Genomic DNA, 72,089 nt, shown 5'->3' with positions numbered 1-72,089 from the left:
CTTATCATCCAGGGAGCGGACTGCCACAATCAGTTGCATACCCCATACTCTCTAAGCACTCCCCACAGAACTTCCCGAGAGACACGGTCGAATGCCTTCTCCAAGTCCACAAAACACATGTAAACTGGTTGGGAAAATTCCCATGCACCCTAGAGGACCCTGCCGAGACTATAGAACTGGTCCACGGTTCAACGACCAGGACGAAAACCTCCTGAATCCGAGGTTTGATTATCCGGCGTAGCCTCCTTTCCAGTACGCCTGAATAGACCTTACTGAAAAGGCTGAGGAATGTAATCCCACGATAGTTGCAGCACACCCTCAGGTTTCCCTTCTTAAGGAGAAGAACTAGCACTTGAAGTAGCTGGAAGGTCGTGAATAAAACAGCTCTTTGAGGCGACAACCTCTTTTCATTGTTACATCGACACATGACACTCTACACCGTACTTTTGTTTTTGCTCGTCTGTTTTAGAGCAACAAACGCACCCTATATACAGTATTATATTTCTGTGCATGTTGAATTGGTGTAGGCAGCAGCAAGACAATCGCTTCATTCCGAGAGTATTCAATTTAGTCCCCCCTCCACAACCACCAAAGTTTAGCTGACGTCAAAGACATGCATAGTGACAATCATTTCGACCCAAGTTGTTTTCTTGCGCTCCAATCTGAATGACTTTCGGCATAAACAACCTGTCTACATATGCGGTCCTCTCCAAGGTTTCTCATAGTCATTCACATTGACGTCCCACTGGGGTGAGTTTTCCTTGCCCGTATGTGGGCTCTGTACCGAGGATGTCGTTGTGGCTTGTACAGCCCTTTGAGACACTTGTGATTTAGGGCTATATAAATAAACATTGATTGATTGATTGATTGATCGGAATGAAATGTTAATCCAACGTGTGATCGGGTCAAAATTAAGCATTTTTACTCCGCTTTGGCTTTTAATCCGATTAAATGTGTCCATGTTTACATAACGACTACTGACAACTCAGAGTGAGTACATTTTACAGCCTGCGTCTAATTTCATGACATGACAAAACATTTGAGCTAGTATTGATGTTTTTGTAACACTGACAAAGTTAGCAGGTAAATAAACTACTATTAAAATAATTATGTATAAGTTATCACACAACTTTTATGCTTAAAGGCCGTTGTTATAGTTATTATCTGTTGTGCTGAAGTTGTACTTTTCTATCTGTGCAAAGGCACACAACTTGTAATCTTCCATTCCCTTCAGAAGCAGCCTTAGTGATGTTAACGACGGACCTCCCGAATAAATAGAGGAGCAGGTGGGACTGTACCTTAGAGCGTAGGGTGAAACTGTAACTGAGTGTGCAGCCCAATACGTTTCTCCTCATGAGCAAAATTGAACTCTGTCTCTGCCCGATTCCTTCTTCTTGTCTTGTATAATAGATAGTTCGGTGTTTGAACCTGACAACGACGAGTGACTATCCCAGGAAACAAACAGCAACACGCTATACACAAGTCGTGGCAACTTTCCCTACACGTGGTTTGCTGCATGTTTCCTCACGTCAATAACTCTCAGTCCCAGCAGCCGAGTGAAGGACGCTGTGTTGACAAAATGAGAGCAACATCACATATTTTGTCCACACCTGCCACCATCTAATAACAGCAATGCACTCGTAAACGCACGCAGAGACTCTATGCTATGGCGAGAGAAATAAAGTGGAACGAAGCGCTCAGCTGGGTTTACACAGAGGGAGAATCTCCACAGCAAATTATTATGTATAGTTGCTTTTGGCCATGTTTTCAAAAGCCAATAATGCAACTCCGTTTCCAGGAAATGAGCAGCGTTGCCTAAAATGTATTAATAAATGACGTTTTTTCGATAGTTAAACATTTTAACAGTAATACTAACTAGTTTACGGTTACATCCTAAGTTAAATACAAAACATTATGGCCATAACCGAAGAATAATCCATAAATTAGCCGCACAGTTTTGTAAGCCGCAAAGTACAAAGCGTTGGAAAAAAGTAGCGGCTTCTAGTCCGGAAAATATGGTAAATATTAAATGTACACATATGCAATTAGTAGCATCAAATAAATTCTGGGGTGTTCAACCTATTTTGATGGTGAAAGCATATCCTTAGCAGCCATTTTGTTTTCAAAACATTAATTAAAACAGTGCACAAAAATCGCTTTTTCATAAACATCTTACAAACAAATTAAACAACTTCCCACCTTAAAACGACTTCTAAAAAAAGTTAAAATTATTTACTTAAAGACTTCCCTTTTTCAAGGCTTGTAAGAATTAACACAAGTAGTCTGCCTCTCATTTGTATCGAACTGACTCTGAAAACAACCCGGAAGTGCCAAACTAGTCAAGAGTAGTAACTTATTTTCGCCACAAGATGTCAGTAGAGAGTCCACAATCTAATGGGCAGAACAGCGACATTATTTTTGCTGATCCAACAATAAACTGCAGATGAAGATCATACGTTAAGGCAGTACTCTGGTTCACCATGAAGGGACAGGGGCGCTTGTGAGCTGCCAGGTGCTTGTCGCCGTCATCTTTCTGCGGCGAGAAAGAAGAGCAAAACAATGTCAATACACAGCTGAGATTCTTTTAAAACCAAACAAAAGCGACTTTTGTTACTTTTTTAGACAAATGAAGAGAAGGTCAAAAAATTATTTTAAAACAATATTTTTTTATCAAAAGTGAATAATTGTCTACTTTTTCTTATCATAAAAAAGGGTCAGTGTTGAGATTGAAATATATTGCCATATATAGGACAATCATTACCAACAGACTAAAAACAACATAAAAAAATAATCCGGTGCTTTTATACAATTTCAAACAAAAAATATATGCAATACTTGCCCTACTTGGTATCAAATGTGGTATCGCTCCAGCCTCCTTTAGGAAATTGATCTCCAAGTTCAAAATAAATAAATAAATATTACGAGAAAAACATTTTAACAAGAGTCAACTGTTCAAAAATCAACATGTAACAATTAGGTTGGAATTTACAAGGGGAAACAATTTAGACAATATTTTTGCAATTTCACGGGAACAAGCTAGTCTTTTTACAAAAATAAAGACAGATAACGAAAATAAATTTGCTAGAATAAAGAAAAAAATATGACAAGAAAAAACTTCACAAAAGTCACTATGTTACAACAATTAGGAATTACATTTAAGAAAAAAATTACGTTTTCCGACAATATTGTAGCGTCCCGGAAGAGTTGGTGCTGCAGGGAATTTTGGGAATTGGTTCCGTTGTGTTTATGTTGTGTTGCTCTGCAAATATTCTCTTAAAATGTTTTTGTCGTTTTTAATTATATGGCACGGTTTTATGACAGTTTTGGCGTTGTTTATACGGTCACCCTTAGTGTGACATGTATGGCTGTTGACTAAGTATGGCCTTCATTCGCTTTTATGGTAGTGTATTCTAAGTTAACATGAACATTTGAAAAGGCTGTTGTCTTTCAGAGTTAAAGCTCTTCTTGACATCTTCAACCCAAGACTACTATGAACGCCACACTATCGCAAAATCACAAGATAAAACTTTGAATTGTGTGGAAAATCAAGTGAATGCGAATCAAGAATTAACCTCACATTTAGCTGTAGAATATAGTAATACATGATGTGACCCACCCTAAAAATAATTTATAAAAATAATCATGCAATAAATAAGTTGCAATATCACAACAGTTACATCGGAAAGTACAAGAAAAAAAACAGTTTTCCGACAGTAATGTTACAAAAAAAAGAAAATATTACGAAAACAAAGTCTGTAATTTCTCCCCTATAATGCAAATCAGGAATAAAACCCTATATTTTGCCAGTATAAAGCAAAACATATGAGTAAAAAAACATGAAAACGCAACAGCACAAAAGTTGCAATGTCACAACAATTAAATAAAAAAATCCAAGGAAAAAAGCAGTTTTCCATCAATAATGTTTAACTACATTTTTGCTAGAATGAAGCGTAAAAATATCACAACATTGCAAATGATCAACTGCATAAAAGTAGTGATGTCACAATAAATGAGTGTAGCTGTATGATTTCCACAGTGTGTGTGTGTGTGTGCGTGCGCAGTATCAGACATGACAATTTATCTAAAACACACACACACACACACACTTGATCCATATCTTAATGTACTTTTGTGTCCTCAGAAGTTTGTAAGTCATAAAGTAGAAATGTGGGATAGAGACAAACCCATTTTAGTAAGCATTTTATTTATTTTTAAACTTCATTTCAAGTGAATTTATTAGCTGATCAAAAGAGAAGTGAAATAAAAAGATTGAGTAAATAAGTCCATCCGTCCTAATTCTTCTTTAAAAGTTGTTTCATTATGCTTGATAAAAATGTTTCCAGCAGTTATTAATGGAAACTTAAAAGTAGTTTAAAAAAAATAGATGTTTAACCAGGTGGCCACTAGGGGGCGCCAAAGAAGTTGATCTATCATGTCATCAGGCCAAACCTGCTTAAAACCTCCACCAGTTTCCAGAACCATCCCTGACAACATCTTGAACTGTCCTGATTAATTTGCACACGAGTCTATTTTCTCCACTTTTGAGCGTGATTATTTTATCAGCTCATTCTTATCATACTTTGTTCTTCCCGCACTATTTTACTATGTTAATAAAGAGCCACTTCCAAATACAATATTCCACTCATGGAGAGCTAAAATAAAAATCTCCAGTAAAATTACTTTTATTTTTTAGAGAGGTGTAATATGAAATATTAGTAGCAGGGAGAAACAAATAGAATTACATTTTAATTCATTAGTAATAGAACAAATACAAAAATAAAATAAATATTGGTAAAAATAAAGAAAAATGGTTACAATTAGTAGCCAATAATAATCCACAAAACTATTAGTAGATAAATTAACTTTATTTACCTAGGAAAGTCTCATTTATATGAACAATTTCATTTTTATTTCATACATAATGTACAGTAGGTGTGTGTGTGCGTGTGTGTTTGTTGTGTGTGTGTGTGTGTGTGTGTGTGTGTGTGTGGCACTGGAAGCAAGGTGGGCCGAGTGTCTTGCCCAAGGACACAAAGGGTCATTTTCTTACCGCACCTCTTTTTGATTGTAGAAATAAAATAAACAAAAATATTAAAAAAATAGAGCAAAAAGTATGGAGGGAAATTACTGCCAAAACTCAAACTCAAAAAAAAGTTTCACAAACTCAAAAAAAAGTTTCACAAACTAAAAATATTTGTTTCAAAAACTCAAAAATGTTTCACAAACTGAAAAAAAAAGTTTCACAAATTGGAAAAAAAAGTTTCACAAACACACTAAAGCAGTGGTTCTTAACCTTGTTGGAGGTACCGAACCCCACCAGTTTCATATGCGCATTCACCCAACCCTTCTTTAGTGAAAAATAAAAAAAAGTTTTTTTTTCAAATTCAAGACAAAGTTATATGTTTTTGGTAACACTTTAGTATGGGGAACATATTCTAAGTAACAAAGATTTAATTTAGAGTTTTTTGGACACTAGGGGAACATATTCTAAGTAACAAAGACTTAATATAGAGCTATTTGGTTAGGGTTAGGGTCAGGGTTAGAGAGTTAGGGTCAGGGTTAGAGGGTTAGGGCCAGGGTTAGAGGGTAAGGGTTATAATAAGGCCATGCCGAATAAGGCATTAATAAGGCATTAATAATGACTAGTTAAGAGCCAATATGTTACTAATTTGCATGTTAATAAGCAACTAATTAATGGTGAATATGTTCCCCATACTAAAGTGTTACCATGTTTTTTTACTGGTGCACAAAATGAAACGTGCATGAACATCACCTTGTTCAAACAACAAAACCAACACAGTGCATAAACTCACAACAAATTACACACCTGCAAATCAGTCAGCTGTTGCCGTATCTGTAATACACCAATAGGGAGAAGTTTGCATTTACACAATGAGTCGGGTGTGTTTTGACCTCCCCCGAACCCCTGAGCCCGACTCACCGAACCCCTAGGGTTCGATCGAACCCAGGTTAAGAACCACTGCACTAAAGGATTCGCAAGTAGAACAACTATTTTCTTCAAGTTACTACCTTTGGCACATTTGTTCCCACTTTTTGTTCCACGCGTGTTGTTCATAGACAAATTGTTATTTTAGTAATCACAAAGCAGAAATAATTATAATAAAATATGGATTGGGTTGCCTAATTGTTAAAATTGTATACATATATTGAAGAATTCATATTTTGTAAACATCACATTATGGGATTATTAAATGCTTTGAATGCAGCTTTTACACCTGAAAAACAACCATGATTATAATTGTGTATTTTTGGCAACACACTGAACCCACTAATGAGCTAAATCATATATTTTATTTTTTACTTTCAGGGTGCGTTTCTATCCTTCACTTTACTTCATGCCCTCTGAAAGTTGTACATTTCACATCCTGGTTGAAATGAATCAAACGTTATTGCTGATTCAACTTTCAAACAACTAATGTAGTGTGAAGAAAACAGTTCAAAGTTACAACTTTCTGCCATTGTCAACGTTTCCCTGCTCTATGAAACATGAAGCCCCTTGGCTGTCTAGTGTGGGTCCAGAATTATTTATTTTCCATGTGAATTATTGACCAAATATTATGAGAACAGTGTTTTTAAGAGTATGACATTTCCTTCAAGATATGCGGTGTAATGTGTTCATTACAATCCTCCATTACTGATTTATTTGTAAACATTGTTTGGAGTCATGATTGAGTATGATAGTTTCCAACCTCAGTTTGAATTTTTGTAAAGAACTATTGTGTTGGAAGCTACTCTTGAATGAAGCTGGTAAGAAACTAGAATCATGTGTCAACATTTCATTAACCTGTAAACCTAATCTTGAAGTTAATTACGGTCATTCAAAAGATAACACTTGTATAGACCATATGCTGTGGAGTAAAACAACAAACAATACAAGCTCAAAATGTATTTTTTATTAAAAATCAAAGCCGAGTAAAAACTCCTCGGGCTGCGGAGCTTTTTGGAAATTGTCCTCAAACTGTTTGTGTTCCTTGGTCTTCTTCACTCAAGTTTTGGTGAGCTGGTGGGGCAAGGAGTTGTTTCTCACCGTTTCAACAATATTGTTTATTACGTAAAATAAGAATTTTATAATTTTCTGAGCTTATGAAGCAGCTTACCTCCAGTCATACTGGTTCGTATATTCTCTTGGCCTTCTCAAAAGGAAACAAGGACTGTTGCCTGTGTCATAAAAAGATAAAAACACACTTTTGTACATGAAAAATACAAAGTAAAGACATGTTTCAGGTGACATTAGAAAATAAAACAATTGTTCTGAATATGGAGCGTTGCTTCAAGTGTGACATACATTATGTTCTTCATAAATACAAAGAGCAGTAAAATCTCACCTCTGGCAGAAGCACACCCGTCACCTGATCTGCAAACCTCCTGGCTGTCGTGTATTTTTAATAACCAGACGAGGACGACCTTGTCCTTCTTTTTCCAAGGAGTGGCATCCTGACCAGATGCCCGAACTACCTCATCTGGCTCCTCTCGATGTGGAGAAGCAGTGGCTTTATGTCAGGGGTGGGCAATTTATTTTTACCGGGGGCCGCATGAGCAACCTGAGCACTGCTGGAGGGCCACACCAACAATATTACAATTAAATTTGCTCAAATTATTTTTGATATACCGTAAGATAAATAATAATAATAATAATATTTTCATTCAGCCTAACTTATCTTTATACAAAAGCAGATGGCTTTTGATGGTTTTATTTTTAACACTTTCTTACACAACACTTCCTGATGTATAATACAATGCAAAAATGTCCATTTCTGTCACTTTATCCTGCATCCTCTTTGTTGTGAACGTAGCACGCCTGCAAGGTGATTGGCGAAGAAGGAGGAAGCGTTGCTGTTGCGGAAATGAGGAGTGAGGATAGACGTGCGTGTGGAAAGAACGAGATAAGTTGAGCTGTGTTAGTATAGGTTGCTCAATAAAAATTTAAAAAGAGCATCATACTTGGTGTGCACTTCTTCTGGACGCTACAATTGGTGTCAGAAGTGGGATGAAATGCCTCCCAGTTCGCCTTGCCATCAAACCTGGGAGTCTTCATTGAGGGCGGAATTCTTCCATGCCAAGCAGCATGTGCTGCTCCTGTAGACGCTGCCTCTCTCCTTCCTCCCTCCCTCTCTCTCTCTCTCTCTCTTTCTCTTTGCGACGAGCTCCTCACGTCCGGGATTCACACAGACATCTGCAGTCGCTGCCGGCACCTTAAGTCCCCACTCAATGTCCTTCCCTTCCCGTTCAATCTTGACAAAGTCGCCAGGAAACATGGTGGCACGTCCTTCCTGATGACGTAGCAGGCTGAGCACACAAGCAGCGCAGTATGCGCACACAAGCAGCGGCAGTATGCGCAAAGTTTTACTTCCGACACCAATTGTAGCGTCCAGAAGAAGTGCACACCAAGTCTGACGCTCTATTTAAACTTTTATTGAGCAACCTATACTAACACAGCTCAACTTATCTCGTTCCTTCCACACGCACGTCTATCCTCACTCCTCATTTCCGCAACTCAGAAACACAACATCAACTTCAGCAGGTCGTTACACTATATTCTTTAAACACAGCAGCCTGTGCACCAACAATTAAGCACACAGCTTTACCTTTAATTTCTGTAAAGAAATACTTGGCAGTCCATGTCTTGTTGAAAACACGCCATTCGTCATCAACTTTTCCTTTTTTAGCATCCCGGGGATAACCGGGCATCACTTGTCGCTGTGCACCTTCACTCACAGGTTACACCCAGACATACGCCCATAAATAACACTTTTCAAAATAAAAGCAGCACAGTTGTATTGCACGCACGACATAGATGTTTTTTTAAAATTCATGTTAATTTGTGATTGCCGCTGTTCACATTCACTCACAATCACACACGCGCATACGTCCACACGGAAGTAATAAAAATAACGCTTTTCAAAACAAAAGCAGCACTGTTGCATTGCACACTCGAGATAGATACTTTTTTACATTTATTTTGTAATTTATGATTGGCCTCACGCGGGCCGGACAGGGACGTATAAGGGGCCGGATGTGGCCCGCGGGCCGCAGAATGCCCAGGTCTGCTTTATGTTGAGCTCCTCATCCTATCTCTAAGAGAGAGACCCGCCACCTGGCGGAGGAAACTCATTTCGGCCGCTTGTACTCGTGATCTTGTCCTTTCGGTCATAACCCAAAGCTCATGTACCATAGGTGAGGATGGGAACGTAGATTGACCGGTAAATTGAGAGCTTTGCCTTCCGGCTCAGCTCCTTTTTCACCACGACTGATCAATACAGTGTCCGTATTACTGAAGATGCCGCACCGATCCGCCTGTCAATCTGAATCTTAGATAGTTGACTAATATTGTTACTTACGATCATATTTATACGCTGAGTATTGTTTGTTTTGATGTACTGGTAAGTTATAGCAGCTGATGCTAAAATGTATTTTGTGCGGCAGCGCAGTGATTTTGAAACACTTGACACTTTTCAATAAATTAGTCAATTTAAAAGTACATGTGCTCAGTTATTATCAAATAACTATCGAGAACGGTGGCAATTCAGCGGTATGAACTACTGACATGGTGACAAAACGAATCAATTATCTTACATATTTTCAACTGCATTGGCAGAGGTGGGCTCTACACCGACCGAACAAGTCGTACCAAACAGGAAGTAATCTTCCACAAGACGGCCAGTCACAGATGTATTTGGGAGGTGCACGTCATGCTTCGCGGGAGGGTTTGTGGGGGGAGGAGCGAGCCGCTGTAACGTACTGTAGTGCTGTAAATGTTCAACTTTTGTGTTTACTAATTGCTTCATTGCCCAGAGTTGCACGTTTCATATTCCTTTCTGCACAGCTTTTTAAAAATGTTTTGTTAACTATTACTTATATTTGCGGTCCAATGTGGTGACTTTTTCTAATCCAGCAGATACCAGATACCATGAATTGATTAACGTGGATTAAACAAGTTGAAAAACTTATTCGGGTGTTACCATTTAGTAGTCAATATGTACTGTACTGTGCAATCTACTAATAAAAGTTTCAACAACAAAAAAAAGCGCCATTATATAACACCAACACAGTGGCACTTAAAGATATGTCCCGTTTACATTTGAACCGATACAATACCAATTCCCGATATCTGGGAATCGATACTGGTACTAACCAATAACACATTTTTTTATACTTTTTTTATTGATTGATAAAATAAATACAAAAGTTCATTGTAACATTTAAATTGATTGATTGATTGATTGAAACTTTTATTAGTAGGTTGCACAGTTCAGTACATATTCCGTACAATTGACCACTAAATGGTAACACCCGAATAAGTTTTTCAACTTGTTTAAGTCGGGGTCCACGTTAATCAATTCATGATATGAACTGATTATGACAACTGCTGATTTATTATTATTATTTAGTCTTATTTTCAAGTATGCCAATAAGCCTCAATTACAGTTGCAAGTCCAAGACGTTAGATGGCAGTCGTGTGTAGTTTGTGGTGTGTTGGCTCGTCAGTTCAGTCTTTGCAGAAACTAGTCATTTGTTGCGCCCTAAAAAGTGTTAATACTGAAAGTATTGTACTTATTCCGCACCAGATGTTTGATTGTAACGTGCATCTTAGCTGTAGTTTTCATTAAACAAATTTGGAGGTGTTAAAATCGCCATTTAAAATCCTAAACAGTAGCATGTCAATAGCAAAGCCAATGTACAATAGCATCAAGGTAGTGCATTTTTTGGAAAAGTAGAGACTTACTTTACTTATGTTGAAGCATTTTTTTTAAACATTGGTTTGTTGGCATTGGAAATTGCAACATTATCTAGAGGTAGTTTGGCTGAGTCTGCTTTCAGTGCTGCTGAAGTGATCGCCGAGTGGCAAAGTGTGAACCGGGCGCGACGTCATGCGGAATGCAGGCACCCTAACATGGCACCGTTGGATTCTGCGTGAATCGGTGCCCAGTACGGCCTGCGGGATTCGGTCAGTGCCAAAAAAAAAAAGGACCAGATTCGGTATCCTTCCCTAGTGTCCGTGCAGTGTCAAAACAGCCAGTGAGTGTGCCACTGAGGCATCAGTTACTCGTAAGGGTGTAACGGTACGTGTATTTGTATTGAACCGTTTCGGTACGGGTGTTTCGGTTCGGTTCGGAGGTGTACCGAACGAGTTTCCACACAGACATATTAAGTAGCGCACCGCACGTTGTGTAAAGAATGCACACCGCATGCTAGCAGCGACCGGGCTACGACAACAAAGCGAAAGCGGTTTGCAGACCTTGTTCAGCAGCGGTAGGGTATGCTTCTGGCAACACGTCAAACATGTTAACCCATTTGAAGCGTCACCACCCCAAGTGAACATCGCTTCAGCGAAGAAAAAGACGAGCGTTGTGCAAACACCGCATTCAAGCAGCCTCTCCTCGGCGAGTCAGGCAGGGCTAAAGCAATAACAAATGCCGTTGGTGTTTTTATAGCAGCAGATTTAAGACCATATTGCATTAAAAACTACATTTTGACCCACTTCTTCTTTCTGCAGACAATGTGGATAAACTGATTTTTCTGGCAAAAAACATGAAGATTGAGTGAAAGTCACCAGGGTTAAAAGCTGGGGGGCGGGGGAGAAAAGTTAATCTGAGGCTGAGTTGACTTGAAACTGTTTGATGTTGCACTTTTTATATGTAGAAGAAAAGTTTTGTCATTTTATTTAATCTGAGCAACAACTTGAGGCAGTTTAATGTTGATTAACGTGGACCCCGACTTAAACAAGTTGAAAAACGTATTCGGTTGTTACCATTTAGTGGTCAATTGTACGGAATATGTACTGTACTGTGCAATCTACTACTAAAAGTCTCAATCAATCAAAAAAGCACTTTATATGTAGAACGGTTTTGTTAAGAAACCATTCTGAGCCTTATCTTATTTAGTTTTTATGTTATATACACTACCGTTCAAAAGTTTGGGGTCACATTGAAATGTCCTTATTTTTGAAGGAAAAGCACTGTACTTTTCAATGAAGATAACTTTAAACTAGTCTTAACTTTAAAGAAATACACTCTATACATTGCTAATGTGGTAAATGACTATTCTAGCTGCAAATGTCTGGTTTTTGGTGCAATATCTACATAGGTGTATAGAGGCCCATTTCCAGCAACTATCACTCCAGTGTTCTAATGGTACAATGTGTTTGCTCATTGGCTCAGAAGGCTAATTGATGATTAGAAAACCCTTGTGCAATCATGTTCACACATCTGAAAACAGTTTAGCTCGTTACAGAAACTACAAAACTGACCTTCCTTTGAGCAGATTGAGTTTCTGGAGCATCACATTTGTGGGGTCAATTAAACGCTCAAAGTGGCCAGAAAAAGAGAACTTTCATCTGAAACTCGACAGTCTATTCTTGTTCTTAGAAATGAAGGCTATTCCAAAAAATTGTTTGGGTGAACCCAAACTTTTGAACGGTAGTGTATGTTGACCACATTAACCCTGGCAATGGACCCTGTGTGTATATGTATGTTATTGTTATGCTTAGCATTCATGACTGCCTGCTGTTGCACTCATCAGCCTAGTGGTGGCTCACATCCATCACACACAGCTATTTCTATTTTTGGGCAGAATTATTATAGTGTTCCCAATGTTTAAAGGATACAAATTTGGTAAATAAATAACCAAAAACTGTATATTTTGTTGTTTTCCTACTGTACCAAAAATGAACTGAACTGTGACGTCTAAACCGAGGTACGTACCGAACCGCAATTTTTGTGTACCGTTACACCCTTAGTTACTTGGGGTGCTGAAAAAAACATATTTTCACATTCATATTGCAATTCTTATTGATTCCCGTTCCAATTTTTTTTTTTTAAATAATCTATTTTTTTAATCAACGTGAGCTCTGGCAATCTGTTTTATCATCATTTTATACCAAACAATATATTGATTGAATCATAACAGTCATTTACCTAACAATTACCCATCATTAGTCACAATGCAAAAATGCGTGCATGTTTAAAATACAAACCCCGTTTCCATATGAGTGGGGAAATTGTGTTAGATGTAAATATAAACGAAATACAATGATTTGCAAATCCTTCTTAACCCATATTCAATTGAATGCACTACAAAGACAAGATATTTGATGTTCAAACTCATAAACTTTATTGTTTTTTTGCAAATAATAATTAACTTTGAATTTCATGGCTGCAACACGTGCCAAAGTAGTTGGGAAAGGGCATGTTCACCACTGTGTTACATGGCCTTTCCTTTTAACAACACTCAGTAAACGTTTGGGAACTGAGGAGACACATTTTTGAAGCTTCTCAGGTGGAATTCTTTCCCATTCTTGCTTGATGTACAGCTTAAGTTGTTCAACAGTCCGGGGGTCTCCGTTGTGGTATTTTAGGCTTCATAATGCGCCACACATTTTCAATGGGAGACAGGTCTGGACTACAGGCAGGCCAGTCTAGTACCCGCACTCTTTTACTATGAAGCCACGTTGATGTAACACGTGGCTTGGCATTGTCTTGCTGAAATAAGCAGGGGCGTCCATGGTAACGTTGCTTGGATGGCAACATATGTTGCTCCAAAACCTGTATGTACCTTTCAGCATTAATGGCGCCTTCACAGATGTGTAAGTTACCCATGTCTTGGGCACTAATACACCCCCATACCATCACAGATGCTGCCTTTTTAACTTTGCGCCTATAACAATCCGGATGGTTCTTTTCCTCTTTGGTCCGGATGACACGACGTCCACAGTTTCCAAAAACAATTTGAAATGTGGACTCGTCAGACCACAGAACACTTTTCCACTTTGTATCAGTCCATCTTAGATGAGCTCAGGCCCAGCGAAGCCGACAGCGTTCCTGGGTGTTGTTGATAAATGGTTTTTGCCTTGCATAGGAGTTTTAACTTGCACTTACAGATGTAGCGACCAACTGCAGTTACTGACAGTGGGTTTCTGAAGTGTTCCTGAGCCCATGTGGTGATATCCTTTACACACTGATGTCGCTTGTTGATGCAGTATAGCCTGAGGGATCGAAGGTCACGGGCTTAGCTGCTTGCGTGCAGTGATTTCTCCAGATTCTCTGAACCCTTTGATGATATTACAGACCGTAGATGGTGAAATCCCTAAATTCCTTGCAATAGCTGGTTGAAAAAGGTTTTTCTTAAACTGTTCAACAATTTGCTCACGGATTGGTTGACAAAGTGGTGACCCTCGCCCCATCCTTGTTTGTGAATGACTGAGTGTTTGATGAGCATTCCTCAACTTTATCAGTATTTATTGCCACCTTTCCCAACTTCTTTGTCACGTGTTGCTGGCATCAAATTCTAAAGTTAAAGATTATTTGCAAAAAAAAAATGTTTATCAGTTTGAACATGAAATATGTTGTCTTTGTAGCATATTCAACTGAATATGGGTTGAAAATGATTTGCAAATCATTGTATTCCATTTATATTTACATCTAACACAATTTCCCAACTCATATGGAAACGGGGTTTGTAATTTATTTGGAAGACACGGCGATTACCTTCAAAGCACCGCAACGCCATAGACTGATTTATGTCTACGTCTGGGGTGAGTCATGTGTGTGGCGTTCAGGAATCACAACCATGAGCAGCAGCAGGTCCAGACATGAGGCACGCGTCACTAAAAGAAAGAGAAGACGTGTAATGGAAAAAGCACCTCCCACGGTGAGAAGAATATTTGTGCTGAGAAGGAAATAAAGGATTCCAAAGGTGTTAATAAGACAGGAAGGAAGGAAGCGTACTTCAGACTTTGATCCATTTTGCTCACAATGCAAGCGCAGCTTCAACGAGGCCCCAGGGGAAACATTTAAAAGGTGACCCGAGCGTCGCTGTTTGGTCTTTGGCACATCGGTGACGCAGCGCTCGTCCCTGTAAGAGAAGCACAAACACGCAGAACAATGTCGCCCACTTCCTCTGGAACATCAGCGCTTCTTCCAAATAAAAACAAGCACAGTTTATTAGATACGATACAGTAGTAGTCATGGACGTTATATATAAAAATATGTTAGCTAAAGCGGTCCGCGTTACAAACAAACAAAAAAAGACGGCGGCCGTTCAATCAGAGGTGAAATATTGTGACAAATATCTTCCATCAGGTCACAGCATCAATATTGTCGAAAATGAAGGATTAAAAAAAAAAGACATTGTTTCAGCACACAAAGTGGTGTTGACGTTGTCCAAGTTCCGTTTAGTGGTTGTGATATCTGTGTTTGTGTCGTAGCGTTCATACGGGTGCTGAGTAGTTGTAGTGATTTGTGCGCTGAGAGCCGGGCAGCTGAGGACTTGCTTTACGTTCCTCCTCCTCGTCACAAGGATCTGCTCGCGTGCGAGGAGGAGAGCGCTGCTTGAAGAAGTCCGACACGTATTTCACCTGCAAGATGGAGAAGAAATACGTACATTTGTATTCATTGTACTTCTTTAAGATTAGAAAATATGTTTGTGTAGATATCTGTATACTGCTATTTACCAAAAGTGTCCAAACTACGGCCCACCAGACGTCTAAAGTTAAATAAGAACTGTGACCAGTGGTAAGTAGAGATGAATGCTTAAAGGCCTACTGAAATGACATTTTTTTATTTAAACGGGGATAGCAGATCCATTCTATGTGTCATACTTGATCATTTCGCGATATTGCCATATTTTTGCTGAGAGAATTTAGTAGAGAACAACGACGATAAAGATCGCAACTTTTGGTATCTGATTAAAAAAAAGCCTTGCCCCTACTGGAAGTAGTGTGACGTAGTCAGTTGAAAGGCTCCTCACATTTTCCTATTGTTTTCAATGCAGCGAGAGCGATTCAAACCGAGAAAGCGCCGATTAACCCATTAATTTGAGCGAGGATGAAAGATTCGTGGATGAGGAACGTTAGAGTGAAGGACTAGAATGCAGTGCAAGACATATCTTTTTTCGCTCTGACCGTAACTTAGGTACAAGCTGGCTCATTGGATTCCACACTCTCTGCTTTTTCTATTGTGGATCACGGATTTGTATTTTAAACCACCTCGGATACTATATCCTCTTGAAAATGAGAGTCGAGAACGCGAAATGGATATTCACAGTGACTTTTATCTCCACGACAATACATCGACGAAACACTTTAGCTACGGAGCTAACGTGATAGCATCGTGCTTAACTGCATATAGAAACAAAATAAATAAATCCCTGACTGGAAGGATAGACAGAAGATCAACAATACTATTAAACCATGGACATGTAAATACACGGTTAATGCTTTCCAGCCTGGCGAAGGTTAACAATGCTGTTGCTAACGACGCCATTGAAGCTAACTTAGCAACCGGACCTCACAGAGCTATGCTAAAAACATTAGCTATCCACCTACGCCAGCCAGCCCTCATCTGCTCATCAACACCCGTGCTCACCTGCGTTCCAGCGATCGACGGTGCGACGAAGGACTTCACCCGATCACAGATGCGGTCGGCGAGACGGAGGAAGTTAAGGTGAGTTCGCCGGCTAGTGCGTCTGCTATCCATCTCTGTCCTCCTGGCTGTGTTGATGTAGTCCGCCGCTAATACACCGATCCCACCTACTTTCTTCTTTGCAGTCTCCATTGTTCATTAAACAAATTGCAAAAGATTCACCTACACAGATGTCCAGAATACTGCGGAATTTTGAAATGAAAACAGAGCTTTTTTGTATTGTATTCAATGGGGTACCAATACTTCCGTATCAACCGTTTACGTCACGCGCATACGTCATCATATCTAGACGTTTTCAACCGGAAGTGTGGTGGGAAATTTAAAATTGCACTTTATAAGTTAACCCGGCCGTATTGGCATGTGGTGCAATGTTAAGATTTCATCATTGATATATAAACTATCAGACTACGTGGTCGGTAGTAGTGGGTTTCAGTAGGCCTTTAAAATGTAATATCGGAAATCATCAGTATCGGTTTCAAAAAGTAAAATTAATGACTTTTTAAAACGCCGTTGTACGGAGTGGTACATATCCGGTAAAACACGGACGTAGGGAGCAGTACAGAGCAGTTGCGTCTCCCAGTCAGCAGCCCCTCCCCTCTCCCCTCTCCGCACACACACCACAGGAGTTGACGACTGCAGCATGAGAGGATTACCGGCTACGCTTGATGACCTCATCAAACCGCCGCGAGCGGAGCATAACAACAACAAGAGTGTGTTGTTGCCGGTGCTGTAGCCGTGGCTAACAAGCGAGCTCGCTCGGTGACTGACTAGCGACACCATGTCTATGGTTTGGGATTATTTTAAAGTGCCTCTGACGGATAAGAAACTGGCAATTTGCAATGACTGCAAAAAGTTGGTTATGCGAGGAGGAACCAAGACGTCTTCCTTTAATACGAGCAAATAGATCTCCCACCTCTTCAAGAATCATAAAGAGATACACGATGACTACAAGCGGAAGATGGATGTGAGCCCAGTTTATAATTCATTGTTTTTGTAGCTGTTGTTTCGAGGCATGTTTAAAAAAAATACAAAATAATGCACTTTGTGAAAGTCAAAGTATAGTATTCAGTGTTTCCCATAAACTGCCAAGATACATGTGGCGGTGGGGGCGTGGCTATGGGCGTGGTCACCATGACATCATCGAATAATTTACTACGATGATATGATTTTCTCTAAAAAGGCTCAAAAAATGTATACTTACTAATTAATAATAACAGTTTTGTTTTAAACGTCCAACCATCCATCCATCCATCCATGTTACAATATAATTACAACACTTTATGTACATATTTATATACAGATTTGAACAATAAGTTATTCACTGAAATATATTTATTAATTGTGGTTCTTACAAAAAATATATCTTATAAAATATAAAAGCTAAAATGTCTCTTAAAGCTCTGCCCCTTTAATTAGTGCATACTAAATAATTTAACTTTAGCCTACTACTACAACCATATTATTTACCAGCAACATAAAGTGAAACAGAGGCAGAGGTGTCCTGTCACAGTCAGTAACAAATAAACAGAAAACAGTAGTGGTCAAATACAAATAAGGCAACAAGAGAAGTATCCTACACTTCTCTTTTGTAAAGTAAATCTGAACAACCTATATGGGCATCTACATCAACTATATGATTTGCCTGAGAAGCTGGACAGGACAAAAAATAAATAAATAAATAGAACATTTTAAAAAATCTATTTGTGGCGGACGTAATTATTTCGTGGCGGGCCGCCACAAATAAATGAATGTGTGGGAAAAACTGGTATTTCCCATAGTTGTAGTGGGTATATGGATTATCTCAGGGAGAGCATGTCCCAAATTCCAAGCTGCTGTTTTAAGGCATGTTCAAAAAAATAATGCAATTTGTGACTTCAATAATAAATATGGCAGTGCCATGTTGGCATTTTTTTCCATAACTTGAGTTGAAGTTGTTCTCTTATTTTGGAAAACTGTGTTACATTGTTAAATGCATCCAGCGGGGCATCACAACAAAATTAGGCATAATAACGTGTTAATTCCACGACTGTATATATCGGTATCGGTTGATATCGGAATCGGTAATTAAGAGTTGGACAATATCGGGATATCGGATATCGGCAAAAAAGCCATTATCGGACATCTCTAGTGGTAAGTCTAAAGTTTAATTTTAATAAAGTTAAATGTTGTTCTCTGCAATCATGCCGCCTACAAGTAGATAATTATAAACACTGCTCAAGCACCAGCCAGGTGCCATGTATGTGAAGAGTTGCCTTTTCTTTTATGTCGTTTCTTAATCGGGAAAGACTTTAATGTCTCTTGTTTTCATGCTACAATTAAGCTCGTGAGCTATTAGAATTGGACACATATGAAAGTATCTAATCAAGAAATATTTAATTCCAAAAAATTTAACATTTTTTGTTTGGGAAAACTGACTTTCTTCAGGTAAAAACAATAACTGCACATTTGCAGAGTGTCAGATGTTAAAGTCAAAGCTGTAGAACCAACAACAATGGAGAATATACCAAAAAAAAAAAGGGGTAAACGTGATGTCACGAACCCCTGCAAGTACAGCTACTTACAGTGAGCACGGCGATGAGCGCCCCCTGCAGGAGTCCCACTAGCACATCGCTCCAGTGGTGCTTGTAGTCAGAGACGCGTGTGTAGCCCACGTAGACGGAAAAGGCCACCAGGAAGAACTGGATGGTGGGTCGAACTAACCGTGTCCATTTGCCTTGCATGCGGGCCTGGACGTACAGCTACACACACACACACACACACACACACACACACACACACACACACACACACACACACACACACACACACACACACACACACACACACACACACACACACACACACACACACACACACACACACACACACACACACACACACACACACACACACAATACTATTACACTTTAACTTTAACAACAAGAAAACAAATAGTGCAGCATTTGGTCTGTCTGTGTGTGTACATCGCACAGAGCGTGAAGTCTTGCCACAATAATATTATGGATGCTATTTGTTTGGAGTTGACCAGTGTTTGTGGTTAAAACTCACCGACAGAAAGAGCATGCAGTACATTCCAAAGGACGAGTGGCCTGAGTAGAAGGACAGCCTGAAGGGCAAAAAACAAACTGTAATCCACTTTATTCTTCAGCAAATGTTTTTATCGCGACATTTCATTTTTAAACCGATACTCTTGAATTAATCCACAGTTTTTATTGTATCTTTGTTTTACATTTGATATAAAAAATGTACTATTTTCTTTATTAATTTTGAACTTTTTAACGTTTTTATATATATATATATATATATATATATATACACACACACACACACACACACACACACACACACACATATATATATATACATATATATACCTGTATATATATATATACACATATATATATATATATACACTACCGATCAAAAGTTTGGGGTCACATTGAAATGTCCTTATTTTTGAAGGAAAAGCACTGTACTTTTCAATGAAGATAACTTTAAACTAGTCTTAACTTTAAAGAAATACACTCTATACATTGCTAATGTGGTAAATGACTATTCTAGCTGCAAATGTCTGCTTTTTGGTGCAATATCTACATAGGTGTATAGAGGCCCATTTCCATAAACTATCACTCCAGTGTTCTAATGGTACAATGTGTTTGCTCATTGGCTCAGAAGGCTAATTGATGATTAGAAAACCCTTGTGCAATCATGTTCACACATCTGAAAACAGTTTAGCTCGTTACAGAAGCTACAAAACTGACCTTCCTTTGAGCAGATTGAGTTTCTGGAGCATCACATTTGTTCAATTAAACGCTCAAAATGGCCAGAAAAAGAGAACTTTCATCTGAAACTCGACAGTCTATTCTTGTTCTTAGGAATGAAGGCTAATCCACAAAATTGTTTGGGTGACCCCAAACTTATATATATATATATATATATATATATATATATATATATACACACATACACACACACACACACAATATTTCTGGTCCTAAATTAAACATTTTGAAGCATAAAAATGGCTAGATAAGCTAAAACTATCACTCCTACAGTTGTACTGGCCACTAGGGGAGGAATCAATCAGTTCAACATCATGGCCTGGCTCAGCCTCAAGCAACATTACTATATTGGAATAATGGAGTGTAAAGGTGCCTAGGTGGGTGTTATTTCATATCTCGAGGGCTCTCATAATGTAGAATGCTGTAAACAGGTTTTCATTGCTCAACCTATGAAAGTATTTAAAATAGTATTCTTGGCTTAACCCACATTTTTTAATCATATTTGCTTTACATTTATTATAAAAGTTAGTTTTTTTAAATTAATTTTGAACTTTTTTTGACCAAATGTATATTTAATTTTATTATTTACATTATATACCTGCAGCACCCTTCTTGCAATATATAATACCGTATAGTTATAACTGTTAATGTATTAATATTTATCACTGCTAACGTGGCCTAACCTGATTTTGAGTCAAAATATTAGCAATTTTAAAATTGTTATTCTACTAAAACTTGGATTTTTATTTGTAAAAAACAACACTGGTTGATGTATCGCAATCTCCAGATACAGTAGCAATGCAGCTGTGCCCCCTAGTGGCTGTGAACTTTTAGGCAATGGCGCCATATGTAAAGGAGTGAGCGATGAGAAAACATTAGCATGACATGCAAACACCCACATGTTAGCGCTACCAAAAAAAAAGGGGGCAGAACTCTAAGTAAACCCACCTGGACTCAGTAACGTTGCGCAAGCTGCCGGTGCAGTTGATCTGCAGCACGTATCCGTTGCAGCTGACGGGGGCGCACACAGCAAGGAAGTTGGGCCGCGGTCGCCCGATGGTGAACTTGGCCAAGTCGGTGAGCGACTGGCTAACGCCTGCTCCGAACAGGTAGGTGCCCACCACTTTATAGAGCGCCGACAAGTACTGGTTGAACTGGGAGTTGGAGTGCAGACGCTTGGCGTGCACCAGGTAGGCCTCTCCAGTGGTGATCTGCGCAGGTAGACGTGGTCACGCCTGCCAGGCCAATTCGGCAACCAAGAAGGCGAATACTCACAATGATGATAGAGCTGGAGATGGTGACGGCGGCCATTGCTCCGTGGGAGATGGTGTCCCTCCTGTAGGGGTAGTTGATGCTCTCGTCATCGCAGTAGATTCCTCTTTGGTACGGACTGAACATAAGTGTCAGAATGGCCGAAGGCAGAGCCACTGAGGGAAGAAGACAACAGCACATTTCTACATTGTCCATTTACTGCAAGAACAAGAGTCGAAAAAATCCTTTACATCAGCCTGATATCAACTTTGAGGGTTTTCTTCATAGTACACTTATGTTATTTATAAAACAAAGAAAAAGCCCCAAAAAAAGTATTTATAAAACAAAGAAAAAGCAAAACAAATGGTATTTATTAGAGATATCCGATATTGTCCAACTCTTAATTACCGATTCTGATATCAACCGATACCGATATATACAGTTGTGGAATTAGTTAGTTAGTGCTGCAAGGGCTTCTGGGTATTTGTTCTGTTGTGTTTATGTTGTGTTACGGTGCGGATGTTCTCCCGAAATGTGTTCGTCATTCTTGTTTGGTGTGGGTTCACAGTGTGGCGCATATTTGTAACAGTGTTAAAGTTGTTTATACGGCCCCCCCTCAGTGTGACTTGTATGGCTGTAGTCCAAGTATGCCTTGTCGGGCTGCGAATCTTTGGGTGTCCCACGATTCGATTCAGTATCGATTCTTGGGGTCACGATTCGATTCTAAATCCATTTTTTTTTCTTCGATTCAACGCGATTCTCGATTCAAAAACGATATTTTCCCGATTCAAAGGGATTCTCTATTCATTCAATTCATAGGATTTCAGCAGGATCTACCCCAGTCTGCTGACATGCAAGCAGAGTAGTAGATTTTTGTAAAAAGCTTTTATAATTGTAAAGGACAATGTTTTATCAACTGATTGCAATAATGTCAATTTGTTTTAACTATTAAATGAACCAAAAATATGACTTATTTGATCTTTGTGAAAATATTGGACACAGTGTGTTGTCAAGCTTATGAGATGCGATGCAAGTGTAAGCCACTTTGACACTATTGTTCTTTTTTTTATTTTTATAAATGTCTAATGATAATGTCAATGAGGGATTTTTAATCACTGCTATGTTGAAATTGTAACTAATATTGATACTGTTGTTGATAATATTCATTTTTGTTTCACTACTTTTGGTTTGTTCTGTGTCGTGTTTGTGTCTGCTCTCAATTGCTCTGTTTATTGCAGTTCTGAGTGTTGCTGGGTCGGCTTTGGTTTTGGAATTGGATTGCATTGTTATGGCATTGCTGTGTATTGTTTTGTTGGATTGATTCATTGATTGCGGCGTTTTAAAAAGTCATAAATTGTACTTTTTGAAACCGATACTGATCATTTTGAAACCGATACCGATAATTTCCGATATTACATTTTAAAGCATTTATCGGCCGATAATATCGGCAGTCCGATATTATCGGACATCCCTAGTATTTATAAAACAAAGAAAAAGCACAACAAATAGTATTTATAAAACAAAGAAAAAGCACAACAAATGGTATTTATAAAACAAAGAAAAAGCACAACAACTAGGGACAAGTTGATATGACGGCTTGTTCCATTTCATTTTCATCAAAAAACAACTCAGTGTTTCCCACACATTCATTTATTTGTGGCGGCCCGCCACGAAAGAATTACGTCCGCCACAAATAGATTTTTTTTTAATTTTTTAATTTTTGTTGTTGTTGTTGTCCTGTCCAGCTTCTCAGGCAAATCATATAGTTGATGTAGATGCCCATATAGGCTGTTCAGATTTACTTTACAAAAGAGAAGTGTAGGATACTTCTCTTGTTGCCTTATTTGTATTTGACCACTACTGTTTTCTGTTTATTTGTTACTGACTGTGGCAGGACACCTCTGCCTCTGTTTCACTTTATGTTGCTGGTAAATAATATGGTTGTAGTAGTAGGCTAAAGTTAAATTATTTAGTATGCACTAATTAAAGGGGCAGAGCTTTAAGAGACATTTTAGCTTTTTTATTTTATAAGATATATTTTTTGTAAGAACCACAATTAATAAATATATTTCAGTGAATAACTTATTATTCAAATCTGTATATAAATATGTATATAAAGTGTTGTAATTATATTGTAAAATGGATGGATGGATGGATGGATGGATGGATGGATGGACGTTTAAAACAAAACTGTTATTATTAATTAGTAAGTATACATTTTTTTAGCCATTTTAGAGAAAATCATATCATTGTAGTAAATTATGCAAATTACTCGATGGTGTCATGGTGACCACGCCCATAGCCACGCCCCCACCGCCACAGGTATCTTGGCAGTTTATGGGAAACACTAAAACTTCTCCCCAAACACTATTGTTGAGTGGTTTGGCACACGTGATCGAGGCCACACAACTTTACTTTACATTGAATCAGTTCTTCTGAAATTGTGGAGCGGGCCTCTCTGGGGGGCGCGTGAGACCCCGGGGAACATGCTTTATCAGTATCGTGTAGTATCATACTTCAAACCCTGCTACGAAAAGCTGTGCACTACAAAACATGCTCATTGTAGCCATTAATCCCGACTTCCTCATTTTAATATAAAAAATTAGCAAACTTTTTTTTTTCCATTTTTGTTTTGTTTCGTAGGTTAAAGTGCTCAGTGGCCTGGTGGTAAGAGTGTCAAAAACTTCATTTCAATAAGCGAAGCTACGAGAAGTGGATGTAATCCTTTAGACACATTTACAAAGTAATATAAAGCATTCAGCCGGACATCGAAGTGGCGACTTTTGACTTAGTAGTTTGAGGGTAAATGTGAAATAAAGGACGAGTGAAAAATAGGTAAATCACACCAAATATACACTATTTATTAGTGACATTCAGTAAAAGTAATTATTGACACACAATTATGTAATTATTTGTCTCAAACCGAGTGAACCGAATGCTACTACTCAGTGGCATAGTGGTTAGAGTGTCGGTCCTGAGATCGGTAGGTCGTGAGTTCAAATCCCGGCCGAGTCATACCAAAGACTATAAAAATGGGACCCATTACCTCCCTGCTTGGCACTCAGCATCAAGGGTTGGGGGTTAAATCACCAAAATGATTCCCGAGCACGGCCACCGCTGCTGCTCACTGCTCCCCTCACCTCCCAGGGGGTGGAACAAATGCAATGATGGGTCAAATGCAGAGGGTAATTTCACCACACCTAGTGTGTGTGACTGTCAGTGGTACTTTAACTTTAACTTTATATATAGGCAAAAACTCTAGAGCTAAATTAGGGCTACATTTTTTTTATTTGGAAAAAATACACTTTGACACTGAAAGATCGAGTTTTGACATTGAATTTTGAAAAAAGTGGATTTAAAATTAAAATAAGTGCACACACTTCTTTTTCAGGTTGGTATAATTATGATTTACTCTGGTAATTATTTTGAATAAATAATGTTCATGTATTACTGTCATATATTTTGATGTTTGAGCTTCGTTTTTTTTAAAAATTCAAATCTTATTTTTTACTTTTTAAAATTCCTCTTTTTCAGGTCTCTTTACTTCACATTTTTTCCCAGATTCAGACTTTTGGCTTGAATTTCACATTTCACAACAACTGAGAGGAGCACAGAATCATGGCTTAGCAAAAAGGACAGTTGCCTTTAAAGAACATAGGAATTAAAGATTTTTTAACTCAACACTTTGTGGAGGCTACACCAGATGTCCCCAACCACTGTACTATGGCCGCAATTTTATAATTGTAAACATAACATTCTGTTAGAAAGCACACAGTTTTTGCACGATAATGTCATTTTTTTTCCCCATTGCGTTTCATGGAGCCTTCACTTTTTCCACTTTAAGCCGCCTTCTTTAAATGCACCATAGTTGTGTGTGATGAGACCAAGTAAAACCAATGTTGCCAAATCCGCTATTTTAACCGACTTTCAGGTGGTTTGGTTTCATGTAGTTGCTTAATTGTGACTGCGTGAATCCCCCGATTGTCTCTCAGATAATAAAAAAACAAAACAAGTGTGGCACATCGGCTCGCCACAGTCTTTCCTGTGCGTGAGACTGAGTGGCAGTAAGTGGAGCAAATATGTGAAAAATATACTAAAGATAAGGAGAATAGATGATCGCCATGCAGATTTAATTTTGCCTGCAAATACCAATGAGGTTAATGACCTTAAAAATGAGGCTAAAGAACAACGAATCAAGACTAATTAATGATTTTAAAAAATAGTAGGCTGTATGTCACATATTAATCACTTGAAAACATTTCAGTTCATCCGTATTTATGTTGTGCTTTTAATTTGATGTTGTGCCTATCTTGACTTTATAAATAGCTAATAAATAAATAGCATCACATTGGTATTACCTAAAAGGAAGCGTGACAGTGGACCCCCTATCCTTATAGCTAAGCTGTCTGTCATGATGCCATGCACCACACGCTAAAATGAAAAATGATGTGAAACTGAAATAGAACTATTTAAAACTGTATATAGTGAGATTTGAATCGGGGGAAAAAACTGCTTAAGTATTAAAAAAAAATTGAATATTGTGTAAAAGTTCATTCATTTCAGCAATTTAACTTCAAATGTGAAACCAACATGTGGTATAAACTTATTACATACAAAGTGAAATATGTCAAGCTTTTATTTTTTATAATTTTGATGATCATGGTTTACAGTTTAAAAAAAACCAAACTAATATTTTCTGACATTTTTAATTCAAGGTTTTCAATAACTGTAAGCCATGTACATCAAAATGATATCATACGATTTGCATGTTAAGAGCCTATGTTTTAACTTGTAAATCTAATTGCTGGTATGAATGAAACTTTGCAAGATATTCAAGTTTGTTTAAGTTTTACCTGTAAGTGAAAAATGAAAATATATTGAAAATAACCGCCAAAGTCAATCGTAATTATATTCAACCTGGAAAAAGTATTAATTGGTATAATGCAGGTTTCATGCAGATGGCGTAAAAACATCTGTTTAAAAATTGAGTCTCATAAAATTAAAACAAAAAATTAAAACAAATGGTAGAAAATGGATGGATGGATGGAATTAAAACATTTTTTTTTTCTCAATCTATTTTTGAAAACTATGATTCAGTTAAGAAATTAACTTAATAAAGTTAAGGGTAAATAAGATGGAGATTATGGTTATGATTTAAGTTTATTTTGAACATGCTATACAGATGCGCAAAATTTTTACCCAAGTTTGATCAATTTTGGATGCATTTATTTTAAGAGCAAAATAAAAAGATCTGCACATGTGCGCCCTTTTTTTTTTTTTTTAAATATTGTATTTTCCGAACCATAGGGCGCACCGGATTTTAAGGCGCACTGCTAATAAATGGTCTATTTTTTAAATCATTTTTTCTTATATTAGGCGCACCAGATTATAGGGCGCATTAAAGGAGTCATATTATTAGTAGTAGCACGGACTAAAAAGGCGGATGCGCACAATTTTTCAGGATTTATGCAGATCCCAAATACAGATCAGCAGGTACCAGAAGGTAAGAAAAAAGTTGCTTTTGCATAATATTGCAAAACAAAACACCAGATAACAGGTCTTACCTTATACACACCATAATAATACTCCTATGTTGAAGCACATCAAGCGGTGCGGCTTAATAGCTTACCAAAGTCGTACTAAAACATTTTGATAGATTTTTGAGTGCTGTGTGTAAGATTTTTGAGCGCTGTGTGTAATGTTCTATATTTTCAATGGAACATATAAAATATTGGTGTTGTTTACTTGAGTCACATTGCCATCTTAAAAACCTCTAAAGGCTTAGTGGCCACATGCGTGGACAGCACCTTTTAGCTCTTATTTACAAAATTGTGTACACTACTAAATTGGGGTCTTATGGCCGCTTATGTGGACACTTATACTGCCATCTGATGGTGTCAGAAGAGTATAACATACAATGGAATTTTGAAAAAAAAAAAGTGTAAAAATAAGAATTAGCATGTCACTAAACATGAAGTACACGTTTGTGTACTTATGGACTAAGTACATCATATCAAAAGATGATTCTTAGTTTTTATTCTAATTAGGGTCCAATAAGCCAAATAGCAAAGAGAAATAAAAAAAAGCATGTAAACAAACAGCTTGGGCCTTAAGAGGATAGTGCAGTCTACACGTATCTCTTATGTTTGACTGCCATCTACTGGTCATACTTATCAATACACCATGTACCAAATAAAATTGCTTTGAGGTTGGTAAGGAAAACCAGAATTAATCCATACATTAGGCGCACTGTCGAGTTTTGAGGGGGAAAAAAGGAAAAAAGGATTTTAAGTGCGCCTTATAGCCCGGAAAATACGGTACTCGCACGACATATTTTTAGTCGCAAATGCGAGTAAATTACTCGTACTTTACAGTCCTGTTATGTGTTTTTCCAGAACAATGCTTCATGCAGGTTGTGTAAAAAAAAAAAAAAAAAGTGCACGCCCACTCTGAGAGTGGCTGAACAACATAATGAAGCACTGATCAGGAAACAGCTAAAAACACACACTAAAAACTGGACTCAATGCCACTTGAATGAAAAGTGTCATCAGCGGTGAGAGCGTCACCTCTACAGGTCACATGACAAAGTAGAAACAAGAGATGCGGAGTCAACCTTTGACCCTATGCAGTGAATGCCCTGAAAGAAGAGGATTTAAAGGAAGGTGTGCTCACATATTTGCTAGAATGTGCTCAGCAAACAAGTTCAGTGGTAGGAAAGTGGCAAAGAATTGTACCCTCAACACTCCAATTGAACAGGGGGAGGATATAAAGCTGTCTCTTAAATCTGGCCAGAACAATAGTCCACATTTCAAATGTGTTTTCCTGTTTTTCATGGGGTGGTCGCCGGGCTGCCAAAGCTAATAAGAGGGAAGAAGAATGGATGGTTTTCTTAGGCTGGAGTTGAACATTTATGAAGTATGAGCGAGGCTCTCTATGCTAACAGATTGTTTCCTTCCTCCAGAGTGTGGGACCGGCACTCTGACAGAAAGAAAGCGCTCAGAAAACGCACAAATACACTAAAAAAGGCGCTGCAATTACAACGGGATGTCAAGGGTGAATGCGTCCTCTACTGTCAAATAAATAAGACAAAGGTATGCAACGATTATCCTACAGTTAGTATTACAGTTTCCAATTAATATCGTAAAACCTTGATTGATTACCACACTCTGATAAACTCACTGCTAGGGATGGGTATCATTGACAGTTTAACTGATACTAAAACAAAAACAATCAATCAATGTTTATTTATATAGTACCTAAATCACGAGTGTCTCAAAGGGCTGCACAAGCCACAACGACATCCTCGGTTCAGATCCCACATCAGGTCAAGGAAAAACTCAACCCAATGGGACAATGAGAAACCTTGGAGAGGACCGCAGATGTGGGGACCGGTGCAATGGACGTCGAGTGGATCTAGCATAATATTGTGAGAGTCCAGTCCATAGTGGATCTAACATAATAGTGAGAGTCCAGTCCGTAGGGCCAGCAGGAGACCATCCTGAGCGGAGACAGGTCAGCAGCGCAGAGGCGTCCCCAACCGATGCACAGGCGCGCCAACAATGCTTTATTATTTTTATGGAATTTTGTGAAATTCAAGTTGAACAGACTAGTAATTACATAAATTAAATGATAACAAAATCATCAATCAATCAATCAATCAATGTTTATTTATATAGCCCTAAATCACGAGTGTCTCAAAGGGCTGCACAAGCCACAACGACATCCTCGGTTCAGAGCCCACATAAGGGCAAGGAAAAACTCACAACCCAGTGGGATGTCAATGTGACTGACTGTTAAATATAAAATAATAAGGGATGGGTACCATTCACATTTGAACCAATACAGTACTAATTCCCGGTACCTGGGAATCGAAACCGGTACTCAACGGTACAAATTTTCCGTACTTTTGTGTGTGTGTTATAATAAATATAAATAATTTTTCATAATAAAATCTAATTTTTTACTGCAACATTTTAAAATGAGCTGATTATGATAATTGCTGTCCAGTTGTTATATCTTGTTTTATTATCACATTTCTGGGTCTCATCATCAAGTATGCCAATAAGCCTCAATTACAGTCGTAAGTCCAAGACGTTAGATGGCAATAGAGTATAGTTTATGATGTGTTTTTTTGTTGCGCCCCTAAAAGTGTTAATACTGTAAGAATTGAACTTATTAAACACCAGCTTGTAATGTCCATCTTAGTTGTAGTTTTCATTAACACATTTTGAGGTGGTGAAATTGCCATGGAATTGCTAATGCTAATCAGTAGCAAGTCAATAGCAAGGGCAATGTATGATAGCGTCAAGCTAGCAAATTTTTTGAAATGCGGAGACTTACTTTACCAACGATGGAGCGTTTTTTAGTCAATTTCTTTGTTGACATTGAAAATTGCAACAGAATCCACTCTCCGATAGAGTGATCGCCAAGTGCCAAAGTAGAGATGTCCGATAATATCGGCAGTCCGATATTATCGGCCGATAAATGCTTTAAAATGTAGTATCGGAAATTATCGGTATCAAAGTTATCGGTATCCCACCTCAACCTCCTCATGCTCTCTCAGGGAGAGCATGTCCCAAATTCCAAGCTGCTGTTTTGAGACATGTTAAAAAAAATAATGCACTTTGTGACTTCAATAATAAATATGGCAGTGCCATGTTGGCATTTTTTTCCATAACTTGAGTGGGGCATCACAACAAAATTAGGCATAATAATGTGTTAATTCCACGACTGTATATATCAGTATCGGTTGATATCGGAATCGGTAATTAAGAGTTGGACAATATCGGAATATCGGATATCGGCAAAAAAGCCATTATCGGACATCTCTGTGCCAAAGTGCGAGTTGGCATCCAGGCGTGACGCCTTGCGCAACCTAGGCACCGTAACATGGCACAGTTGAATTTTACATGAATCGGTGCCTGGTAGGACCGGTGGGATTCAATTGGTGCCAAAAAAGTACCGGATTCGGTACACATCCCTATCAGTAATGCATGTAAAAATAATAAATTCAATTCACAACAAAATGTAAACAAATTTTCAGCAATACAGAACATAAAGAACGGGTGAAAAAAAGACTTACTTGAGTTGTAATGTTTGATGCTTATATTTCCGGGTGTTCCTGAAGGCAACCTTTCTCACCGTAGTGGTCATTGGTGCATGCATGATGAGGAAGTGCTGTGTTATTGTCACTGTTGTTGTCGCAGCACTTATAACACTGCTAGCACCAGAGCACTAGGCTAGCTAGTAACCACAACAACAGAGTACTTACTCATTATGCACCAATGACGGTGCAAGACGCGAGCAAAGTTGCATTCACAAACTTCTGGAATCATGAGCATCAATATTACAAAAGTCGTGTGTTCTGTATTGCTGCAATAATCACAACAATTTGTAGGTTGTTTTTTTATTAACATAACTTAGTAGGGATGCAACGGTAAACGGTATAATTATAAACCGAAAACCAGAAGCCTAGTAATACAGTTTAAATTTTCAATTACCAAAAAAAAAGGCATTTATTAATGCATTTTAAGCAACACTGCTTACTTCCTGGAAACGGACGCGCCGCAGCATGCGCACTAGCGCCGTTAGGCTTGACTAAAACGTGGCGGCAACTCTACAGACTTTTCTCTGGAGATGTTCCTTCCGAATAAACGGAGCCGATTTGTTTCGGTTTTTCGTTTGAAAGTGCAACATCGCGTCCTTCCGTCAGCTGCTGGGACTGAGAGTTACCATGCAGCAAGCAATGTGTAGGGGACGTTGCCACAACTTGTTTATAAAGTCTTACTGTTTGTTTACTGGGGGGGTCACTTGTCATTTATTTAACTGCTAACTTTATCAGTGCTCCAATAACATCAATACTAGCTAAATGTTTTGTCATCTCATCGAATTGAACGCATTATGTCAGTGAGGTACAAAGATTGTGTATTTGATGTGAGAGGTATCACTCCTGTTTATTTTTGTTGGCCAAACTGTTGCACTGAACCACATGGTGTTATTGGAGGACGAAGCTTGTTTATTTGACTTTATTTTCATTGGCAAACTACTTTACTTTTTGATATCGATATAAAACACAAACACCATGTTTTTTACATTACTTGTTTTTTTCATTTCACAAAGTTATTACTTTAAAAACCATTCATGTGACGTAGCATTTTGTCCTATACGACAAATTTCTGCTCAAACTCTCAATGGATCTGTCCCGATACAGTATGTACATGTACATGCTGTACATTTAGTACATGTCAATGTACATAACTTAAAAAAATATACCTCTCTCTATCAAAATGTGAAAATAGAGATAAAATGCATCATATAATAAAAATGACATAATAATCATCATGACAATGATAACAGGTGTGTCAATTTAAATGACAGTATCGGAAATTATCGGTATCAAAGTTATCGGTATCCCACCTCAACCTCCTCATGCTCTCTCAGGGAGAGCATGTCCCAAATTCCAAGCTGCTGTTTTGAGACATGTTAAAAAAAATAATGCACTTTGTGACTTCAATAATAAATATGGCAGTGCCATGATGGCATTTTTTTCCATAACTTGAGTTGATTTATTTTGGAAAACCTTGTTACATTGTTTAATGCATCCAGCGGGGGATCACAACAAAATTAGGCATAATGTGTTAATTCCACGACTGTATATATCAGTATCGGTTGATATCGGAATCGGTAATTAAGAGTTGGACAATATCGGAATATTGGATATCGGCAAAAAAGCCATTATCGTACATCTCTGTGCCAAAGTGCGAGTTGGCATCCAGGCGTGACGCCTTGCGCAACCTAGGCACCGTAACATGGCACAGTTGAATTTTACATGAATCGGTGCCTGGTAGGACCGGTGGGATTCAATTGGTGCCAAAAAAGTACCGGATTCGGTACTTTACTTTTTGATATCGATATAAAACACAAACACCATGTTTTTTACATTACTTGTTTTTTTCATTTCACAAAGTTATTACTTTAAAAACCATTCATGTGACGTGGCATTTTGTCCTATACGACAAATTTCTGCTCAAACTCTTAATGGATCTGTCCCGATACAGTATGTACATGTACATGCTGTACATTTAGTACATGTCAATGTACATAACTTAAAAAAATATACCTCTCTCTATCAAAATGTGAAAATAGAGATAAAAGGCATCATATAATAAAAATGACATAATAATCATCATAACAATGATAACAGGTGTGTCAATTTAAATGACAGATTCTCAGAATAGGTAATAAAAATCTTCAGAATAGAGAAGCCTTCAAATTAAGCATCTGAAAAATTGCCTTTGGCAGGGTAAACCATATACCGCTGTTTAAAGCAGAACTAACTAAACTACTGGATGTTCCTCATGTTGCGTAGCTCTAAAAGCATTTATTGTTTATGAGGGCTACATTAACGCCATTACTACAAATTAAAATGCACACTGGCATACGTTTCAAACTGTAAAGTTCAACTTTGAATGACAATAAAAGGAAGTCTAAGTCTAAATAATGTTTGAAAGCGGGATATCTGATTTCAGCCTGTTTCTTTGAACATATCAAAGCATTCTGTGACATTTGAGCAACTGGTGATTTCCTTAATTCTATATACAAATTTACGATAAAAGGAAATCCCCCAACCAGACAGAGGCTTGCGTCCATTATTCCAGCAGGTCGAGCGTTTGCTGCTTTGAAGGGAGCCAGCTACTGTTTACTCTGCAGGGTGCAAGCATAACATTGTGATAAGCTTGCGTGACAGAGGTCTGATGGCTGCATGGTGCCAGCATGGAGACACTTGGTCAACGTTGTGCAATGGCCTTCAAAAACAAGCGGCGGCACGGTGACCACACCGACCGTGCAAAGAGAGAAAGGAAGTCCAGTCCTCTCCATATCGGACATAACCAAAAAGAGAAAAACACTCTGAGATCACAGCCTGTGGGGTTTTATCAACGGAACATGGGTAGTATTATTCCGGAAAGGCTGGCGTGTTTTCATTGGACGGGCTGGCCTGGTTGAGACTGAAATGGAGGGGACACCATGCAACAACAAAAAAAGCGCATTGAAATCAAATATGAATTGCTCTTTACGAGAAAATACAAAACAATTCAACACGAGCTTAATACGGTTACATATTGTGTGTAACATTCCCTCATAACTTTTACTATGTCACTATCATAGCCTAGTAGGGCTGGGCGATATGGCCTTTTATTAATATTTTGGTATTTTTAGGCCATGTCACGATGCAGTAGCAGCACTGCTAATGTGTAGCATCATTTGAAAAGTCACCCACTAGAGACTGAAGAGTGCTTGAAACTCCGCATGTCAACATCTCCGTTCGGTGCCACACTCACAAAATGCCGAAGCAACCGTTTCCACATCAACACCGTATGAAAAAAATAGTCAACAACAGAAGGAGATAACGTCCGCAGGAACCTACCACATAGCGAAGGACATACACTATTTGATTTCCTATTATGCAGCTCATTTTTATTTGACTGTTATTGAAATATCTTGTGTGACATCATGCACAGAAGTGCACTTTATTTGTTTTTAACAATTGTAGTGGCGTTCTGTACAAAAAGTGCACTTTAATTTAGTGTTGTTTTGATATGTCATCTTAGTGACATCATGCACAAAAGTGCACTAATAGCTTGTTTTAAAATGTCTCTGACAATCTTGCACTTTCTGTTTTGGAAATGACATGAATGTTTGTGCCACTGCTTAATAACCGTTTAATAAATACACTTTTGGTAAATTGAATTAGTTGTGATTTCCCTCTCTGCATGAAAGTTTAAAATGAGCATACATTAATGCAGTATGAACAAGAATGTTTTAATGTAGACACATAGAATCATCATACTGCTGTGATTATATGCAACAAGTGTTCATTCAAGGCTAAGGCAAAATATTGAGATATATATTGTGTATCGTGACATGGCCTAAAAATATTGACATATTAATAAAAGGCCATATCGCCCAGCTCTACATGGTATATCATATCATAATGTACTCATAATTTATGACTACAGACCTGTCAGCAAATGCTATCTTGCTTCTGAGCAACTTTATGGATTATTATGTTATTTACATTTTTCACGTTTTTGAGTGGATTAATTGGCCTGTGGATTACTGGATCGCTAAACACTGTGGACTTTGAGGGTCTTTTGAGGAGGAAATATTATTGAGTTACAAACTTTTGTTTGGTGTTACTTCCTCATTTGGGATTACTCCAAGCTGATAATTAAACCCTTACAGGGCTGGGCGACATGAAGGGGGGAAAATCATCTGTTCTGAAAGAACAAGGGATTACTGCCGCTTCTAGAAACGAGCCCGGCATTATTTTGGTCACGGTAAAAATGTTCATATGTGTACATCCCAGTGGCGTGCCGTCACTAGAGGCAGGGGAGGCACGGCCTCACCTGCCATCATGGAAAGAAAAAAAAAGTAAAAAGAAAAAAAATTAATTAAATTGTTATACGTATCCAGTGATTATACTAAATTTATTTTCCATTTAACTTCACCAGTTTTAGATTATTTTTATTTTCACATTTGCCGTTCAAATACTGAGAAGAGACGGTCAGCAGCCAGTTGAGGCACGTCACTGCGTAGTGCCTCCCCATGGATTGTGCACATTGACTCGGCTAACTGCTGGCCTGCTGTGCAGTGAGACCGTATTGCTATATGAATTATATCATACATGTCCATAGTTTAGTTAGCTGAGGTATATAATGTACAGTGTATTTTGTCAACAACTGTATGTGTGTAACGTATTTCTTGTGCTGAGCGATCATAAAACTGGAGGCTCCTCTCATAACCCCGCCTCCTGGTGCCAAGCACCTCCGCCGCAGAATGCACCGCCCGACGGGAGCGCCACACCAACCAAAGCCCACACCCAAACCCCCACGTGCAAGACCGAATCCACCCAAAAGTCACTTAACAAGAAGCCAAAAAGTGCAAAAACAACAATGCTCGCGCGGCGCGGCGGAGGAGCCGTGAACAGGGACACAACATTAGGTACACCTGCAGACTACAGCGCGGATTTCATATTTCATTCATTCACTACTCTTCCAACACGAACACCACTGTTCCCGCACTTATAAGTAAAGGTAAGACCATAATAACGTTTCTTTTTATTAAATGTGCTTTTTTGTGTACTACAGTTTGTAAGTGTAAAGTTAAAGTTAAAGTACCAATGATTGTCACACACACACTAGGTGTGGTGAAATTTGTCCTCTGCATTTGACCCATCCCCTTGTTTCGTTTAGTTTAGTCTTTATTTGAAGGGACAATGCACAGAAACATTAAGTTCAAAGACAGATATGTTCTGTACCAGATTATAGCTAAATAGCTCATTTCCATCTGCAGTCCCTGGCTACCTAAATTAAAGGGATACAAAAATCATGCAATAAAATTATGACAATAAAAACATACTATAGCATGTTTTTAAATTAAGAAAAGTCATAAAATGCCCTTTCATGGACACATACTTAATATACAATACAACCACACCTCATTTACATCATCACACAAAGACAATACATGCTTTTGTTCACATCTGTCATCATTTGTAAAAACAACCATGATTTTAACACACACACCTCACAATTTACAATAAAAATGCTCTCATGGATAAATATAATACACATTAAGTTGATGTGTCAAACATAGTGGCCACCTTAGTGACCGTGTGAGCAGCTTTGATTGCTCCAAAGCCACTTTTTAACTTCAATTGTGAATGAAGAGTCATCTGTTAGACTTTTCAAGTTTGTTGTGAGGTCGTTCCATTCCTTTATGGCTTTATATGAAAAGGCAGATTGTTGATTGTTCACCCCCTGGGAGGTGAGGGGAGCAGTGGGCAGCAGCGGCGCCGTGCCTGGGAATAATTTTTGGTGATTTAACCCCCTATTCCAACCCTTGATGCTGAGTGCCAAGCAGGGAAGAATGCTGGTATGAGCTTTTAAACATAACCCGTTAACTGCTGCCAATCAAATGGTGAATAAGATACTCTTTAGGGTTCATATGTTTGTAAATCTGACTGTGATGAAGTCAGTGCCTCACCTGACATGAACCTCACCGCACGCCACTGGTACATCCATAACACTAATACATAGTTTTAACCCGATTAATATGTTAATTAAAGAGAAAACAAATATTTCTCTTTCCTAAAATCAATACTAAACTTAAGCTTTAAAAGGGTTGTTTGCAACCTTTACGCAGCTACCTGTGGAGCACCAACTTTCCGCTTTTAGCATGTACTGACTAGGGTTGTCCCGATACCAATATTTTGGTACCGGTACCTGTACCAAAATGTATTTAGATACTTTTCGGTACTTTTCTAAATAAAAGGGGCCCCCAAAAAATGGCATTATTGCCTTTATTTTAACAAAAAATCTTAGGGTACATTAAACATATGTTTCTTGTTGCAATTTTGTCCTTAAATAAAATAGTGAACAAACAAGACAGCTTGTCTTTTAATAGTAAGTAAACAAACAAAGGCTCCGAGTTTAGCTGCTGAAAAATGCAGTAACATATTGTGTCAATTCTCATTCTATTATTTTGTCAACATTATGAAGGACAAACTGTAAAAATGTATTATTAATCTACTTGTTCATTTACTGTTAATATCTGCTTATTTTCTGTTTCAACATGTTCTATCTACACTTCTGTTAAAATGTCATAATCACTTATTATTCTGTTGTTTGATACTTTACATTAGTTTTGGATGATACCACAAATTTAGGTATTGATCCGATACCAAGTAGTTGCAGGATCATACATTGGTGATATTCCACCAGGTGTGAATGAATGATGGGTTTTTAACATGTAAAGCGACTTTGGGTACTTATAAAAGCGCTATATAAATCCCAGGTATTATTATTATTATTATTATATTCAAAGTCCTAATGCGTCCAGGGATGTATTTCCTGAATTTATAAACAAAATGGGAATTTTAAAAAGGAAAAAAAGATTTTGTGACGATTAATTGGTTTTAGCGGGAGTGTATATTGTAGCGTCCCGGAAGAGTTAATGCTGCAAGGGGTTCTGGGTATTTGTTCTGTTGTGTTTATGTTGTGTTACGGTGCGGATGTTCTCCCGAAATGTGTTTGTCATTCTTGTTTGGTGTGGGTTCACAGTGTGGCGCATATTTGTAACAGTGTTAAAGTTGTTTATATGTTACCCTCAGTGTGACCTGTATGGCGGTTGACCAAGTATGAATTGCATTCGCTTATGTGTGTGTAAAAGCCGCATATAATATGTGACTGGGCCGGTACAATGTTTATATGGAGGAAAAGCGGACGTGACGACACGTTGTAGAGGACGCTAAAGGCAGTGCTTGTAAGGGACGCCCCCAATATTGTTGTCCGGGTGGAAATCGGGAGAAATTCGGGAGATTGGTTGCCCTGGCAGATTTTCGGGAGGGGCACTGAAATTCGGGAGTCTCCCGGGAAAATCGGGAGGGTTGGCAAGTATGGCGCCGTCATGCCCGTTTAACAAAAAAAAAAAAAAGGGGGTGAGGGGTACTTTTTAGAGGCGGTATAGTACCGAATATGATTCATTAGTATCGCGGTACTATACTAGTACCGGTATACCGTACATCCCTAGTACTGACATAAATAAACTACGCCTTACGTAACACACATGCATTAGCTTTGTGTGTTGTCAGCTAATGATAGCCATTTGGAAAAGTTTAGCTCGTAACATTAGCTACTCGGTGGCCTAGTGGTTAGAGTGTCCGCCCTGAGATTGGTAGGTTGTGAGTTCAAACCCCAGCCGAGTCATACCAAAGACTATAAAAACTCCCTGCTTGGCACTCAGCATCAAGGGTTGGAATTGGGGGTTAAATCACCAAAAATGATTCCCGGGCGCGGCCACCGCTGCTGCTCACTGCTCCCCTCACCTCCCAGGGGGTGAACAAGGGGATGGGTCAAATGCAGAGGAAAAATTTCACCACACCTAGTGTGTGTGTGTGACAATCATTGGTACTTTAACTTTAGTAGCTATTATTAAACGTGTATGCTACGGTAAAAAGATCATGACTGCAAAATGTTAGTTGCTTCTCTTACTTCCATCTACTGTAATGTCACATATTTACAGCTTTTATATAAAGATTTTTGTATTTATTTGATAAAAAATCTTACACATAAAGGATGCACTGTTTCTCTTGTAACAACGAAGGGTGAACAAGACAGATAAAAACCAAGGGAAAGTATTGTTTTATGCTCTCCCATACCCCCCTCGGATTCCACTTTGGAAAAATAAACAAGCTGGAATTTGGGATCAGACACAAGTGTAACTTCCTGCTGACCTTTGAACCATAGGAAGCGGGAAGCGTTCCTGTTATTCAGGCCTCAGCCATTTAGCGGCCGAGATGGAAACCAGGTAAAGCGAGACGGGCCGCGATGGCGGAGGCAGACATTTGTTTGAGGTCTGGAAATCCAGTCTCCACACACAACCGAGACTTTTGTCCAGCTTGTTGCCGCGTGGGGATTTGCGATTGGTTTTGGCAACACACCGGGGTGCGACAGCAAGAGCTCTACGAAAACTGGAAATTGTGATGTATCACGTTGTATGCATGCATGTTCGAAATAAACTCAAACTCAACTCGACTCAACTCAAATACCAGAATCATCATCTCGCCTAATTTGGAGGGTTTTATTATGCTTTCTCTTTACCCAAAAAACGGATTAACTCGCTGGAATATAAACACAATATAACAAACATCCAGGTTTGTTAGGTTTGGTTGATATCAGCACTTCAGTCATCAACAATTATATCATCTGAGAAATGGACATTGAAACAGTGTAGGTCTGACTTGGTAGGATATACAGCGAGCAGTGAACATAGTGAGCTCAGAAAGCAGAAGAACAAGTATATACATTTGATTATTTACATTTGTTTATTTACAATCCGGGGAGGGGGTTAGGCTAGGGTTGTAGTTGCCTGGAGGTGTTCTTTTAGTGCGGTTTTGAAGGAGGGTAGAGATGCACTTTCTTTTACACCTGTTGGGAGTGCATTCCATATTGATGTGGCATAGAAGGAGAATGAGTTAAGACCTTTGTTAGATCGGTTTGTGGAGCTCCACCTGGTGTTGTGGTTATGGCGGTCATTTACGTTATGAAGGTAGTTTGCCATTGTATGTCTGGTATACCACAATAAACATTATACTAACCAAGGTTTAATGCCACCAAGTCAGCAGTGGCTGCTTTTTCAGGCTTCTGATTGGACGAAATGTGCATGACAGCTGGTGTTTGCCTTTGTGTGTTGACAGATAGTTTTTTGAACTATTCGTGTGGACGTCGCCTCAGTGCGGCGTTTAGGCAAGAGGAACAGCGAGTGCCTGCGGCCGAGGCGAGCGTTCAACAAATTTTATTTAGATCCTATTTGTTTTAAATATTTCATTAAAAAAGGGGAAGTGATATTTTTATGCGAAAATTACAATGAATTCTCATGCCTGAATTTTAGCTACATCGTGCAGATCAACTGAAACCAAACTCAGAACTGAAAATATGCATGTACAGTTGGGTCCATAAATATTTGGACATTGACACAATTTTCAATATTCCAGCTCTGTAAAACACCAAAATGGATTCGAAATGAAACAATCAAGACGTGCTTTAAGTGCAGATTTTGTGCTTTAATTTAAGGGTATTTATATCCAAATCTGGTGAACGGTGTAGGAATTATAACACATTTTATATGTTCCTTCCACCTTTTAAGAGACCAAAAGTAATTGGACAATTGGCTGCTCAGCTGTTCCATGGCCAGGAGTGTGTTATTCCCTCGTTATTTAATTTACAAAATAGCAGATAAAAGGCCTAGAGGTAATTTCAAGTGTGGTATATTTATTTGGAATCTGGGGAGGTCATCTCTCAATATGAAGTCCAAAGAGTTGTCACTATCAGTGAAGCAAGCTATCATTAGGCTGAAAAATAAAAAACAAACTCATCAGAGAGATAGCAAAAACATGGTGTGTGTCCAAATCAACTGTTTGGTACATTCTTAAAAAGAGAGAACACACTGGGGAGCTCAGCAACACCAAAAGACCTGGAAGACCACGGAATACAAGTGTGGTGGATGACAGACAAATCCTTTCCCTTGTCAAGAAAAAGCCCTTCACAACAGTTGGCCAGATGAAGAAAACTCTCCAGGGGGTAGGTGTATCTGTGTCCAGGTCAACAATTAAGAGAAGACTTCACCAAAGGAAATACAGAGGTTTCAGCACAAGGTGTAAACCATTGGTGAGCCTCAAAAACAGGAAGTCCAGATTAGAGTTTGCCAAGAAACATCTAAAAGAGCCTGTGCAGTTCTGGAACAACATCTTATGGACAGATGAGACAAAGATCAACTTGTACCAGAATGATGGAAAGAGAAGAGTATGGAGAAGGGAAGGAACTGCTCAAGATCCAAAGCATACCACCTCATCAGTGAAGCATGGTGGTGGTAGTGTAGGTACGTGGGCATGCATGGCTGCCAGTGGAACTGGATCTCTTATATTTATTGATGATGTGACAGCTGACAAAAGCAGCAGAATTAATTCGGAAGTGTTTCGGGCAATGTTATCTGCTCATATTCAGCCAAATGCTTCAAAACTCATTGGACGGCACTTCACAATGCAGATGGACAATGACTGCAAAAGCAACCAAAGAGTTTTTTAAGGCAAAGAAGTGGAATGTTCTGCATTGGCCAAGTCAATCACCTGACCTGAATCCCATTGAGCATGCATTTCACTTGCTGAAGACAAAACTGAAAAGAAAATGCCCAAAGAACAAGCAAGAACTGAAGACAGCTGCAGCGGAGGCCTGGCAGAGCATCACCAGGGACGAAACCCAGCGGCTGGTGATGTCTATGGGTTCCAGATTTCAGGCTGTCATTGGCTGCAAAGGATTCGCAAGAAAGTATTCAAAAGTGACAATTTGTCCAATTACTTTTGGTCCCTTAAAAGGTGGGAGGCACATGTAAAATGTGTTGTAATTCCTGCACAGTTCACCTGATTTGGATGTAAATACCCTCAAATTAAAGCTCAAAGTCTGCACTTAAAACACATATTGATTGTTTCATTTCAAATCCATTGTGGTGTTGAACAGAGCTGGAATACTGAAAATTGTGTCAATGTCCAAATATTTATGGACCTAACTGTAGATACAGTATTCACTCTTCATAGCTTCAGCTTTAGAGTGAAGTGTTGTGTCCATTGCTTTGAATGGGAATCTAACCTGGGGTCATTTGTCTTCACCTAGGGAGGAAAAATAGTGGTGGAAATGAAACGGCCTAACTTCCTGTGATGCCTCGTCGGGGGGTTGTTATTACTGGAACCATACTTCCAGGCATGTGTTGGATTCAACCCCACAATAATTAATTCCACCGCTTGTATTATTGTAAGAATAGCAAATCAGTTGTGCAAAAAGTGACTTTCTGGTGTAGTTTTGGCAGCTGAAAAGGTCTTTTTAAGGAGAGAAGTACATAAACGATGTAAGTTCCAAGGAAATAGTGTCAAACAAAACAAGCACACTGTCACATGCAGGCCTGTCTGGACATGTGGTGACAGAGAAACGTGTCAACGTGAACTAAAAGGTCAGAAATGGAGTTTGATCCTTTAGTGTCAAAGGGACCTTTTTCATGGTCTTAAACACAAACAGGTTTTTTTTTAAATAAAAAAATAGGTTCAAACTTTTCGTTTTCTCACATGGACTAAAAGACTCAAGCAAAACACACACGGCAACACACACAGCAACCGCACCAGCCACGCACACACACAAACAGATTTATGTCCACACAATAGCATATCCACACCTACACATTCGCTCTCTTCAGCATCTCCCTTTCATTTTCACATGGGAACGGCATGGAGCACAAAGTCAATAGTCCCCACTTTACTCTTGACACATATTTAGCAGTTTCTGGCAGTTTGTGTGTGTGTGTGTGTGTGTGTGTGTGTGTGTGTGTGTGTGTGTGTGTGTGTGTGTGTGTGTGTGTGTGTGTGTGTGTGTGTGTGTGTGTGTGTGTGTGTGTGTGTGTGTGTGCGTGTGCGTGGGACATTTCAACTTTTCCTACAAGATGCCACACAAATAACATTTTGCAGTGACATGTAACAGCTGTCAAACACAAAGGAACGTACAGTTAACCCCAAGAGTTATTTTTCAAAATCTTTAAAAGAAAAAGTTGGAATATATCCATATTTCAGGTTATATAAAAATTTTAATGGTCCTCATAAACCGACCATTTTAATTTTCATAAATGTTTTCATTAGAAATGTCCGATAATGGCTTTTTTGCCAATATCCGATATTCCGATATTGTCCAACTCTTAATTACCGATTCCGATATCAACAGATACCGATATATACAGTCGTGGAATTAACACATTATTATGCCTAATTTTGTTGTGATGCCCCGCTGGATGCATTAAACAAGGTTTTCCAAAATAAATCAACTCAAGTTATGGAAAAAAATGCCAACATGGCACTGCCATATTTATTATTGAAGTCACAAAGTGTATTTTTTTTTTTTAACATGCCTCAAAACAGCAGCTCGGAATTTGGGACATGCTCTCCCTGGGAGAGCATGAGGAGGTTGAGGTGGGCGGGGTTGGGGGGGGGGTTCGTAAGAAATAGCGGGGGGTGTATATTGTAACATCCCGGAAGAGTTAGTGCTGCAAGGGGTTCTGGGTATTTGTTCTGTTGTGTTTATGTTGTGTTACGGTGCGAAATGTGTTTGTCATTCTTGTTTGGTGTGGGTTCACAGTGTGGCGCATATTTGTAACAGTGTTAAAGTTGTTTATACGGTCACCCTCAGTGTGACCTGTATGGCCGTTGACCAAGTATGCTATGCATTCACTTGTGTGTGTGAAAAGCCGTAGATATTATGTGACTGGGCCGGCACGCAAAGGCAGTGCCTTTAAGGTTTATTGGCGCTCTGTACTTCTCCCTACGTCCGTGTACGCAGCGGCGTTTTAAAAAGTCATACATTTTACTTTTTGAAACCGATACCGATCATTTTGAAACCGATACCGATAATTTCCGATATTACATTTTAAAGCATTTATCCCTAGTTTTCATTAATTTTAAGGAATTGCAGTTTTTGTATCATTTCCCCACTCTTCAAAAAGCAGTTCCTTTGGAATTTTCTATGAACCTGGAATATCTAAATATTACAACTCTTCGTTTTAAAGATTTTTGAAGAATAACTTAACCACCCAGTTATTGATATTATTGTGCTCGTTTTTGACCCCACTTGTGGAAGAGTGTAGGTATTGGTAGGTTGTGCATCCAAGGGTTAAGCACAAAATTATCAGCCCCTTTGGAATATTTGAAGATTTCTCAAAAATGTGCCCCGTTTGCAATATTCCTGACATTTTTAAAGTAAACCATTCATCAATGACATGGACTCGTTTTGGCCCACTTCTGGATATACAGTGATACTTCGGTATACGAGTTTCATTGGTTCTGTGATCTGTGACGCAGTTTGTACCTTGAAAAACTTTAACTATTGCCGATTGAAATCAATGGGAAATACTTAAAGTTTAGACTAAGATGAATGCAGCAATGTGCAGAGACATCCTGGATGAAAACCAATGCTTCCTATCCAATCTGATGGAGCTGAAAAGGTGCTGCAAAGAGGAATGGGCAAAACTGCCCAAAGATTGGTGTGCCAAGCTTGTGGCATCCTATTCAAAAAAAACTTGAGGCTGTAATTGCTGCCAAAAGGTGCATCAACAAAGAATTTAGCAAAAACTGTAAATGGATGGATGGATATGAACACTAATGTACATGTGATTTTTTTTGTTTAAATACATTTGCAAAATTTAAAAAAAAAAAATTTCATATTGTCATTATGGGGTATTGTCTGCAGAATTTTGAGGACAAAAATGAATTTATTCCATTTTGGAATAAGGCTATAACATAACAAAATGTGGAAAAAAGTGAAGCGCTGTAAATGCTTTCCGTATGCACTGTAAACTCTACAGTACATCCTTTTCAACATCTGCTGGTTTAGAGGTGGAGTTTTCTGAAAATGTTGGTTGCATTAAGAACTGTACAAATTATTTTACAGTATAGGTTTTACTACAATATTGGCGTTTTTTTTTAACATCAGCCATCAGACCAGAGGGGAAGGGAAACAAAGAAAGGTCATATACAACACAGCAGACATGCGCATCTCCGCAAAGTTGCATTCTAACTGGAGCCCCAAGAGGAACCAAGTCCAACTTGGCTATCAGAGTGCAACTTCACTCGTGTGTGTTTGCAGTAACACATAATGACAGGATGGACGTTTGACTGCGGAGGGGAAGAGGGCAAAATAAAAACACGGATTGAGAGTTTAGGTCCAACTTGGACATTCAGCACATTCCAGCTGTATCTCTCCCCTCACACACACACACACACAAGCACACACACACACACACACACACACGCACGCACTTACACTTACACGCACACGCACTTTTAAGCGGGTGGGGGTTTTGAGTATAGTTAAAACTCCACACACACACAAGCTAATAACATTACATCTCTGATTCTACACAAATCAAACTACTTGCTGATCTGACCTGGTCTTAAGTAAATAAACCCACCACTATAGGGAAAAAAGCAGGATTTGCTATAGATCTTAAAATATACAACTACAACTGTAATCATTTTGATTTTCTTTAGCAATTAGGCTTGGGATGGTACCTTTCACATTTGAACCAATACGGGACTAATCCCTGGCACCTGGGAATACATACCGGTACTAAAGGGTACCAATTGTCATTTGTGTACTTTTGTGTGCGTTAATAAATATTGTTTTTAATAATAAAATCTATTTGGGCGGCTTGGCGTAGTGGGTAGAGCGGCCGTGCCAGAAACCTGAGGGTTGCAGGTTCGCTCCCCGCCTCTTACCATCCAAAAAAAAAAAAAAAACGCTGCCGTTGTGTCCTTGGGCAGGACACTTCACCCTTGCCCCCGGTGCCGCTCACACCGGAGAATGAATGATGAATGAATGAGTTGTAAAAATGAATGATGGGTTCTCACTTCTCTGTGAAGCGCTTTGAGTGTCTAGAAAAGCGCTATATAAATCTAATCCATTATTATTATTATTATTATTTTTTTTATCAGAACATTAACATTTTTTTACTTATGATTACTGTTGTCCAGTTGTTACATCTTTTTTTTATAATCTCATTTGCAAGTATGACATTAAGTTGCAGTTACAGGTAGGGATGATACTCGAAACCGGTTTTCCCGGTTGTTTGATGAGAAAAGAACCGAGTCCTCGGACTCGAATCCCTTTTTGAGAACCGGTACCCGTTATTGAGACCACTATAGTAAAGGAAAAGAGTTGATTCTTTATTCGAATCCCGTCCCGACCAGAAATGCTCCGTGGGACATCACAAGAATTGATGTCACGTAGGCGCAGATAGCGAAAGCAGGAAAACAATGGACGGGAAAAAGCGCTCCAAAGTGTAATAAAGTTTAAAACAAAAGCTATCATCCATCGAATAACTTTACTGAGAGATTTTAGCAGGGTAAAACACATGACGAACACTTTTACGACCAACCGGAAACATAGCAACCAGGCTAGCAACGCACCTCCTTTACGGCAGCTGTCGCAACGTTCTTAAAACAACCGCAGCACATACATATATATACAACATATCTCCCTTTTTTAACTTTTGTTTTTCTTTCCTTGTAAACAAAACAAAATCACACTGTAGATGTGTTGTCTGTCTAATTATAAATAATGCAGACGAGGCGTGTTGGCTGAGTTCTTGACATTTACTTTCACAGCGTGGCAACATGCAACACTTTTCGGGGCTACCGCGCATGCTCGTAACTCCCGTTGCATGCTGGGTAGTGTAGTTGTTATATTCTCTCGCTCATAACATTTTCCCCCCTATAAAGAAATAATGTTAACTCAATAAAGTGTATTTCTTTTTTTAGCTTTAACTTTTCATTTTTTAGCATTGTAACCACATTTGCAAACAACTTTTCTCTTCATAGAATTTTCTTTCAATAAAGAAATAAAGTGCAAAAATGTCAAAGCATCATAACAAACAGTTATGTCAAATAGCAGCAGAAGTGCACTTTTTGGAGAGCTGTATTATTTTCAGTTTTGTGCCCAAGGGACTGATTTTATTTAACACTATATTATTATTTATACACCTATAGTGATCACAGAGACAGGTTGTTTTTGTGTTACTGTATATATTTGTTTCTCTGAAAAATCCCACTTAATATACTTTGGGTAACAACAGTCAATAATTATTTATTTTATTTTATTTTTTTAGGTGGGTAACAGTCAATATTTATTTATTCATTAGATTTTATTTTTTTATTATATAATAAAAGTGAGCTTTTGTTAAACCAAATATTGTGTGTTTTTTTCCATATACAACAACCTATCTGGACTCGATAAGAGAATCGATAAGGAATCGGTTCGATAAGAGGATTAGATAATAGGCTCAAACTCGATAATTCCTTATCAAACATCATCCCTAGTTACAGGTGCAAATATAAGACGTGAGATGGTAGTTGTGTATAGTATATGGTGTGATTTCTTGGTTTATGTTGCGCGCTAAGAAGTGTTAATACTCTAAGTATTGTACTTATTACGCACCAGATGTTTGATTGTAACGTGCATCTTAGTTGTAGTTTTTATTTAAAAAAGTGGTAAAATTGCCCCGTAAAATCGCTAATGCTAATTAGTAACATGTCAATAGCAAAGCCAATGTAATATTAGCATCAAGCTAGCGTATTTTGGTAAAGTGGCGCCTTACTTTATTTATGTTGGAGCGTTTTTAGAGTCAAGTTCTTTGTTGGCATTCAAAATTGCAAAAATACCTCGAGCTCAGGGGTGTCAAACTCATTTTAACTCAGGGACCGCATGGAGGAAAATCTGTGCACACGCGGACCGGACTATTAAAATCACGGCATTAAAACTAAAAAATAAAGACAACTTCAGATTGTTTTCTTTTTCTTACTTTGGCCAAAGATAAAACAAACACATTCTGAAAATATTACAATAAAAATATAGAAAAAAATACCGGACGCGGTACAGTTTAGATCCATGAAGGAAAGAAGAAAGTGAATGAATGTTTATAACTGACTAAATTTAAATGTGCATAAAAATGTGTTTTGTATAATTTTTTTTAATTAATTAAGTAACGTTTATGACAACCTTTTTCCAAAACACAATATAGAATGTGAGATATAACAATGTTTATCATTTGTTCTCAAAACGCTTACAAAAAGTGGGACCCCAAAAATTTACTGTTGGACCCCATTTTTATGACTCGATGGGGTCCCTGGGACCCCGTTTTGAAAATTCCTAGCGCCAACACTGATGGGAGTATTGGTGCGTGCAAAACAGCAGCAGGTGGCTGTGGCCTGTGGGCTGTTTCTAATACTAATCACATATCATCATGGGGGCCATAGATAATTCATTCCAGGGCCTTGACTTTGACACCCCTGCTCTAGCTAGTTTGGCTGAGTCCGCTCTTAGTGCTGCAGGAGTGATCCCCAAATGCCAAAGTGCAAAGAACCGGCTGAGTCGGCAACCAGGTGTGACGTCACACGCAACCCAGGTACCATAACATCGCACCTTTGGATTTTACGTAAATTGTAAATAATGTAAATAATGTAAATAATACAATGTATATACTCTGATGATTAACTTGTGTGATGACTGTATTATGATGAGTTGCGAGACCTGTTGTGGCTCAATATTGGTCCATATATAAGGCGCACTGGATTATAAGGTGCACTGTCAGCTTTTGAGAAAATTGGAGGTTTTTAGGTGCGCCTTATAGTGCGGAAAATACGGTAAATAGAAAATATCCATTTTCTACTGCTTATTTTCTTCGGGGTCGCGGGGGGCGCTGGAGCCTATCTCAGCTACACATATATACTGTATTTTCCGCACTATAAGGCGCACCTAAAAACCTCCAATTTTCTCAAAAGCTGACAGTGCGCCTTATAATCCGGTGCGCCTTATATATGGACCAATATTGAGCCACAACAGGTCTCGCAACTACGGGATGCATAACGTAACCCCAGCCTCTACTGTAGCGTCTATTCTATGCGCCTTGTGATGCGGTGCGCCTTATCATGCGGTGCACCTTATATATGAACAAAGTTTTAAAATAGGCCATTCATTGAAGGTGCGCCTTATAATCCGGTGCGCCTTATAGTGTGGAAAATACGGTGTGTGTATATATATATATATATATTTTTTTAAGACTTTAGTTTAGGCGGTGGCTCTTTGTTGTTAAGGCGACCGCCTTAACAACAAAGAGCCACCGCTTAAACTAAAGCTTTGTTGTTAAGGCGACCGCCTTAACAACAAAGCGCTGCGGAAAATCCTGTTAACATTGCTGTATGTATACTTTTGACCCAGCAGATTTGGTCACATTTTCAGTAGACCCATAATAAATTCAAATGTTTTGTGTTTTCTATGCCACATCAATGTGGAATGCGCTCCCAACAGGTATAAAAGAAAGGGCATCTCTATCCTCCTTCAAAACCGCAATAAAAGTTCACCTCCAGGCAGCTACAACCCTAAACTAACACCCTCCCCGGATTGCTAATAATCAAATGTAAACAATCAAATGCAGATACTTTTTCTTATGCCTTCTGATCTCTCTCTCTCTCTCTCTCTCTCTCTCTCTCTCTCTCTCTCTCTCTCTCTCTCTCTCTCTCTCTCTCTCTCTCTCTCTCTCTATGTCCACTACTTGCTGTCCATATCCTACACCCCCCCCCCACACCCCTGATTGTAAATAATGTAAATAATTCAATGTGATAATCTTGTGTGATGACTGTATTATGATGATAGTATATATCTGATAGTATATATCTGTACCATGAATCAATTTAAGTGGACCCCGACTTAAACAAGTTGAAAAACTTATTCGGGTGTTACCATTTAGTGGTCAATTGTACGGAATATGTACTTCACTGTGCAACCTACTAATAAAAGTCTCAATCAATCAAAAAAAGACAAACAAGTATGTGCTCCAATGACTCCATCACAAAAAAATAAGAGTTGTAGAAATGATTGGAAACTCAAGACAGCCATGACATTATGTCCTTCACAAGTATATGTAAACTTTTGACCATGATTGTATATAATCTATTGTGACATCTGCGGTATCTAAAATTATTGAAAAGCAGTACAATGTGGGACATTTCACTGAGCAACAAGACAGGCAGCCACACGTCCACGATGGGACCAGCTGACCACAAAACGGACCATCAAGGTGTTGACAGTGTGCAAATACATCTTGTGGTTAAAGAGAGGGTCGAAAAAGCTGAGAATGGTCATTATCATTCCTTGCTGTCAGTCAGCAGGTGCATACACGCACATGCAAAGTTCCACATAAGGTAAAGAACAACCCAAGTCTTAAGAGTGCTTTTTTTGTTCCCAAGCTATCTTTCAGACCACATTCTAACCTTTCAGAGTCTTATATATCACAGCATCTCCTCACCTATGGCCTCCGTGAGAGATGAGGTGACACAAACATCTGGAAGACGTCAGCTCTGACGGCTTCTAATGTCATCGCCGCAGACCGGGGCAAGCTGCGACAGGCTGTTTTGTTCGCCGTACAATTCATACACACCTGGTTGGACGTTTGTGTAAGAGAGAATTTTAAGTGTGTCAGAGGCGTGCCATTTTTGCTTTTTTTGTCGACAAAATAAAAATAAAGTAAAATAAAAATATAGTCCTAATCGATCAAAGACTGATACCCCCTTTTGGTATCGAAACTGCCAACTTATGCATCAATCCAAAGGATCTCTCCAAGCAACGTTTGTAAGTTTTACAATACAACTAAAACAATTCATACTTACTAAACCGTCCAATAAGTAAAGTCTTTCCATGCATTTTTGTTTTGTTTTTAATTTGCCGTCGTAATGTAACGAAGCAAGCATTGTTAGCATTAGCTAATATGATAACAGGTTTACGAGTGTCTGTGTTAACATAAACTTACAATGCAGTGTTTCCCACACATTCATTTATTTGTGGCGGCCCGCCACGAAAGAATTACGTCCGCCACAAATTAAAAAAAATAAAATAAAATAAATTAAAAAAAAAAAATATATATATATATATATATATATTTTTTTTTGTCCTCTCCAAGTTCTCAGGCAAATCATATAGTTGATGTAGATGCCCATATCGGCTGTTCAGATTTACTTTACAAAAGAGAAGTGTAGGATACTTCTCTTGTTGCCTTATTTGTATTTGACTTTATTAAATGTATTTATATTAGAAACACAACATGTGTATATAACAAAGGGTGCAAAGTCTGCAGGCAGTAGGAAACACATGGTTAAGTGTAGGGAGTAAAACTGATGGCAGTCTAAAGTTCAAGATTTTTGGAGCTCTTTGTTCAGTGGATCAGATGTTTGATGAGGCTCTGTGTCTATCTACCACCGCTACTGTTTTCTGTTTATTTGTTACTGACTGTGGCAGGACACCTCTGCCTCCGTTTCACTTTATGTTGCTGGTAAATAATATGGTTGTACTAGTAGGCTAAGGTTAAATTATTTAGTATGCACTAATTAAAGGGGCAGAGCTTTGAGACATTTTAGCTTTTATATTTTATAAGATATATTTTTTGTAAGAACCACAATTAATAAATATATTTCAGTGAATAACTTATTGTTCAAATCTGTATATAAATATGTACATAAAGTGTTGTAATTATATTGTAAAATGGATGGATGGATGGATTGACGTTTAAAACAAAACAGTTATTATTAATTACTAAGTATACATTTTTTTGAGCCTTTTTAGAGAAAAATCAAATCATTGTAGTAAATTATGCAAATTACTCGATGATGTCATGGTGACCACGCCCATAGCCACGCCCCCACCGCCACAGGTTTTGGCAGTTTATGGGAAACACTGCAATGGCATTCTTTGTGTATTGTTTCAGTCACACAAATTCCTCACTAAATTCACCAAAACGTCACCATGGAGTTATTGAGTCTGTTTAGCTGATTGGAGAGCTAGAATCTGCACCTAGTGGGTCCATGACAAGGATTTCTGTTTTGTTTGATCAGCCGCTTTACTGCCGTGTTACAGGCACCGTTTAGAGACAATTAAGGTACGTAAATAGACATTTACTAAATATTTCTGTGTAAATAACTCATTTCGCAATGTCTGCGTCCTATAGTATGGTGCAGTTAATATATGGAAAAATATTTTTTTCATCTAAAATTTAGTGGGTGCAGCTAGGGCTGGGCGATATGGACTTTTTTTAATATCTTGATATTTTTAGGCCATGTCACGATACACGATATATATCTCCATATTTTGCCTTAGCCTTGAATGAACACTTGATGCATATAATCACAGCAGTATGATGATTCTATGTGTCTACATTAAAACATTCTTGTTCATACTTCATTAATATATGCTCATTTTAAACTTACATGCAGAGAGGGAAATCACAACTAAGTCAATTTACCAAAACTGTATTTATTAAACGGTTATTAAGCAGTGGCACAAACATAAATGTCATTTCCAAACAGAAAGTGCAAGATTGTCAGAGACATTTTAAAACAAGCTATTAGTGCACTTTTGTGCATGATGTCACTAAGATGACTTATCAAAACAACACTAAATTAAAGTGCACTTTTTGTACAGAACGCCACTACAATAGTTTAAAACAAATAAAGTGCACTTTTGTGCATGATGTCACGCAAGATATTTCAATAAGTGTCAAATAAAAATGAGCTGCACAATAGGAAATCAAATAGTGTATGTCCCTCGCTATGTGGTAGGTTCCTGCGGACGTTATCTCCTTCTGTTGTTGACTATTTTTTTTTCATACGGTGTTGATGTGGAAATGGTTGCCTCTGCATTTTGTGGGTGTGGCACCGAATGGAGATGTTGACTTACGGAGTTTCAAGCACTCTTCATTCTCTAGCGGGTGACTTTTCAAATGATGCTACATATTAGCAGAAATGCAACGCTTTAGCCCCACACTTGACAAATTACGGTTGTCTGTTCGACATATTCCCGCTTGAAGCCAAACCACCGCCAGACGATGGACCCCCTGCTGTTTTTCCTGGGAATTAATTCTTCCTTCATTTGTTACCAGATTCGCACCTTCTTTCTCTCGTATTACCACTCGCACCACAGCTAACGTTACCCATGCCGCTACCTCTCTGCTCCGCGAGGGCGTATACGTACAGTATGTGACGTATGTAAGAAGGTGCGCTTGTTTTAAGTCTCTGTGAGAAGCAGAGACAACAAAGAGTGATAAAAGCCTGCAGTGTAGTGCCCGCAGCTAAAAGCAAGTATATATACTATCGCGATATAGTCATTTTCTATATCGCACAGAGACAAACCCGCGATATATCGAGTATATCGATATATCGCCCAGCCCTAGTTACAGGCACCGTTTAGAGACAGTTAAGGTATGTGAATAGACATTTACTAAATATTTATGTGTAAATAACTAATTTCACAATGTCTGCGTCCTATAGTATGGTGCAGGTAATATATGGAAAAATATTTTTTTCATCTAAAATTTAGTGGGTGCAGCTTATAATACCCGTGCGCTCTATAGCAGTGGTTCTTAACCTGGGTTCGATCGAACCCTAGGGGTTTGGTGAGTCGGCCTCAGGGGTTCGGCGGAGGTCAAGACACACCCGACTCATCGCGTAAATAAAAACTTCTCCCTATCGGCGTATTATGGATACCCTCAAACAATGTTCCCTCTAATTTTCAATCTGATTTGCAGGTGTGTAATTTGTTGTGGTTCATTTTGTGCACCCGTAAAAAAACAAACATATAACTTTGTCTTGAATTTGAAAAAAAACAACTTTTATTTTTCACTAAAGAAGAAGGGAATGCGCATATGAAACTGCTGGGGTTCGGTACCTCCAACAAGGTTAAGAACCACTGCTCTATAGTCTGGAAAATACGGTACTTGTTAATTTTCTGTTAATATTTGCTTACTTTTTTTCCATATACACTTCTTCAAGTTTACTAAGCACTTATTTCTTGGTGCTGTTTCAAAATAGCTTTGTGGTTAGTTTAGCATTAGCATGCCTTCTTCTGGCTGGCTCTCGGTGAGTAACATGTTTAGCCTCGTCCTTCAGTGATACTCATGGTACCAAAAAAATATGTCAGCCCGAGGGTATTAAAAGGCATTAATCGACAATGGCGATCAAGAATTTTTTTTTTACGAAAATCGGCCGATACTGATCAGTGGCCACTCGATCAGCACGTCCCTTAAGATGTATTTTGTATTACCACAGAATGGGGTAACACGAGCAACATTATGTAACACATAACAGCAGGAAAGTATTTTCTCAACACCTGCCTTTGTAGCCTTAAGCAAGATCTAAATTATTTTGGTTTAATCTATTTTCACACGCGTATGAGAAGTCCAAGACCACATGCTTTTGATTGATCTAAATGTGACTGTTGGTCATACGCTGCGTGCCTCCAGGACACTTGGGGGACAGTCGTGGTCATTTCAGCTTGTTTAGCTATGTGGGATTGTGGTAGAGCAGACCTGGGCATTCTGCGGCCCGCGGGCCGCATCCGGCCCTTTGTGCGTCCCTGTCCGGCCCGCGTGAGGCCAATTATAAATTACAAAATAAATTTTAAAAAGTATCTATGTCGAGTGTGCAATACAACGGTGCTGCTTTTGTTTTGAAAATCGTTATTTGTATTACTTCCGTGTGGACGTATGCGTGATTGTGAGTGAATGTGAACAACTGCAATTACAAAATAAAGTTGAAAAAACATCTATGTCCTGCGCGCAATACAACTGTGCTGCTTTTATTTTGAAAAGTATTATTTATGGGCGTGTGTCCGTGTGTAACCTGCGAGTGAAGGTGCACATGCAGCGACAAGTGATGCACGGTTTACACCCGAGACGCCAAAAAGAGAAAAGTTGATGAGGAATGGCGTGTTTTCAACAACACATGGACTGCAAAGCAACGTTCCCTCACCTAAGGTGCGTGCCTGCGCAATTGCGCACTGCTCAAGGGTCTGCTGCGCGCAGCAAATATATGCCGCGCACCAAATCAAATCCCATCTGAATTATAAACAAAATAAACATATTTATTCTATGGAATTTTGCAATGCAACTTTGAGTGACAGTGACAACAAGCGGCCCTAATGGTGTTCGTCAACACCGTTCAATTGAACACCGTTCAATTATTGTAACGTCTATCGAGATGCTTCGAGGACAGGAATTATATCGATCACTTTATTGAACAAAACTGTTTATATTCGGAAATAACCACACCAAAAACATGAGTAAAACACTTCTATCTCGAAAAACTAGTCATTTTCTGCCGTACAAACCAGGCCAAAACCAACTTGTCATCTGTCACCAACACGCATAGCACTAAACCACTGGTGCGTTTAAGGCCACACAAAAAGTCGGACAACTCAAACACCACACAAAGTTACACTATGACTCCTCAGTCATACGTGTGCTTATTTTACTGTCATTTATTATTAATGTTAATTTATATATATTAGTCATGGAATGCTGTTACACACACTATGTTGAAGTATTACTATTATTATTATTATTTATCTTACGGTATATATCAAAAATAATATTGAGCAAAATTTAATTGAAATATTGTCGATGTGGCCCTCCAGCAGTGCTCGGGTAGCTCATGCGGCCCCCGGTAAAAATTAATTGCCCACCCCTGTGGTAGAGGAAGATAATGCTACATGCTAATACCAGACATGTCACTACTAGCAGGAGCTCTCAGATAACTATAACTTTCCACTGCTATTTCCTGGTGTTGGTAATGTTTTAATGTGTTTAAATGACATTAAAAATTACATGACAGAAAAAGATTGCCATTTGTGGAGGACTACTCTGACTATTACATTCAAACTAGGGATGTCCGATAATGGCTTTTTTGCCGATATCCGATATTCCGATATTGTCCAACTCTTAATTACCAATACCGATATCAACCGATACCGATATATACAGTCGTGGAATTAACACATTATTATGCCTAACTTGAACAATCAGGTATGGTGAAGATAAGGTCCTTTTTAAAAAAAATTATAAAATAAAATAAGATAAATAAATTAAAAACATTTTCTTGAATATAAAAACAGTTACATAGAAACTAGTAATTAATGAAAATGAGTAAAATTAACTGTTAAAGGTTAGTACTATTAGTGGACCAGCAGCACGCACAATCATGTGTGCTTACGGACTGTATCCCTTGCAGACTGTATTGATATATATTGATATATAATGTAGGAACCAGAAATATTAATAACAGAAAGAAACAACCCTTTTGTGTGAATGAGTGTGAATGAGTGTAAATGAGGGAGGGAGGTTTTTTGGGTTGGTGCACTAATTGTAAGTGTATCTTGTGTTTTTTATGTTGATTTAATAAAAAATAAAAAACAACAATACAGATAATAAAAAAAAAACGATACCGATAATTTCCGATATTACATTTTAAAGCATTTATCGGCCGACAATATCGGCAGGCCGATATTATCGGACATCTCTAATTCAAACTATTATTTTTAATTGCTTCTTTACATGTCAACACATTTAAATAGTAATCTTTGACACTTAAATGATTCCCGGGCGTGGCCACCGCTGCTGCCCACTGCTCCCCTCACCTCCCAGGGGCTGATCAAGGGTGATGGGTCAAATGCAGAGAATAATTTCGCCACACCTAGTGTGTGTGTAACAATCATTGGTACTTTAACTTTTTAAATAAAGGGATATATAAATTCATTCATATTACTTTTAAATAAAACATATTTAAATATACATTTAAATGAATAAATAATTTAGTTGGTTATTTTCCCCTTGCAGTACATGGCTGCGAGGTGCCGCTTATTCAGTCTCAACAGTATGTACTGAGTTTTGGCCGACTACTCCTAATATAAAAATTAGGGCTGTCCAGTGAATAATTGTTTTAATCAGATTAATCACACTCTTGAACTGTGATTAATCATGATTAATCACAGGTTATTATTTGCTTGCATAAATAAAATTTGCTTTAGAAAATACCCCGATATTTGGATGCAAACGCAATTTGGTAGTCAGAATGTTATAAAGGAATGTTTTTTAAATGTTTTACTGAACTGCAAGTCATTGATTTGCTCAAAATTGGTGATGGTAAGTATAGTAAGAATTAGGTGCACATTTTGAAAGTATCTGCAATAATATAGCAAACCAGGTACAGATGTACAGTATATTTATAGACAATGTAATAAAGACACCCATAAAGAAGTTTACATAATGCATCATTTACATCTGCATTTACTCTTCCTTATAGGGATGTCCGATAATATCGGACTGACGATATCGGGCGATAAATGCTTTAAAATGTAATATCGCAAATTATCGGTATCAGTTTCAAAAAGTAAAATTGATGACTTTTTAAAACGCTGTGTGTACACGGACGTAGGGAGAAGAACAGAGCGCCAATAAACCTTAAAGGCTCAGTTACATAATATCTACGTCTTTTCACACACACAAGTGAATGCAAGGCATACTTGGTCAACAGCCATACAGGTCACACTGAGGGGGGGCCGTATAAACAACTTTAACACTGTTACAAATATGCGCCACACTGTGAACCCACACCAAACAAGAATGACAAACACATTTCGGGAGAACATCCGCACCGTAACACAACAGAACAAATACCCAGAACCCCTTGCAGCACTAACTCTTCCGGGACGCTACAATATACACCCCCCGCTACCCTCTACCCCCCCAACCCCCACCTCAACTTCCTCATGCTCTCTCAGGGAGAGCATGTCCCAAATTCCAAGCTACTGTTTTGAGGCATGTTTAAAAAAATAATGCACTTTGTGACTTCATTAATAAATATGGCAGTGCCATGTTGGCATTTTTTTTCCATAACTTGAGTTGATTTATTTTGGAAAACCTTGTTACATTGTTTCATGCATCCAGCGGGGCATCACAACAAAATTAGGCATAATAATGTGTTAATTCCACGACTGTATATATCGTATCGGTTGATATCGGAATTGGTAATTAAGAGTTGGACAATATCGGACATATCTACTTCCTTAGTTTAACCAGTTGTTTAAACAAATGTAAGCCATTTTTCATTTTGTTTGGCGCAGTTGGACCGGATGTGACATGTAGCGCAATTATTGTAAAGTGTGTGTGTGAGAGAGAAGGTGCCCTGACGAGAAGCCAGTGTGTTGATGAGAAGTGAGAAGTTGTCAATAAAGAATGTGCCTCTCAATTCCCTCGTTATGGTCTTTTTCTGCTGGGCTTCCTCCAATTACAAAACCTCGGTTACACAAACAGGCTTCTTTACTTTTTCAGAGAACGGCGCTGACCTCTTTTTTTTGTACAAACCACATCTAGTTTGTAGGATGTTAGTCGGCGGCATGAAGGACATCTTGCAGCACTTGGTCTTCACAGACGATGGCTATCTTATTTCCAAAAGGTAATTTATCTGTGGTAAACGCAGATAAACTCAGCCAGCATAGTTTGTTGTCCTCTGTTTGCTGTCCCTGTAGCATTCATGCCATTCTCACGTTTATGTTTTGCTTTAGGATGCTATTCTAAACTTGATGTGCGCCGATGATAAGAAAGTTTATTGCTGCAATACTAACTACATACCTCAGTTTTATCCAAAGTTTCGTCGGAGTTTGTTTTGAAGGGCGCAGAGTATGGAGCCAGAACACTGCCAGAAAGATTTGGCATCTAAAAAAATAATTGACATTGTAGAAAAAGTTGTACTGGCACCGAAACAAGTTTTGGCAACAAATAAATACAAACATTGAAAATATACAATCTTTTTGGTGGTTGTTTTCAATGCCAATATTCATATTTTTCTACACTTTTGTTGTTTTTGTGTGTTTCACATACAGGTCTACTCAAGACAAAAGAAAAAAAGAAATGTTGCTTCAGTGTTTCCCATAAACTGCCCAGATACCTGTGGCGGTGGGGGCGTGGCTATGGGCGTGGTCACCATGACATCATCGAGTAATTTGCATAATTTACTACGATGATATGATTTTCTCTAAAAAGGCTCAAAAATGTATGCTTACTAATTAATAATAACAGTTTTGTTTTAAATGTCCATCCAGCCATCCATCCATTTTACAATAAAATTACAACACTTTATGTACATATTTATATACAGATTTGAACAATAAGTTATTCACTGAAATATATTTATTAATTGTGGTTCTTACAAAAAATATATCTTATAAAATATAAAAGCTAAAATGTCTCTTAAAGCTCTGCCCCTTTAATTAGTGCATACTAAATAATTTAACTTTAGCCTACTACTACAAGCATATTATTTACCAGCAACATAAAGTGAAACAGAGGCAGAGGTGTCCTGCCACAGTCAGTAACAAATAAACAGAAAACAGTAGTGGTCAAATACAAATAAGGCAAGAGAAGTATCCTACACTTCTCTTTTGTAAAGTAAATCTGAACAGCCTATATGGGCATCTATATCAACTATATGATTTGCCTGAGAAGCTGGACAGGACAAAAAAAATAAAAAATAAAAATAAAAAATAAAAAACAAAAAAATCTATTTGTGGCGGACGTAATTCTTTCGTGGCGGGCCGCCACAAATAAATGAATGTGTGGGAAACACTGTGCTTTATAATTTCATTATTTGAAGTTTTTGTCAACTTAATTTAGATGCTCTCGGTCCTCCTTTCTTCTTCTACGGTATTTTACTTGCATCGGGTAAAATTGCTTCCGAGTAAACGTGTTATAAGCCCCGCCTACAGGTGCCAGGCCCTCGCGCTAAAACACTGCCATTATTTTTATACCGTAAAAAAAAAAAAAAAAGAAAAACCGAAAAAGAAAAAAAAGAAAGAAAATCGTAATAAAGAGAAGCGATCACAAAAACCTTTGAAACACACAAAAACAATAAACGTGTACAAAAATAAGAACATTGGCATCAAAAACAACCACCAAAAATATTGTATTTTTTCAATGTTTGTATTTATTTGTTACCAAAACTTATTTTAGTGCCAATTAGGGTTGTATGGTATACCGGTACTAGTATAGCACCGCGATACCAATGAATCATATTCAGTACTATACCGCCTCTAAAAAGTACCGGTTCCCCTCCCCTTTTTTTAACAGGCATGACGGCGCGTCGTTGTCACGTCGTGACATCGCTGGTTTTAGGAGCAGAGGAGCATGTTCGGCAGCGCACAATCACAGAGTACTTACAAGCAGACACAGTGTGTAGACAGAAAAGGGAGAACTGACGCATTTTGGCTTAAAAACTAACAATAAAGGCAAAGTTATAACACTGAAACGCCCTCAGGAAGAGGTGCTTTAAGACATGGCTAGCTAGCTAGCTAGCAAGCAGCTAGCGTCCAGCCGCAGTCGGCAGTGTTTTAGCTACTTCTAAATCACTAATCCTTGTCTCCATGGCGACAAGTAAAGTAAGTTCCTTACAAGTATCATCCCTGCAGGACGAGGAATAGCTAAACATGCTTCCCTACACACCGTAGCTCACCGGCGTCACAATGTAAACAAATGCCCAACATCCACTGTAATGATACCAAGTACAGGGGCGTATCTAGTCGATACTACTATGATTACATCGATATTTTTTATCGTCACAAAATATTTTTTCCTTTTTAAAATGTATATTATGTTTATGAACTCAGGAAATATGTCCCTGGACACATGAGGACTTTGAATATGACCAATGTATGATCATGTTACTACTTGGTATCGGATCGATAACTAAATTTGTGGTCTCATCCAAAACTAATGTAAAGTGTCAAAAAACAGAAGAATAAGGGATTATTACATTTTAACAGAAGTGTAGATAGAACATGTTAAAAGACAAATTAGGCAGATATAGAACAGTAAATGAACAAGTGGATTAATAATAAATGTTTACAGTTTGTAATGTTGACAAAATAATAGAATGATAAATGACACAATATGTTACTGCATACATCAGCAGCTAAATTAGGAGCCTTTGTTTGTTTACTTACCACTAAAAGACAAGTTGTCTTGTATGTTCACTATTTTATTTAAGGACAAACTTGCAATAAGAAACATATGTTTAATGTACCCTAAGATTTTCTGTTAAAATAAAGACAATAATGACTTTTTTTGTGGTCCCCTTTATTTAGAAAAGTACCGAAAAGTATCGAAATACATTTTGGTACCGGTATCAAAATATGCCAATACAACTTTTTCTATAATGTCATTTTTTTCCCCCCCGATACCAAATCTTACTGGCAGTGTTCTGGCTCCATCGCAGAGCACATCACTCTGTCCTCGCACCGGTGTGTGACGTAATCACTGCTTGTGCAATGCGTGCTGCCTTCCACCAGTCAAAACAAAAACTGTGACTAATCTTCATGAATTTACGATAACGCGATTCTTTTTTTTTGTTAACCACATGCATTAACGCATTAACGTCGACAGCCCTAATAAAAACATATATTTTTAATGAATCTATAATTGCTTGCTCATTTGTCGCATGCACCCTTTCGTTTACCGTTGTACACTTCCCTGTTTATTGAATAGGTTAGCTAGTTAGGTGAGAGTGATTATTAATAATTTAGTCAAGTATGTAAGAATGACTTTTTTAATAAAAACATTTTTTTTATTCACCTATAATTGTTTGCTTATTTGTCCCATGCACCCTTTCATTTACCGTTGTACACTTCCCTGTTTATTAAGTAGGTTAGCTAGTTAGGTTACGGTGATTATTAACTAACTATGCGATTTTTCGTTTTTGGTTATCCGACAAATAAGTTCACAAATAATTCAGTCAAGTACGTAAGAATGACTTTTTTAATAAAAGCATTTTTTTTAATTTAATCTATAATTGTTTGCTTATTCGTCCCATGCACCCTTTCATTTACCGTTGTACACTTCCCTGTTTATTGGGTCAGCAAAATACGACAAGTTATTGTGGGTTTTTTTATATGTTGCATAGCAAACAATTATACATTTTTGTGAATTTCAATCCCTGGAAAAGGAGGAAAGATTTTTCAAAAGTTAAGGATTCTGTCCTCTAATCCAGTGGTCCTCAACCACCGGGCCGTGGCCCAGTACCGGTCCGTGGACCGATTGGTACCGGGCCGCGGCCGCACAAGATATTAAAAAAAAAAAAAAAAATTTTTTTTTTTTTTAATTAAATCAACATAAAAAACACAATATATCAATCAATCAATCAATGTTTATTTATATAGCCCTAAATCACAAGTGTCTCAAAGGGCTGTACAAGCCACAACGACATCCTCGGTACAGAGCCCACATACGGGCAAGGAAAACTCACCCCAGTGGGACGTCAATGTGAATGACTATGAGAAACCTTGGCGAGGACCGCATATGTGGGCACCCCCCCCCCCCCCCCTCTAGGGGAGACCGAAAGCAATGGATGTCGAGTGGGTCTGACATAATATTGTGAAAGTCCAACACATCAATATATATATTATATATATATTATATATCAATATATATATATCAATATAAATCCATACAGTCTGCAGGGATACAGTCCGTAAGCACACATGGTTGTATTTCTTTATGACAAAAAAAATACAATTTTTTTTTTTTTACTACCTTTTTTACCAGCACGCTGCCTTCCGCTAAGGGTGTAACGGTACACAAAAATGTCGGTTCGGTACGTACCTCGGTTTAGAGGTCACGGTTCGGTTCATTTTCGGTACAGTAAGAAAACAACAAAATATACATTTTCTGGTTATTTATTTACCAAAATGTGTAAACAATGGCTTTATCCTTTTAACATTGCTTTAAAATAGCTCTGTGTGTGATGGATGTGAGCCACCACTAGGCTGATTAGTGCAACAGCAGGCAGTCATGAATGCTAAGCATAACAATAACATACATATACACACAGGGGCCATTGCCAGGGTTAATGCAGTCAACATATATAAAATAAAAACTGAATAAGATGAGGCTCAGAATTGTTTTCTTAACAAAACCTTTCTACATATAAAGTGCAACATTTCCACATATAAAGTGCAACATTAAACTGCTTCAAGTTGTTGCTCAGATTAAATAAAATGACAAAACTTTTCTTCTACATACAAAAAGTGCAACATTAAACAGTTTCAAGTCAACTCAGCCTCAGATTAACTTTTCTTTTCCCCCCCCAGCCTTTAACCCTGGTGACTTTCACTCAATGTTCATGTTTTTTGCCAGAAAAATCAGTTTATCCACATTGTCTGCAGAAAGAGCAGACCTGCTTGCAGTTAAAACGTCTCCAGCTGTGGAAAATACCCTTTGGCTGGGCACGGAGGTAGCAGGTATGGCGAGGTAGTGCCTGGCTAACTTGGCAGTAAGAGGATATATGGGCTCATTGTTCTTCCACCATAGAAGTGGGTCAAAATCTAGTTTTTAATGCAATATGGTCTTAAATCTGCAGCTATAAAAACACCAACGGCATTTGTTATTGCTTTAGCCCTGCCTGACTCGCCGAGGAGAGGCTGCTTGAATGCGGTGGGAGCTATGTTTGTTCGTCTTTCTCTTCGTTGAAGCGATGTTATCCATTGTTGTATCGCACCGCGAAGCCGAAGTGTTCCCAAATGGGAGATCTTAACGAGGCAGGAGGGTCTTCCAGCTCTGGCTTTTGCATGTTGTGGTAGCCCGGTCGCTGCCAGCATGCCGTGTGTTGTGCCTCAGTGTGCATTGTTTACACAACGTGCGGTGCGCTACTTAATATGTCCGTATGGAAACTCGTTCGGTACACCTCCGAACCGAACCCCCCGTACCGAAACGGTTCAATACAAATACACGTAGCGTGACACCCTTACCACCCGCTGTTTCCGACATCTACAAAGCAATTAGCTACCGGCTGCCACCTACTGATATGGAAGAGTATTACACGGTTACTCTGCCGAGCTCTAGACAGCACCGACCACTCAACAAAAACACATCATTTTCAGAGTATATTTACTGGTTTGCAAAAAATATTTTTCACCCAAATAGGTGAAATTAGATAATCTCCCACGGCACACTACACAGTGGTTGAAAAACACTGCATCAGTGCTCACATGTTTATTAGCTGGTGCATCAATACAACTTGCACTGAGCCTAGTCTATAAAATCTGCTACACCTCCCTGATACCGAAGTACATGTCAAACTACTTCCTTAACTTCCTTAAATGACCGCCATAACCACAACACCAGGGGGAGCTCCACTAACCACGTTAAACCCAGATTCCGATCTAACAAAGGTCTTAACTCATTCTCCTTCTATGCCACATCAATATGGAATGCACTCCCAACAGGTGTAAAAGAAAGTGCATCTCTATCCTCCTTCAAAACCGCACTAAAAGAACACCTCCAGGCAACTTCAACCCTAAACTAACATCCTCCCTCTTCCACATCCCACCTCCCCGGATTGTAAATAATCAAATGTAGATACTTATTCTTATGCTTTCTGATCTCTCTCTATGTCCACTACTTGCTGTACATATCCTACCAAGTCAGTCCTACACTGTTTCAATGTCCATTTCTCTGATGATGCAATTGTTGATGACTAAGTGTTGATATCAACCAAACCTAACCCCCCTCCACATCCCACACCCCGGATTGTAAATAATTCAATGTATATACTCTGATGATTATCTTGTGTGATGACCGTATTATGATGATTGTACATATCTGTATCATGAATCAATTTAAGTGGACCCCGACTTAAACAAGTTGAAAAATGTATTTGGGTGTTACCATTTAGTGGTCAATTGTACGGAATATGTACTGTACTGTGCATTCTACTAATAAAAGCTTCAATCAATCAATCAATCAATCAAAACAAATCTAGTAATTAGGCGGTTTTGAAAAAGCCAGATAAGATTATTTTGGGAGAAGTTAGAGCAGTAAAGTAGATCTTGGAGCATTCTTTCTAGGTGTGTGTTGGGAAACACCGTGGCCTGTTTGAACAAGATAGCGACCATAGATGACTAGTTCTCCTACACAGAGTGGAGCAACTCCCGTCTGCAATTGCATGTTTTTCTGCATGGTGCAACTTGTTTTAAGGTGAAATATGATAAATGTATAAACCATGTGCTTTTGTGTTGAGCAATCACACGCGTCACAGTGTTTTTGTTTCCCCCTCGCGTTTGTTTACACACCAACACTTTGAAACAACTCACCAATGAAGACGGAAAGAACGTCCACCACCACCAGGAGCACCCTCTTGCCTTGCTCGGTCATGTTTCCCCCCTCGCTGTCATGGAAGAAATTGTCCCTTTTAAAAAACAGTCGTGAAAACAAACACGAGACTCGGTGGTTTACATAAAGGAGAGCGTGGTTTTTTTCTGTTGGGTCCGCGGCGTACCTGTGGTCTGGTGACCGCTGGAAGAAGACCTCGCCAGGTGAGCAGCGCCGGTGTGGAGGAGGTGACTCTGCGGGTCACGCTGCACATTGCTGGCCCGACAAGAGCTGAGCGGAGGAGGCGGGGTCGGGCCTCGGTGCTCCGACCTCCCCTCCCCGGTTAAAAGGAGAGGGTAGACACCGCCTCCCAGTCTTGAAATCAGGTGGAAGAATCTATTTCTTACCGTAACTTCTACCTCTTTGTCATTTTAATAGGTTAGCTAGTTAGGTGACGGCGATTATTAGCGAACTATGCGATTTTTCTTTTTTGGTTATCTGACGAATAAGTTCACAAATTTGTATGTAAGTATGTAAGAATTACTTTTTTTTTTTTTTAAATGCTGTCTTTAAAACATATTTTAGTGTTTTTGACCGCAACAAGTGTTCTGAGAGGCGTCCATCTTGCTTCTCCAACCCGCCACTAATTACGGATGTGTGACGTCAGCAATAATCATTTACTTCCTGGTTTAATCACGTGGTTATGTTTATGTCTTGAAAGTGAACAGTAATCTGGAACATTTCGTAATTTTAATTTTTTTTAACACAGCCATAAAAAATACGTTATGTTAACGTGATAGTCAAATTTTTTTAGCATTTGCTTCTCCAACCCTCCCCTAATTACGTCAGCACCAATCATTTACTTTCGGGTTTAATCACGTGGTTATGTTTACCTCTTGAAAGCAAATAGTAACCTGGCACATTTCGTAATTGTTGCATTCTCTTTTAGTTACTTTGAATTTACAACCCCCTGGCGCTGTTTTGTACTGTTTTGTACTTTTTTTGTACTTACTTTGATTATTATTTTCAACTGTTTCTAAATGTTGAAATTTATAAATAAAGGTTTATATGTATAAAAAAATGAAAATAAAATAAACATTTCGTAATTGTAATATGTTATGTTAAGGTGATGGTCAAATTTTTCGTTTTTAAAAAAAAAAAATTCAAAACTTTTATTTATAACATTCAACATTTACGTACATACAATCAAAACAAGTACAGAAACAGTACAAAACAGCGCCAGTGGGTTTGTAAACTCAATAAAGCAACTAAAGAAGAATGCAAAATATATATATACGTGTAAAGCCATAGGCTCACACAAGTTCCGTAAATAATCCAAATTTGGAGCACAGCATCATAGTTTTCATAGCTTTTTGGCATTTTCAAGTCAATTTCTAATTCTTTTTTAAAGGCACAAAAAACAGGTCGGGTATTGAGAAACTTACATTTATTAATATAAAACTTAGCCAATAGTATAATTAGGTTGCAAAGGTAAAATTACTTTAATTTTTTTCTCATACTGTGTAAATCCAAATAGCCCATGTTTAAAACAAAGCACAAATTTGTTATGAATATTGTCCAGGATGAAACCACATTTTTATCATTTGCTTCTTCAACCCTCCACTAAATACAGATGTGTGACGTCAGCACCATTCATTTACTTCCGAGTTTAATCACGTGGTTATGTTTACGTCTTGAAAGTGAACAGTAATCTGGAACATTTCGTAATGTTTCCTCATTATACTATTGGCTAAGTTTTATATTCATGAATGTAAGTTTCTCAATACTCGACCTGTGTTTTGTGCCTTTAAAAAAGAATTAGAACTTTACTTTAAAACGCTTTCTACCTCTAACAACCAAAAAGATTAGAAAACTATGATGCTGTGCTCCAAATTTGGATTATTTACGAAATGTATGGCTTGACACTTTGTTACACATATACAGTATATTTTGTATTCTATTTTAGTTGCTTTTTTGAGTTTACAACCCCCTGGCGCTCTTTTGTACTGTTTTTGTACTATTTCTGTACTTGTTTTGATTATTATCATTTATTTGCTTGTGTGTAAATGTTGCATATTATAAATAGAGGTTTATAAAAAAAAACATTTGGTAATTTTTTTCAATGTCATCACAGCCATAACAAATACATTATGTTAACGTGATGGTACATTTTTTAGCTGTGTTCTCTAATGGGGTCATACTATGATTTTTCCTGAACATCACATGTAATGGTGGTTCTTTGGTCAAAATAAATGATGTTTTGCACACCGTTTTCAAGCCACTTTCTGACAGTCTCGTCAGGATGTGCCGTTTTGTGGGCGGTCTTATTTTACGTGCCACCACTTTGACAGGTATTCTCCTCGTCATCTTTGTTGTAGTTTTTAGCGCTTCCATAGCGAGTCTACCAACATCTGTCTGATATAAATTTGAATTATATGCTACTTTGCACTAAAAATGGCAACAGTGGAGGATGCATGTGCATGTACGAACCAGTATGCCCCACAAGAAAAGGATAGAGAAAAAGAAGGCGCTAATATATATATATATATATATATATATATATATATATATATATATATATATATATATATATATATATATATATATATATATATATATATATATATATATATATATATATATATATATATATATATCTTAATTAGATTATCCAAAAAAAATTGTGCTCGATACCGTGGTAGAGCGTAATATATATGTGTGGGAAAAATCACAAGACTATTTCATCTCTACAGGCCTGTTTCATGAGGGGTTTCCCTCAATCATCAGGAGATTTTAATAGAAGCATTCACATACCATGGTTTATATAGGGCACAGAACGGGTAGGTACAGGCAGGCGTAGGGGCGTGGTGATTGGCTCATGTGTTACTTAGGAGGTGTTTCCTTCTGTGACGGCATTGTATATACGGAATTGTATCAGCATGCCGTCACAGAAGGAAACACCTCCTAGGTAACACATGAGCCAATCACCACGCCCCTACGCCTGCCTGTACCTACCCGTTCTGTGCCCTATATAAACCATGGTATGTGAATGCTTCTATTAAAATCTCCTGATGATTGAGGGAAACCCCTCATGAAACAGGCCTGTAGAGATGAAATAGTCTTGTGATTTTTCCCACACACACATACATACACATATACACATAAATATATATATACACATATATATATATATATATATATATATATATATATATATATATATATATATATATATATATATATATATATATATATATATATATATATATATATATATATATATGCGAGGCTCGAAGTAAGAGTCTGTTGTCAGAGTGCTCTGGGCGGCATTTTGCCTTTTCTTTAAGAAAAATGCCCAATGCCTGTGTTGTTTTAGGCTGTTGGAACCGTTCAAATCGCAAAAAGGATTAAAGTTTCTTCAGAATTCCTCGAGAGGTAATCAAGAAGGGTGAAAGAGTGCAAGATTTTACGAAAGACGACAAGAAAAGTGACACGCAATCCAGACCAAGGGGGCAGAGTCGAAGACCACAATAGTTTGCAGTGATCACTTCATTTGTGTGATTTTTTTTTTTTAGCGTTTAGTATTTCCCATTTACTGTAATTATTATCCTGATATTACTTGTTGGAGCCAAATTTCCTTATTTGTTTATATTGTTTTTATTTTGTTTTCTCTGATTCATTGCTGGCCTCAGTTCATGCTGAATTTCCTATTCGGCAGATTGCTCCGCCCACTTCCTCTTGAGAACCAAGGTGTTGACAGGGATGGGACCGTTGCTATGGTGCGGTTGCCATGGTAGCCTCTTTTAATTGGGATCAGGTGCGAGCACTGGGGGGGGCGATTGCATGGAGGACAAACAGTTTTCGTGTTGTGCCGTGTGTGGTCAGGTCTCGCTGCTGTAACAATGTGCCATTCAAGGTCAGCATACATTATGTTTTATAGCCTACATATGATTTCATTTTGATAGCATAAAATAAACGGATTGTCATATCCAAACACAAAACTACAGTACTGGACATTCAATAGTTTGCACGCGTCAAACTGGTCCACGCAGTCGCCTTCAGTATCGGCCCAGAGGTAAGGGCTGTAAGTTACTTGTTTATTCTTGTTTCGGAGTTTTTAAAACACATTTTTGCTATGAGTGTTTCGTAAAGCACCAACTCGGCGAGTATAAAAAATATAAAATAGATAAATAAAATACAGTAAATGTGAGCAAAACTTAAAAGAGTTAAGCTTTTACCAGATGCAGCAATCATAAATGAAGCTATCAGCACATACACAACATTGAGGTCCATAGTTTATATTATAAGTGAAGTAAAGTATATTTTATATAGCGCTTTTCTCTAGTGACTCAAAGCGCTTTTACAAAGTGAAACCCAATATCTGAAGTTACATTTAACCCAGTGTGGGTGTCACTGGGAGCAGGTGGGTAAAGTGTCTTGCCCAAGGACACAACGGCAGTGACTAGGAGGGCGGAAGCGGGGATCGAACCTGGAACCCTCAAGTTGCTGGCACGGCCACTCTACCAACCGAGCTATACCGCCCCATAAGTTATATTATAGTTATAAGACGGGGGAAAACATGCATACTCGTGAACGTGCCACAACAAGGCAACAGACATGGCAGTAGACGCGAAGTTAAATCGTGAAATGCAACTTTACCCGATTAAAAATGATACATATTTATCTGGGAGAGTCTTGATACCGAGTTCCTTGACCCAGACGCACACAAATAAGTTTAAGGCCTCCATGCTTTTTCAAAGTTTTCATCTGTTTTGTGGTGTAGAATGATGTCTGGAGCACACTATAGTTTGACATGTCTGGGAACTCCACCGACGGATAATCCTTAAAATCACTCTTAAATAATGTATATGAATCTATACCAGTGGTTCTTAACCTTGTTGGAGGTACCGAACCCCACCAGTTTCATATGCGCATTCACCAAACCCTTCTTTAGTGAAAAATAAAATGTTATTTTTTTTCTAAATTCAAGACAAAGTTATATGTTTTTGGTAACACTTTAGTATGCGGAACATATTCTAAGTAAAAAAGACTTAATTTTGAGTTTTTTGGACACTAGGGGAACATATTCGAAGTAACAAAGACTTAATTTAGAGTTATTTGGTTAGGGTTAGGGTTAGGGTTATAATAAGGTCATGCCGAATAAGGCATTAATAAGTACTTAATAATGACTAGTTAAGAGCCAATATGTTACTAATTTGCATGTTAATAAGCAACTAATTAATGGTGAATATGTTCCACATACTAAAGTGTTACCATGTTTGTTTACTGGTGCACAAAATGAACCGTGCATGAACATCACCTTGTTCAAACAACAAAACCAACACAGTGCATAAACTCACAACAAATTACACACCTGCAAATCAGTGTGACTTCTGCTGTTGCCGTATCCGTAATACGCCGATAGGGAGAAGTTTTTATTTACACAATGAGTCGGGTGTGTCTTGACCTCCGCCGAACCCCTGACCCAGACTCACCGAACCCCTAAGGTTCCATCGAACCCAGGTTAAGAACCACTGATCTATACCATCGCATAGTTAGATTTTATGCTTGTATCTGCTCTTAGTAGGTAAGATCTAGGCCCCTTGCATACTTAATTTGTATTCTGTTTGCTGCACAGTAGCAATGTCGATTTGGTGGCCCACCACTTTATTTACAGCCGTTCAAAAGTCACGTGACTGAATATAATCTATTGACAGTGATTCTCATAGTAGGACGCCGGCTCCATCTAGTGGTACGCCAAAGAATCATTTAATGAAATACTGTATGACTCCAGACATTATCAAATGTTTTTCAGCCTTCAATGGAAGTTGTTACAATTCAACTCACCATAATAAACAAGACAGAACTGTTTTACTCCGTCATTTATATCACTCACAGAAACGTTCCTATATTCAAACACAGTCTTACTGTTCAAATTGTGTGTAATGTTACAGTGGCCAAACATATACTTGATGAATAAAACCTCTGCCTTGTTTTTAATGAATACTTAGCCCTATTGCGCTACTGTATTTTATTGTTGGCAACTATGGTGGTACTTGGAGAGCCAAGTGTTTTCTGAGATGGTACTAAAGCGTCAGACAACAATGGCGAACTCACGCAAAGGTATACCATATACCAGGCCTGGGCAAATATAGACTCGGAGGGCCAAATTTAGAGAAAGAAATGTGACCGGGGGCCGGTATATCTATTTTTAGGAACAAAACCTCACAATAATGTCGGATTGAATGCTAAAAACGTTATGACAGACCGCCTTAAAAAACGGACTGGAATTAAAAACATTTTTTACTGAATGAGACACCAAGAATGTACATGAAAATAAAGAATGTGGGATTTACAATATTAACTATGAACGATAAAATACTGAATATTGACAACATATGAACGTCACACACCCTGTCCATCGACATATTTTACAATCAAGCGAAACGCAACAAAGAGCGAAATATTAATGCTAAGGGTAAAAAATAAACCCACCTACGATGTGATATATCTGATACATCACTAAGCTTTAGAACGTTTTTGTACAAATCTCCTTCCGCGTCTGTCCCTGACACCCAGGCTGGCCGCTCTGGAAACACTCTGTGGAAACGCTCCCCACCCACACTGCTTGGTGCCTCGTCTGAGCTGCTGTGACTTAGATTACCATAGTAACATTACCATAGTAATTAGTATATCATGGAAAAGCGCATATTCCAACCATTGTAATACTTTGTATAGTTCAAGACTTACGGTAATTCGAAAACATCACTGCACATCATAATGGCAGCTACAGTTTCCTTCTTAAAGAGCTAAAAAAATTATTTGGGAATGTCCGGCGGGCCAGATTGAAAAGCTTAACGGGCCACATGTGGCCATAATTCGCCATAAACGGACAATCCGCTGACGTCACAGCTCAGAAAACATCACAGGACAAAGCAAAATCCAAAGGCTTGTTTAGAAGAAGTATGAGTACCTCCATGGTTCTGATTGGTTTGGTCTCATTCAGTGGCTAATACTGCAATACAGTTAATATTTTTTGTTTATTTAGCCATTTATATACATGAAAGGGCCCATAATACGTTAATTATACTTTGAAAAAATCTGCAAATCGCGACATGTTAAGGGACAACTGTTTCTCCTATTGAAATTATTTATTTGTCTGGCAAATAGAATACCTGTAACCACAGTGAATATAAGCGGTAAAATAAATGTGATTTGGCTTGTTTTATGCAACTGTAGTTTCTAATAATGACCACAAGATGCCGCTGGTATTCAAGTAGGCATTGTCGTTAGAAAAGCTTTCTTTAACAGCGTATATTCTGATTATATCATGATGATTCGGGTTATTAGAATATGGTGAATTTAGGCCAGAAATACATTAAGTATGCCTTACAAAAATCACCGCGAGGGACAATTGTCTTTTACTAGTTTTGCGGTTAGCTGGCGAAACTTTCCCCCTCTACTTGAGCAAGACACTTCACCCTTGCTCCTGATGGGTCATGGTTAGGGCTTTGCATGG

General features: G+C 38.3%; 1 protein-coding gene and 1 long non-coding RNA gene across 3 annotated transcripts in view; one reads left to right on the top strand and one right to left on the bottom strand.

Moving 5' to 3' along the window:
- Positions 1–996, top strand: part of LOC133646199 (uncharacterized) — a 28,541-nt gene extending 27,545 nt beyond the window's left edge. For both annotated transcript variants that reach the window (XR_009825240.1, XR_009825239.1), the window contains one exon: positions 1–996. This exon is cut by the window's left edge and continues 250 nt beyond it. This is a non-coding gene — a long non-coding RNA (uncharacterized LOC133646199).
- Positions 997–14,941: 13,945 nt separating this feature from the next.
- On the bottom strand, positions 14,942–65,221 carry LOC133646195 (phospholipid phosphatase 2-like). Its single transcript, XM_062041324.1, has 7 exons — positions 64,758–65,221; positions 64,573–64,646; positions 21,497–21,648; positions 21,170–21,432; positions 19,488–19,545; positions 19,001–19,177; positions 14,942–15,373 (listed from the first exon to the last, which is right to left on the bottom strand). The coding sequence occupies exons 2-7, from the start codon at positions 64,631–64,633 to the stop codon at positions 15,227–15,229; spliced, it is 858 nt and encodes a 285-aa protein (XP_061897308.1). The 5' UTR covers positions 64,634–64,646; positions 64,758–65,221; the 3' UTR covers positions 14,942–15,226.
- Between the last annotated feature and the right edge of the window lie 6,868 nt (positions 65,222–72,089).

Source organism: Entelurus aequoreus, linkage group LG03, assembly GCF_033978785.1.
Source record: "Entelurus aequoreus isolate RoL-2023_Sb linkage group LG03, RoL_Eaeq_v1.1, whole genome shotgun sequence".
NCBI lineage: Eukaryota > Metazoa > Chordata > Actinopteri > Syngnathiformes > Syngnathidae > Entelurus > Entelurus aequoreus.
This window is presented reverse-complemented; position numbering and strand designations above follow the sequence as displayed.

Bases quoted from the DNA above. Each gene is read 5' to 3' on its own strand.
- LOC133646195 (XM_062041324.1), bottom strand. From the start codon at position 64,633: ATGACCGAGCAAGGCAAGAGGGTGCTCCTGGTGGTGGTGGACGTTCTT. The intron at 21,433-21,496 runs GTGAGTATTCGC...CTACCTGCGCAG, and splicing joins TCTCCAGCTCTATCATCATT to ATCACCACTGGAGAGGCCTA. The intron at 15,374-19,000 runs GTAAGTAGCTGT...TCCATCTTGCAG, and splicing joins CGCTCATCGCCGTGCTCACT to GTGAAATACGTGTCGGACTT.